Below are 72,089 nucleotides of genomic sequence, written 5' to 3'. Positions count from 1 at the left end.
CAATAAACAATTGCTAAACGAAAAGACAGGTGAGATCTTTTAACTTGGATGGACTGCAAAGTGGTTCAGCTGTAAGGTCAGAGCTGGTGCAACAGTCTCAGAAGACAGACGTGTTGTCTGCCTTGGTCAGTGTCGGTTGAGAACTTAATTAGCGATCTCTAGTTACGTAGACATGTAACAGAGAACAATTTAATAGTAACTACACAATTACACTGTTCATTAATTTCTTCATTTTATATGAAAGTGTGACGTTGCAGATCATTTGTGACACATAAAGTGGAAAATAATTGTGCAGTTTCTTATGTTCTGATAGAAAAACGAGTTCTCTAAAAAAAGCGAGTGGCATCCTGTATGAACAAACTAATTGAAGGTATAATTATTTATGCAACATCAGTTCCTCTCTAAGAGTTTATTATAGCCTCAACGGTTTCACGAACTACGTGCTGTTTTCTGAGCAAGGGACAACAACTATAGAACACTGCAGGTTGCTGAACATTAATTAGAACTTATGCATTCAACTCAGAGTGGTGGAAGAAAATAGGCACCTCGTGTGTATTGCAAACTTAGTACAAATGAGATCAGTGACATTTCACCTGTGTTAACACAGAGTAGGTATGAAGGACAGAAATTGTCAAGGGAAAGTGCTTATCTTACACACACACATGTGTGTGTGTGTGTGTGTGTGTATGTGTGTGTGTGTGTGTGTGTGTGTGTGTGTGTGTGTGTGTGTGTGTGTGTGCGTGTGTGTATGTGTGTGTACATAGTCTTTCTGGAAACAGGTCCATTTCCTCACTCAAGGTATGTGGTGTAGCTATACAATCCTGCAAAGCCAAACAAAAATATTTCTTTCCTAATGAACGTTAGTCGCTGAGGGACGTTTAGATCCTGTATGGCTTTGAGTATGACCCATTGATTCTATATTCAGTCATAGGATGACAGCCGATGTGAGTAGCAACATCACTCAATGATAAGCCATCGTCTCAGTGGGCTATCATTCTGCCACTGTCGAATTCCCACCTGTAGTGACAGACATTTCTCCACCTTACACAATCTTTCTTAAACAACCAACATTCAAGTGTGTTTTCTAAATGATGAACATTCCACGTAACATTCCCTTTCACACAGAATATAGATGGAATTTCTCCTAACTGTTCTGTGTGACTGTCCTCAAGTTCTAAAAATTTGCATATCCATGTCAATTTGATGTTTGTTGGGTGCTATCTTCTTGGTGTTGCAATTTTAGTGGACCACAGTCTAATCATCATACTAGTCGGAGGCGCTTTACTTGATGGAAAATAGCGAGACTGCGTAAATTTATGTACCATCTGCGAGAGAAATTCCGTTGTGTGGAAGTGTGCTGACAGTCAATCCGTTGAATGTGCATCTATTTCGAACAACTTCCAACTGAAGATAAGATTTACATATAACAGTTTGGGCCATTATCACCGTATTGTACAGGGTGAAGAAAAAATGATGCACTTCCAATTTAGCAAGTGATTTCTCATCTCAGACAAATGTGTACCTAGCAAAACCTTGTACTTCCAAAAAGTTTGTTGGAAATGCGATCAGAAAAAGCACTGGTAATGTTGTAACTGCCAGCAGTGTGCCCAAGAACAGGTAGCATGAATTTTGTGCTCTGCCAGAGCTGGCCCATTAGCAGTCACGTGGGGAAAGGATATGCACCGAACCCTTTTTTCAGTTAAACCATCCATTTTATCCAATTTACACCTCCTCAATAAAGTATCTTGTGTATTTCTTTCCATTACTACCTTTCTTTTGTGTTGCCTTTGTATTGTATTGTATTGTATGTGAACTGGGGGCCTAGAAACGACGGAGAGGCTGCGACCCCGCTGCAGCTGCGGTGGTCCACAACCCCACGACGACTACCACAGTCCACTTCACCCCTCCACTGCCCCACACCGAGCTACTCTTTCTGGGTATTACCTTTACTTAAACATTGAGACATAACATGAACTTCTTACAGATGTAAACGACCACTTTGTTTTGTCCACGAGACAAATAAAGCCAACAGAAAATAATAGTGAAGTACAAAAAACACAACAGGTAAGCCACACTAGACTGCACATTATGCTATGCACAGTAATTCCTTTCTGTAGATTTTACATCCAGGCATATCTTCATAGAGTCAGTACATACACATATGAGCAATGTTCACTTTAAAGAAGATATTCACACTTAGCCACTCGCTGGATCATACTTTGATTGAGGCAGTGCAACACACTTGAATCCACCATTGCCGAAGCTGCATGCACGCATACATGCAGCATTTTCTAATGCATCAGGAAAAGCATTGCATAGAAATGTATGCTACAGGGGAACATTCAACTTATCCAGAAATAGGTAAGGGCCCAAAAGCATTCTTCCCATGGTTCCAGAGCACAGGTTCAATCTAATCTAAAGCATGCCTCAAAACCACATTCATGAGTGTGTTCCAACAAACAATGGCTCTTGTAGAGGTTGCAAATACCTTCATGAGTGAAGCTAGGTCCATCAGTCCATATCATGTTATTTACAAACTGTTCATTATCTTCCACTTGCTGCAAAACAGTTCACAAAACTGTACTTGTCGACCCTCTGATGGTGGAGTACATCTAGTTCTTGGACGATCTCTGTCCATGACTTATGGATGAAGATTACCAGTTTCCTGAAGGCATTGCTCCATGCAATGACAAACATTCTTATCGGGCTGGTGCCTTTGGGAATAATGTGCAGCACATGCATGTGCAGCAGTAGAGCTTTGTTATCAGATGCACCTAGCGCCAAAAGCATATCGACATATTCATTGTTTATGAACTCCATCAGGAAGCCACCTTATTTGAAGTTCACAGGACCAGTTATTGTTGTGCTCTGGGTGATTAGTAGACACATGCATGTTGTCCAGTAAATCACACTCAAATGACAGGCAACTGTCATGCGACAAAATGGTGTCTTTCTTATAAATTACAAGAACTATCGAACAGATGTCAAGAGGAGCCTGTAAACGAATCGAACCGTCGCTGCATAGTGGATTTGGGTTTGATGTCCCACCAGCCTGCTCACTAAGCTACAACAGCTGCTATGGTGGTGTGTGGGCGATATACATTTTCCGCTGTTCATTCCAATGCACTGCACGCTGCGACAGTGTTGCTAATTCCTCTTTTTCATACATGTGTTTTCAAAATGCACCTGATCTGATTTTGCTAGTTAAACTTTTATCGTGAATCTGTATGAGGAATCGCGATCTGACTTTTATCTTGAAATAGTCAAATCGGAAACTGTAACACTAGTACACTAGTGCCTGTGATGTGGAGAGTAAATATATCCAATTAAAATTTTAGATTTCCTAATGGATGAACAGAGATTTAACGTATGCCACCAAAAAATAAAAACCGAAAAAATTCGTCTCTACAAATATTTCATTGTGTCATCAATCGCTAATTGCAACACATCATAACTTCGAATTCGATATTTTTTTGGGGGGAATCTTTCACTTAGGCAGACAAGAAAGTCGTTTCTCAATTCCATCACAGCACAAGTTATTAATACAGACTCTCAGAAATAAGGTCAAGTGTAGCACAAAATCTACCAAATTGCGTGATTATCCCTTCTTTCACTATAACAACAAAAATTGCGAATCTGAGCTGTGACACTTGAAACAAACAAGCAAAATTCCCCCACATTTATCTCCTCCAAGCTTCAATCCAAGTTCATACCAGTTATCGATTGCTATTATTATTAAGATGTTATGATGTTCCAAATCCACAGTTTTTTTAATGTGATACTTCTGTACTAGTGATGTAATAACATTCAGCACATACAGAACGCTTATGGGCAAACTTTATACACTTTTCCATAGTCATGTGACTTTGCAGTATGTTGGTGATAACAATTCTGTTGTGGGCATCTGAAGAATCACTCTATATTCTTACTCTATGGTCCAGCATCGAGTTTCAGGAAAACAACTGTTTAAAAAACTAGTTATATTCACAACTGTCTATCAATACCTTTTTATGAAGGCACTTGTAAAGAATCAGGCACAATTTCAAAAATTATTTAGTAGTCATAGCATTCATAAGTATAATACTAAGAATAGAAATAGTGTACCCTATCTACAGTGTAATCTGCCTGTTGCACAGGAAGATGTGAAGTGTGCAGCCAATAAAATATTTGATCAACTCCTTTGTGAATTAAAGGTGATCACAGGTAAGGAAAATTTTACAACAAATTGTAATAATTTCTAATTGTCACTTCTTCCTACTCCATAAATAAATTTTTGAATAGAGTGCATCTGTTTGTGGTTGGGTTACATATATCAGATTTCATTGCATATTTTAAAAAATCCAATTATCTACATGGTCAAATAGTAGCTATGTTTTCACAGAGAGTACTTTATTCATAAATCTACCGACACAAGCCACATGATAGCAAGTTGTCACGAATGTGATAAAAAATTAATTAATTCATTCATTATTCTGTGGAAAGAAAACTTGTGTTATAGTGACACATTCCACATCATTACGAAATGTCGTATTCAAGACCTATGAAACAGGGTTTAATGAATGTATGTATGTAGAACATGAAAAAAAACTACACCTTTTTCCTCTAGCCTAAGCCTATTCGCTGTGTATTACCTTGTTGGATATTGCGTTTCTCATCTGATAAAATTGCTGTGAGTCATAAGGATTTTGATGATTTTACTGTGTAAGCGACTGTCAGAGAACGTTAAGTCTCATGGTAATTCACAATGACGCTCTCTTATAACGTCTCTATTGCAACGCTTTTTCTGCATCACTCCATTTACAGTAAACAATGTACGATTTCCACAACATAATTTTCAAAAACTTAAAAAATATTTCTTTGGCACTTTCTTTCTTATTTCTGGGCAGAGGATCCTATGACAGGTGATGATCTATAAGGTCTCTTCACTTGTGGTATTCATGTAGACTAGAACACTGTGGAGTTTTCTTTTCTGTTCACTCCAGATATGAAAGAATAAACCACAAAAAGAGCAATAACCGTTGGTAGCTGCACACTGCCTTGTTATAAGTTGTCTGTGACGTTAGGACTTTGAAAATCTGTTTTTATATTGTACTTGGGCATCCAAATTCCGTAACATGCGGTATCCATTGTTCCTATATCTGCTTTGTAACGCTCAAGCACAACTAACCTCCATGTATACTTTCCCCTCTGTGTCCTAACGAAAAACGAAAAACCCAAGATTCTGAACACAGCATCTGAAAAAGCGTCGTCAGGACCTAATAAAAACGTCAAGATCGCTACTGGGTTCCCAAACAGGAATAAACAAAGCTCAGAATAATACTATTCTTTATTACAGCAGTCGCACCTCAGTTACAACATGTTATCGATTTACTTTTCAAGACCACTATTTATATTTTACGCTAACTGTATACACTAAATGAGCTAAGCCACGAATTGTTCGTAGGTGCAGAAAACAAACACCATTGTAGCAAGCTGAAGATCCACAACATTTAATGAGAGTTGTGCACCACTATACTCAAACCTATCCACCAGCTTATAAGTGTCAATAATAAAGTTTTGAGGGTCCACTGCTCATGAGTGTCTATGACAAAGTGTATTTTTTTGAAAGGTATTGACTCCAGACTGTTTAATCTAGCAAATTAGGGGCCAGTACCTGCCTCTACAATACTTTAGATTTTAATGTCATTCTACTTTAGCATTTAAAGTCATTCTATAGTTACTGTAAATAACCTTTCCAGATGATTTGGTGGGAGACAGACTCTCTTCACCAATATGTCTTGAATTTAAGAATTAGTTAGTAAAAGATATAAACAATTTAAATGCAGGCTGTGATTCAAGGGCGCCCATACCCAGGGGCAAGAACTGTCTTCACCCTCCCTCTCCCCCACTCCTAGATCTTAGGGAAAGGAGAAATTACTGTGTGGTCAGGTATTTTTTTTTTCAAGAAAATGATTTAAAAGTCAGTATTACACAGCTTTATAACAGGGTCGAAAGTGCAACTTTTTTACAGCTACTTAAAAGTTCCCATTGGTCTTCCAAAACACAAAAAATACTCTGTAAAAACAGGTCTATCCCCCCAACCCCACCCCACTACAAACTATCATACAGGTGCCCTTGCTGTGATTCGTTGACTCCGTTTTTGGGCAGACTCCAGTATTTTTTTAGGGGTGTGTGGCTGACTGCGCCATTGCCTGATCCACCAGGTGGTCAACAGTTTTTGCCTGGTGCCATCCCTTTGGCAGAACCCTGCTTGTTGCATTCTATGCATCCTCCACGGAAGGCTGTTAACTCTGTTAATATCCCCATCAAGCCTGTCTTGCCATTATCAGCTTCAGTAGGCCACACGTCATGTTTCGTTATAATCACAGCACCTGACACTAAACTGGCTGACTCCTTATCTACATGCTCCGTTCCATTACAGCATTGAACATATACCAATAACAAAAACCAGTCAGTGCAAAACCAAAGCAAGGTTGTTGTCTCCACAGCAGTACTATGATGGACTGAACACTTCTTATAACACAGAACAAGTGCCATTGCTGTCTGCAGGCTGATTTATATCCATATAAGCGATGCAGTTCATGTCAGTTGCTGTCCCATCTTTGTAGTTAGACACAGTGACTTTTCTGCTTGCAACTTTCAGCGTCCTTACGTCACCCCTGCTATCGATACTCACTGTAGGCAGGAATACTAAATCCCTTTCCTCTTTAATACTTTCATAGGACTCACGATCGCTGTGTTTTTGCTGGTGCCAGTGAGGAAGGGCATAAGGAGTGGTTGATTTCCGTGCAACAGGAGTGCCTTTTCTGGAATGACCAATTCTGATAGCTGAGCATGGTCCTGGAAGATGGCAGAGTTGGCAGCGTAAGAGGCAGAGAGCTGAGATGGTGCAACAGGATCTAGGAGGGGTGCTAAAGTGAGTGTGACTCCATATCAACAGGCTTCCACATTCTAGCCCATTTTACTGCATGTTTATGAGAGGGCTAGTGTAAGTGCAGGTTGTTCTGGTTAGTGGGCAGCGAATGAGGCCCATGCTTACAGCTGTCGGTGCAAGGGACGTTTGTATGTGTGCCAGGTCACTGTGTCAGAGGTGGCAGTGGTAGGGGTTTTGTTTGTTGTGGCTAGAGGAGGTTATGGTGACAGGTCATGAGATAGTGACAGAATTCAATGTCGCAATGCTGATTCCCTCTATGGGCTACAATGACTCATTTTGTCTCCTCTCCCCCCTCAAGCACACTCACTTAGTCACATTCACTCTGTGTGTAGTGAGTGGCTCTATAGATTCATAGGAAACTACATAGATCTTCTGTCAGAACCGTCAGCATGGCCTTACACAGTTAAGTTTTGAATGTCCTGAGAATCCACTAGCAATCCGAGTTGGAGGCTGGGTGGAAGGGGGCGGTGACCTGGTGTCCAATGCCATTATAACTAAAGGCCTTGAATTGTGGCAGTGTAAATTAGGGACTACCATTATGTGGACACACCCTTGATTACAAATATTGGCACACGAAGTCATATGGGTAACTGATGATGGCATCTGGACGACAAAAGGAAAGTAGGAGAGAGCTTACACCACAAACAACCACATAGGTCTCTGAAATGACCAGGCAAGATCGACATGTCTATCCTGTGGGTGATGCAGCCATGGCCATGGAAGAAAATGCCATGCAGCGACGATTTAGTTCAGGGAGCAAGCATGACAGGAGAAGTAGGCATGTTGAATTGCAGCATCAATACCACACCAATAGTCACGTGTCAAGCCAATGCCTTCATGCGCACCCAATGTGAGGCATCAAGTAGCTGAAGGTTGCAGGGCTAGATGGAGGTTGGAATGAGACCCTGGAATTTAGATTTGTCTGAAGCTATTATTAAAATTCTGTTTGTTGCATTGAGCATGTCCAACATTGTAGTAGTAGTAGTAGAAGTAGTAGTAGCTTTATTCATCTGTAGATCTCTTTTTACAAGGACATGTCAAAGCATTCACAAATTTAGATCAATTTAAAATAAGCTAATTCGTATGCACATTTATTCACATACTTCTAGTTAGAGACCCCCCCCCCCCCATAAACCATGGACCTTTCCATTGGTGGGGAGGCTTTCGTGCCTCAGCAATACAGACGGCTGTACCATAGGTGCAACCACAACGGAGGGGTATCTGTTGAGAGGCCAGACAAACGTGTGGTTCCTGAAGAGAGGCAACAGCCTTTTCAGTAGTTGCAGGGGCAACAGTCTGGATGATTGACTGATCTGACCTTGTAACACTAACCAAAACGGCCTTGCTGTGCTGGTACTGCGAACGGCTGAAAGCAAGGGGAAACTACAGCCGTCATGCAGCTTTACTGTATGGTTAAATGATGATGACGTCCTCTTGGGTAAAATATTCCGGAGGTAAAATAGTCCCTCATTCGGATCTCCGGGTGGGGACTACTCAAGAGGACATCATTATCAGGAAAAAGAAAACTGGCGTTCTACGGATCGGAGCTTGGAATGTCAGATCCCTTAATCGGGCAGGTAGGTTAGAAAATTTAAAAAGGGAAATGGATAGGTTAAATTTAGATAGCGTAGGAATTAGTGAAGTCCAGTGGCAGGAGGAACAAGACTTTTGGTCAGGTGAATACAGGGTTAAAATACAAAATCAAATAGGGGTAATGCAGAAGTAGGTTTAATAATGAATAAAAAAACAGGAATACGGGTAAGCTACTACAAACAGCATAGTGAATGCATTATTGTGGCCAAGATAGACATGAAGCCCACGCCCACTACAGTAGTACAAGTTTATATGCCAACTAGCTCTGCAGATGATGAAGAAATTGATGAAATGTATGATGAGATAAAAGAAATTATTCAGGTAGTGAATGGAGACGAAAATTTAATAGTCATGGGTGACTGGAATTCGAGAGTAGGAAAAGGGAGAGATGGAAGCAAATTAGGTCAATATGGATTGGGGCTAAGAATTGAAAGAGGAAGCCCCCTGGTAGAGTTTTGCACAGAGCATAACTTAATCATAGCTAACACTTGGTTCAAGAATCATGAAAGAAGGTTGTATACATGGAAGTACCCTGGAGATTCTAGAAGGTTTCAGATAGATTATATAATGGTAAGACAGAGATTTACGAACCAGGTTTTAAATTGTAAGACATTTCCAGGGGCAGATGTGGACTCTGACCACAATCTATTGGTTATGAACAGTAGATTAAAACTGAAGAAACTGCAAAAAGGTGGGAATTTAAGGAGAAGGGACCTGGATAAACTGAAAGAACCAGAGATTGTACAGAGTTTCAGGGAGAGCATAAGGGAACAATTGACAGGAATGGGGGAAAGAAGTACAGTAGGAGATGAATGGGTACCTCTGAGGGATGAAGTAGTGAAGGCAGCAGAGGATCAAGTAGGTAAAAAGACGAGGGCTGGTAGAAATCCTTGGGTAACAGGAGAAATGTTGATGAAAGGAGAAAATATAAAAATACAGTAAATGAAGCAGGCAAAAAGGAATACAAAAGTCTCAAAAATGGGATGGACAGGAAGTGCAAAATGACTAAGCAGGGATGGCTAGAGGACAAATGTAAGGATGTAGAGGCTTATCTCACTAGGGGTAAGATAGATACTGCCTACAGGAAAATTAAAGAGACCTTTGGAGAAAAGAGAACCACTTGTATGAAGATCAAGAGCTCAGATGGAAACCCAGTTCTAAGCAAAGAGGGGAAAGCAGAAAGGTGGAAGGAGCATATAGAGGGTCTATACAAGGGCGATGTACTTGAGGGCAATATTATGCAAATGGAAGAGGATGTAGATGAAGATGAAATGGGAGATATGATACTGCGTGAAGAGTTTGACAGAGCACTGAAAGACCTGAGTCGAAACAAGGCCCCGGAAGTAGACAACATTCCATTAGAATTGCTGACGGCCTTGGGAGAGCCAGTCCTGACAAAATTCTGCCATCTGGTGAGCAAGATCTATGAGACAGGCGAAATACCCTCAGACTTCAAGAAGAATATAATAATTCCAATTCCAAAGAAAGCAGGTGTTGACAGATTTGAAAATTACCGAACTATCAGTTTAATAAGTCACGGCTACAAAATACTAACACGAATTCTCTACAGATGAATGGAAAAACTGGTAGAAGCCGACCTTGAGGAAGATCAGTTTGGATTCTGTAGAAATATTGGAACACGTAAGGCAATATTAACCTTACGACTTATCTTAGAAGACAGATTAAGGAAGGGCAAACCTAAGTTTCTAACATTTGTAGGCTTGAGAAAGCTTTTGACAATGTTGACTGGAATACTCTCTTTCAAATTCTAAAGGTGGCAGGGGTAAAATACAGGGAGCGAAAGGCTATTTACAATTTGTACAGAAACCAGATGTCTGTTATAAGAGTCAAGGGACATGAAAGAGAAACAGTGGTTGGGAAGGGAGTGAGACAGGGTTGTAGCCTCTCCCCGGTGTTATTCAATCTGTATATTGAGCAAGCAGTAAAGGAAACAAAAGAAAAATTCGGAGTAGGTATTAAAATCCATGGAGAAGAAATAAAAGCTTTGAGGTTCGCCGATGACATTGTAATTCTATCAGAGACAGCAAAGGACTTGGAAGAGCAGTTGAGCGGAATGGACAGTGTCTTGAAAGGAGGATATAAGATGAACATTAACAAAAGCAAAAAGAGGATAATGGAATGTAGTCGAATTAAGTCGGGTGATGCTGAGGGAATTAGATTAGGAAATGAGACACTTAAAGTAGTAAAGGAGTTTTGCTATTTAGGGAGTAAAATAACTGATGATGATCGAAGTAGAGAAGATATAAAATGAAGACTGGCAATGGCAAGGAAAGCGTTTCTGAAGAAGATAAATTTGTTAACATCGAGTATAGATTTAAGTGTCAGGAAGTCGTTTCTGAAAGTACTTGTATGGAGTGTAGCCATGTATGGAAGTGAAACATGGATGTTTATAGTGAGTAGTTTGGACTAGAACAGAATAGAAGCTTTCGAAATGCGGTGCTACAGAAGAATGATGAAGATTAGGTGGGTAGATCACATAACTAATGATGAAGTATTGAATAGAATTGGAGAGAAGAGAAGTTTGTGACACAACTTGACAAAAAGAAGGAAGCGGTTAGTAGGACATGTTCTGAGGCATCAAGGGATCACAAATTTAGCATTGGAGGGCAGCGTGGAGGGTAAAAATCGTACAGGGAGACCAAGAGATGAATACACTAAGCAGATTCAGAAGGATGTAGGTGGCAGTAAGTACTGGGAGATGAAGAAGCTTGCACAGGATAAGGTAGCATGGAGGGCTGCATCAAACTAGTCTCTGGACTGAAGACCACAACAACAACAACAGTTAGAGACAATCATTAGATTTACTCATGGTATACAATAGTTCTTTTTACAAATAACTTATTAAATAATGTAATGCGACATTCTTCACTCATATCTCACTATCAGTCACTGCACATACTGTACACACTTTGTTTCATCACACTTGAAACACACACACACACACACACACACACACACACACACACACACACACACACACACACTGGTGATCTCTGGACCATTTTCTGTACCGCAACTTCCCATTTGTTATCCTGAAAAGCTGAGTCAGCATCACTCTATAATGAGTGAGATTTTGAGCTCAGAAAGAGGAAGAGGTGTTAGTATTATGCCATGCCTAGCTTGGGGGTAAGTAATTATACAAAGGAAAAAAATAGAGTGAAGGTGTTATGTGGAATGAGGGTTATTTTATAATCATTATTATTATTATTTGTGTGTATAACAAATTTTATCAAACCCCTACTCTGTTTTAGCTAAGTAATCCTTCAATCTATAAAATGTATCGCATAACAGGTACATTTTAGTTGCTTTTTTAAATATGGGTATTTCTGCAATTTCTTTAATCTCTTTTAATTTATTGTACAGTTTTATTCCTTGGTAGAAAATGGTGTTTTGAGTTTTATGTTCATTCTTTCTTGGCAGATGTAAGTTGACTCTGTCTCTTGTTGCTTGGTCATGGACAGAGCTGTTTGTGCAGTAGTTACCAAAGTTATTTTTGATGTGTACAACTGACTGGTTGTCTGTGTTCTGAACAGATCTTTACAATGAGCTCAACTGGTATTTTTGGTTATTATTCTTATGGCTCTTTTCTGGAGTTTGAGAACTGTGTTCATATTTTGTGCATTTGTTCCCCCAAAAAAGAATTCCATAGCTAAGAACTGAGTGTATATGTGAATAATATGTAACTAAAAGACACTGCATGTTACACACTGATGATAGGATTCTAAGGGCTTAACATGCTGATGACATTCTGTTCCAAGTACCTTTGTGTGTTCACACCACTTCAACTGGGAATCAATATTCATTCATAGAAATGTGGCATTTGTTAAACAGTCTATAAAGGTGACATCTACATTTAATGTAACATCTTCATTTTTCCTCTTCAAACTGAAATTCATGGCATTAGTTTTCTTTATGTTCAATGTCACTTTATTACTTATTGACCAATCATAAACTTTCTTGAGAGTATCTTTTGCTTTCTTGGCAAGGAGTTCTCTTGTTTCCTCAGTGATTATAGTATTCTGTCTTCAGCGAAGAGGATTTTTTTACCATCAGTAACACTACTGGGAAAGTCATTGATGTATATCAGGAACAGTATTGGTCCTAATATGCTACCTTGCGGAACCCCTATATTAATGTATTTTGGTTGTGATAAGTGTTTTACTAAATGTTTGGATCTATTTGAAGTATGTGTTATCTCTACTCTTTGTACCCTATCTGTTAGGTATGATCGAAACCAGTCATTTTAGCTACTCCTCTTATTCCTAATGCTTCTAGTTTTTTAATGGAATCTTGTGGTCGACTGTATCAAATGCCTTAGAGAGATCCAAAAATATGCCTGTGACACACTCATCTTTATCAAGAACATCAACTTATGTGAATTCTACTATGGCTGACTCTGTATTTGAGTAGATTGCAAGATTGGTACAATTGTCGGTTTTTTTTTTGTTTCGTAAGTGCTAGAGCCATGCTAACAGTACCACTGACAAAACCTTGGTACAGAATGGGGTCAGGGTCCGAACTATGGATACTTCTTATATCAGTTGGGATCAAGTTCAGCATTTGTTGCTGGTGCTGGTCAGGCATAAAACATACACTTTCCTGATGATCGAATTCGATGTTGGGGCCAGTTGTAAGGTGGGCCAAAGCGTTTGCTTTAGCATGTTGGTGAGTGTGGTGGTGCTGGCTGAAAGATGCCCCAGAAATGAATCGGTAGAAGTTGAAAGAAGTTGGTAGAAGTTTAAAGGATTCAGCTGATAGTCTCCTTCGACACTACCTAGCTGGCATTACTATGTGAGATAGCCACTATTGCCTGCTGTGTTACTATTTTTCACTTCACAGTTCTGAGTTTTAAGATACCTGCACTGCGGGAGGCAGGCAGGGATTATTTCCCCCTGCGTGGCTCCTCAATCTCCATCGGTCGGTGTGGGAGTGGCTTCCTCAATGCCCCACAACTCCTCCTGGCAATCAGTAGGAATTAGCTATAAACACCCAATAACAACCCCACTGCTGCAGATGCTTCGCTGTCTGTACCAGAAAATTGGACCTATGCCGAAAAAGGTGTATTAGTGGTTTGCAGTCGGTTGTTAAGCGGAATTTGCTGCTACACAACTGCCATTTAGATACATACACTCCTGGAAATGGAAAAAAGAACACATTGACACCGGTGTGTCAGACCCACCATACTTGCTCCGGACACTGTGAGAGGACTGTACAAGCAATGATCACACGCACGGCACAGCGGACACACCAGGAACCGCGGTGTTGGCCGTCGAATGGCGCTAGCTGCGCAGCATTTGTGCACCGCCGCCGTTAATGTCAGCCAGTTTGCCGTGGCATACGGAGCTTCATCGCAGTCTTTAACACTGGTAGCATGCCGCGACAGCGTGGACGTGAACCGTATGTGCAGTTGACGGACTTTGAGCGAGGGCGTATAGTGGGCATGCGGGAGGCCGGGTGGACGTACCGCCGAATTGCTCAACACGTGGGGCGTGAGGTCTCCACAGTACATCGATGTTGTCGCCAGTGGTCGGCGGAAGGTGCACGTGCCCATCGACCTGGGACCGGACCGCAGCGACGCACGGATGCACGCCAAGACCGTAGGATCCTACGCAGTGCCGTAGGGGACCGCACCGCCACTTCCCAGCAAATTAGGGACACTGTTGCTCCTGGGGTATCGGCGAGGACCATTCGCAACCGTCTCCATGAAGCTGGGCTACGGTCCCGCACACCGTTAGGCCGTCTTCCGCTCACGCCCCAACATCGTGCAGCCCGCCTCCAGTGGTGTCGCGACAGGCGTGAATGGAGGGACGAATGGAGACGTGTCGTCTTCAGCGATGAGAGTCGCTTCTGCCTTGGTGCCAATGATGGTCGTATGCGTGTTTGGCGCCGTGCAGGTGAGCGCCACAATCAGGACTGCATACGACCGAGGCACACAGGGCCAACACCCGGCATCATGGTGTGGGGAGCAATCTCCTACACTGGCCGTACACCACTGGTGATCGTCGAGGGGACACTGAATAGTGCACGGTGCATCCAAACCGTCATCGAACCCATCGTTCTACCATTCCTAGACCGGCAAGGAAACTTGCTGTTCCAACAGGACAATGCACGTCCGCATGTATCCCGTGCCACCCAACGTGCTCTAGAAGGTGTAAGTCAACTACCCTGGTCAGCAAGATCTCCGGATCTGTCCCCCATTGAGCATGTTTGGGACTGGATGAAGCGTCGTCTCACGCGGTCTGCACGTCCAGCACGAACGCTGGTCCAACTGAGGCGCCAGGTGGAAATGGCATGGCAAGCCGTTCCACAGGACTACATCCAGCATCTCTACGATCGTCTCCATGGGAGAATAGCAGCCTGCATTGCTGCGAAAGGTGGATATACACTGTACTAGTTCCGACATTGTGCATGCTCTGTTGCCTGTGTCTATGTGCCTGTGGTTCTGTCAGTGTGATCATGTGATGTATCTGACCCCAGGAATGTGTCAATAAAGTTTCCCCTTCCTGGGACAATGAATTCACGGTGTTCTTATTTCAATTTCCAGGAGTGTATTTCATAGAATATTCTTTTATCGAAGTAAAGTGGAACGAGCCAATTTACATGATATGTATACATGATTAGTGTTAACATTAACTCATGCAACTAAACTTAAAATATTTTTTTCTTTTTACAGGCTACTATTTTTGAAATAGAAGTTCGTCCAAGGAATAGAAAGAGCTGTCCACGAGAAATGAGTTTAGGTTGCATTTAAAATTTTCTATGTTACCCATTGGACATTTATATTATTGGGCAAATGATCAAATATTTTGGTGCTGCATTCAGAAATGTTTTCCTGAGCCAATGACAGCTTAAATAATGGGTAATAAAGGTGGCATTTTCCTCTAGTGTTCTTCTCATATTACATCATGCATTGTGCTGTTTTTAGAAACCCAATTAGACATCGGAAAGTCTGCTGGCATACTGCTGACCACGCAAAAATAACGTCATGCGGCGTTTATGACCTTTTTTCTGCCTCCATCTCATTACACACCATTGTTACATTAAAAAAAAAACAGTACAGAAATATTTTCGTTGATGGAAGCTAAAAAGGAGGTAGGATAATCTAGCATACCCGTCAGGTGCCAGGAGATCTTAGAGCACGAGAACAGCCTAGTGTGTGGAAGCTGTATTGTGCCAGAGTATAGAGAGACAGCAGTGATTCAGCTACGAGGCTGGGCGCAAAAAAGTGTATGTTTCATTATTTGTATTTAATGTTTAAATATTAATGTGCATCTCCAACTGAGCATGCTGATGTTACTTGCACTGAGAGCTTGTTATCAATAATTTCTATAATCACAACTTTCAGTTACTATTGATTGTCACTGGCAGACACCAAGAACCAGTCACAACCATGGCCTCATCAGGCAGATACCAAACTTTTAAAATAGCTCACTACTAATCCACTATGTTTCCAAGGAGGTAATACATGAATCGGTGTAAAATTTGATCTTGTTAAAGATGGAATAACTTATTAAACTTGCCTCAGATGATGAGTTTGTGTGGTCCTGTGTTAATCCTACTAGTCAATGTTCAGTTTCTGGGGAGGCAACAAACAGTTTATTGTATGCAATGCGATTTTGCGTAAAGAGGGATCAAATATAAGTGCGATCTTGTATGAATTCTAAGATTGTTTGGATCATTTTGCTGTGATTTTTTATGGTACCTTGAAAATAATTAGTATCCAAAGAACTTTGCTATGAGTGTTAACAGTAGACTGGCTCTCGTAATTGATTCTATCAATAAACCAAAAGTCAGGTGTAATCCAAATATTTCGTAATTTCATTTTCTAGATGCAATGAATTTTTTCGACTTGCCACTTGTTATATACTCTTTATTGCATCCATGTTACCTCGTATAGCCACAGAGAAGAATCAAATAAAAATGATGGCTATGAATCATCTTTATGAGGCAAGACGTAAGCAAGTTACTCACCAGTTGTACAAGGAAAAGTGAGCTTGGATATGACACTCAGAAATCCACTGTGTTTGTTGCACCTGGCATATGTGTTTGGTGAGAAGCTCCACATTCAGGAACCAACTGTGTACCATATCAGTGATGCAATTTGCAGTTTCTATGAAACTGCTAATAGTTTGAACACTGAATGCTTTATTAATTAAAAATGAAATTTCCTACAACCTTCATACTCGTTACAGTCTCTTGTACTTAACTCATTTAATGGTTAATTGCTTTATGCTGCTTGGGGTATAAACTTAACATAGTAGTTCACTTTACTAAGAAAAGATTGCAGTTGTTACAGGTCAGTGGATGCTAACAAGTGTGTTATTGTGTAGACTTTGTCATGCATAGATGTGATACCTGATGAGATAAGATTGTGCCTCAGGTATTTAGTACTGGTGTGATGGGGGGGGGGGGGGGACCTATATGTATCATCGATCTGACAACGTAGACTACTTTTGAGGTCTGTTTGAAAAGTGGTTCGTGGTTCATAAAATATCCCTCTTGTGATGACCCTGTTGTATCCCTGTTGTAATAATACTGTCTAACTAGTTATCACAATATAGAATAATATGAATAAATTGCTTCGAAAGTTTCTGAAATAGAATTGGTGGCTACAACATTAAATGGTAAGTGATTATACTATATACTAGAATATCTTGAATCGCATATTTGAGACCAGCAGCTATTTTGATTTGTCATCTAATCAGAGCTGTAAATGTCAGTCTTTAAATCAATTTTTGAATAATAATGTCCTCTGACTACTTTTGCTAACAAATCCTCTGGCTGTGCCATAGGATAGAGGGTATTATATGAATGAGCATTGACAGTTGCTTTTAACATTGGCAAAAATGGATACAGGCTGATCAGTTTTTTTATGACAACCATTGGCGTCGACCATTGACCATGTGATAGTGAGAAAATTACGCGTAATTGCTGGAAGTATATTATCTCAGTCTGAATAGCATTTCTATCAGAAATCGACCTAAGGAGAAATCTACAAAATGATTTCATATACATGTGATCAATAAAATGTTTTTACAACCCAGTAATGCTTAGAAAGCTCCTTCGATGTAGCACAGTGAGAATCAAGATCATTACCTATAGCTTATGTCGTCCACAACTTTGAAACCGTATGCTGTAAAGACATCTAAGTCAAAAATGTTAACAACGTTAGTCGAATTTACAACAACAGTAGTATGTATTCAACGTCTTTATACTCAGGTGCAAGTCACAGTTCATCGAGGAGAGGGAGTGTCTTTTTGGAGTAAGACACAGCTCACAGCTGAGCATCTTTTAGGAGAGGCAAGCTAAGCCACCGATACATGTCGTCATTGATAAATGACATGACAACACCAATGTCCAGCAGAAATCCACTGATTGGATGGAAAGTATGAGAGCCTATGCCAGTTTCTGAGGTGTTTGCTTGACTGACTGCCAGCTGATGTGACCAAGTGGAGAGATGCATCTTCATTCGGCCATTGATGCCTGCATCTAATTCTGTCTACAGTTTTCACGAATACCAGGTGACCAGATGTTGGAGTATCGCGGAAATACTTTGGGACACCTGAATGGAGATGAGTTGGGATGTTGAACAACCATTTTCACCCTATTGGATCATAGTTTCTCTTATAAAATGTCCCTTTTGTTTATTGGAATTCTTCTTCTGTCGGTTCATCCTTCATCAAGGCCTTGATAGTTTTCAGCATTGCTGTATCTTCCCTTTGTTTAGAAGCAATGTCAATTACTTAGTGGTGACTGAGATTTCATCCACAGCGCGGCGTTGCTCCAAAGGGTTCCTTGAAAGACAGTCGGCATCGTTATGTTTGCATCCAGTTTTGTTCTCCACTGTGAAACTGTACTCCTGTCGCCTCAGCGCCCATAGCGCCAGTCGACCTGACCGATCCGTCAGACTAGTCAGTCAGCATAGAGAGTGATGATTCATCACAGCTGTGAATGGTTTGCCAAACAAATACGGCCAGAATTTGTCAGTGACCCATACAACTGCAAGGCACGTTTTCTTGTCGTAGAGTCGTTCATCTTGGACTTGGAGAATGCTCTGGAAACATAAACTGCAACCTTTATGACACCTTCCTGAATTTGTATTAGAACTGCATCCATCCCATAGCCGCTAGAATTCTCGTCATACATTGAAAGGACTGGACAAGATTTTAGGACCTCCTTAAGGACAAGAAAAAATCTTTCTCGGATTTTTTCTAAGGAAATTTTGCATCTCTCTGCAGTAGTTCTTGCAAGGCTCATACCTTGGTATAGAAGTCATTTATGAATCGCCAGTAGTGCGAGCACATTCTGAGAGGACTTCTCACCGCACTAATGTATCGTGGAGTCGGAAAAATCTGTGACTGCTTTTATTTTCTTTGGATTGGTATCACTTCCATTGCCATTCAGTAGGTACCTCAAGATTATTTTTTCTTGGGCGACAAGGGGGCACTTTTTCAGATCCAAACAGAGGCCTGCGGGTTGAACACACTTCGGCACAGTTGTCACGTGGCTTAGATGTTCTTCAATGTCTTCAAAAAATGAGAACCTCATTCAGATAGTAAAGACACATAGTATATTCAAGGTGTCAAAGACGGTTGTCCATCATATGTTCGAAGCTGACTGGAGTGCTACGCAGTCTAAACGGCATAAATTTGATCTCATAGAGACTGTTAGGTGTTATGAAGACTGCAGCAGCCTGCCTGCACGTTCATAGTTGAAAAATACTTTACTCCTTTAAGAAGTCTAGGGTGTCTTCAGTGGGTGGCAATGGGTAGAAATCTCTTTTCGTGGTTTTATTCAGTCGTCGGTAATCGACGCAGAAACGTCATCTGTCATCCTTCTTCTTCATACAGACCACAGGGGGGAGACCAAGTACTTTTTGTATGTTGTTATGTAGGTGATGCACACTACAAGAAGAGAGTAAGAAGAGAGATGTGCTCAGGTAACGAAGAACAGACGTAGAGAATAGACCCCAACTTTAGGTTCTGAATAGCAACTGAACAGCCTTTTGAACGAATGTTACCAAAAGAGCATCCTGATCTGATGCTCAATACGGTTCTTGAAGTACAATTGAGTACACCGTCCGTTACCGTCAGAAACAGGTCCATATCTGGTGCATTATCGAAGTCTTGATTCCGACTGGCATGCACTGCACTCTAATGAATGGCGCTTAGTGCATGTCGATGTCGAATACATGAACTAGAACTGGAACTCGCACGTTCCCTGTGTGACTAACGAGCTGCTGAGTGGCATCTTATAGCGTCATCTGGCGTATGGAGGTGAGCTGTTGCTAGCAACAGTGGCGCAGTGGCGCCCCCAGATACCACTGCGGCTGTGGCAGGTAGGATGGACTGAATCGTGGGTGCCTTGGCAGAGCGGCAACCTATAGCTCTCTGCTGTATAGTTGGTATCTGAATCGTAAGGTGCCAGCCATGGATGCTAAAGTACCCCTTCAAGTTTCGATAACGTCATTTCGCAGCATTTCCCCACTTCCTTCTAAATTAACCACTGTTCACCTGTCGGAACTCCGCTGCTGCTATGGTCGCAGGTTCGAATCCTGCCTCGGGCATGGATGTGTGTGATGTCCTTAGGATAGTTAGGTGTAAGTAGTTCTAAGTCTAGGGGACTAATGACCTCAGATGTTAAGTCCTGTAGTGCTCAGAGACATTTGAACCAACTAAAAGGCTTGTGATCATCAGTGGCATGTAGATGTCTTTTGTGATCCTCAGTAGCTTTTTTGCAACTGACAAAAAAGCTTCATAGTACAAACATCAAGATAGATGACTGGAACTCATCTTGTTGATGATGGTACGATAACATCTTCTTCAACATCAAACAACTGCCAAAATAAATCTTCATTACTTTTGTACTGGTTGGGAAAGCTTCATCAATTTGCAGATATTATCTTCCAGAGTTTATGACTGCTTGAGATGCCTGCAAGAAGGCCCATCCAAGAATAACATTATGAGTACGTTCTGCTGAAACGACAAATTCTAAGGACTGTTTTCTTTCATTGATAGCTATTCTTGCAATATATGTTCCCGTTGGCTGGACATATTTTCCATTTATGACTTTCAGCTTTTGTGTCATGAAACAGTTTTTTTAGCTGATGAAAATAAGCATTCAACATTACATAGAAGGAATCCCCTGAGTCATCTAGTACCCGATCAGTTTGAGATTTCCCAAAATTTTGGTGACTGTCATCCATGGAGGATTTTCATGCGTGGCAGCATTACCTCCACAGATGAATGCCTCCCTTAGTTTACCTGAATTCAGCAGCTAGCTGCATGCCTAGTACCTCTGTATGGGAATGGGAAGCAAGTACAGTGTGTTGGGGCATGATCTCATCTAGGGTATGACTATAAGCTTCAGTTCACAGGTCGACTATAATCGTCTGAAGATAGCTGGCATGAATAGAACTACTGTGATGGTTGACCTTTGTTTGCATAATAATCACTGAAAACTAGCCGTCTTTCTCTGAAGAAGCATACAACATGTCAAGGGCGTTTACAGTGGAAACACGCATTTTTTGGTTGTTATAAAGTGCTGTATCTTTTCTCACACTATATACAAGCATCTGCAAGGAGGATGGAGGGGAAGGGTAAATGGGGGCCCTTGATACCATTGGAATCTGGAGAATAGAACTTTCATCAGTACAGAATCCTCATACATTCTTAGAAGTGATTTCCTGTTAATTTGCTGCACATCTCGTTTAGGCACTTGTAACATTATGTAGCTAATAGCAGTGAGACAATACAGGGTTTTAGCAATCGCTGTACAAATCATATTTGTTTGAAAATTTTAGGGTCTTGTCCCTTCCTGGAAAAATTCCTGCAGGCCCCCATGTTTATTGACCTAGCATATCAGGGGGCTAAGATCATGGAGGACCACATTCGTGATTTGGTCATACTTCTTTCATCCGGCTCTTTTATGTAGCATTTCCTCAACATGGTGCCAACACTTGATGAATTCCTCGATTTTATGGCACCCTTTACTAGAAGAGCATGGTACATTTCTTCTCTGACACCCTTCATCATGGGCGATGTTTTGTCGGCTCCTGTTATATTCGGATTCACAATATGGCATATGACCAAAACATTCTATATGCAGGGCTGTCTCTTTTCCCCATCACTTTGGGCCCTGTTCTTCAGTTGTTCTTCCGCTAAGACGATGTATTGCTGATTGTCAATAAATGTCTTGTTAGTTCTGTCTGGGATTTATCCTAGCTATCACACTTTTCTTCGTTGCTCTCGAGCCTTGTAGTTATAGTAAAGGTACCCACTTACCAAACACATCATGTCATACCATCTATTATATTTGGCGACAATCTTTACAGCTATTAGGGGTTGCGAGTCATATGTTGCCTTTTGGAGGGTCACCCCTCTTTTGAGCCTTGATCCCTTTTGGGACCTCTTCTCCAGTAATGCTCAGTAACCGAGCATGCAGCTTCTAAGCTGACCAACAAATTCATATTTAACCGTGCTAGATTACTGATATCGACGCTCCCTGTTGGTTTAAGAGCGACGATATCTGAAAATGATACAAACTTCGGAAATGGTAGTGGCTGGAAAAGTTGTTTGTGATTGTGATTAAAAATAACATTATTTTGTAAAAACACTGACAATCACTGATGTTCCATAGGCGTATGGTTTATCTAAGGGAAATCATATGAGTGACTGGCTTCATAAAGAAAGCTTCCCGAAATTTTCAGGATGTGTTTCGAACCTGTAATCAATATCTCTGACAGCGGCTTTGGCTTGAAAAAGTTGGTGAGCCTGTTGCGACAGTGAATTGTTTAGCGTGAGTCGAGTGTATTTGCTTCGTAACGCGACTTCAAAGTTGCTGAGAAATATTGTGATTGTTTTCAGTTTTTTTATACTGAAACCTCGAAACAATGGTAAGTGGCATAGGAGCTTATAAATGTCTGTCGATGAGTGCCTGACGGAACCTGATGCTTTAAGAAACACACATTCCCTCGGTGTCGAATTTGCGGTTTATTGTATGTGTGTAGCATTTCTGTAAATAATCCACAGAAAACTCAGTTTCAGCCTCAGAACGTTGTAACCATAATTGTCTAGCTCTCCATTCTCGTTACGTATATTTCAAAATAATGTAATACCAGTATTTGAGAACTGTCATTTATTTCTTGTCAAGATCGTGTATCGAACCACTTTGAGATGCGTGTTGCCAAACATAAAAATAAGAGGAGAAATAGGTTATTTAATATTGCATTTGCAGTTATCATATTTGAATAATCCCGTGAAAAGTGAAACCAAAATGGAAAATTCCGAAGCCCAGTAGAATTTGTTTTTAATACGCAGGCACTACACGAGTTACTCGGTTTCATGGCATCCTTTACCAGAAGAGAGTGGTAGAGATCTTATACGACGCGTTTCATAAAGTGTTAGCTTTTGTCTGCTCCTGTCATATTACATCTGTACAAATGAAACGAAAAAGTTAGCCTCGTACACGTAATTTTATATTAAATGAAACAAAAAATTAGGCTCTTTTATTTAGCATGGAAATGTAAATAAGTATGAAGAGTTAAACTCGTTGACTTTTTGTTTATTGATCTCTTTAGCTAGTATCGACGGAATAATGAAGGGACGGGAAGAGTACTTAAAGTAATGCAGAAAGATTAGATATTTTCAAAATGCTGAAAAACGAATTGCTGAATTTTCTTGGTTACTTTCTTTTATCAGAAGCAAGCAAAGCTTTTTCTTTTAAATGACAAAACCTGAATGATTCATCTAGCATAATTTGTGTTCTTGAGATTGATTTCAGTGAGAACTTCACTATTGCTTATCAGCATGAGGTGCAGAGCACGCACTGGAGTAATTAACAAATCTTTATTTACGCAGCAGTGGATTACGCAGCTACCATTCCAGTTTCATATGCGATCATATTTGGTTATCTGCATCATGATAAGCAAGCTGTTGTGCTTTTATTCATAAAATACTAGAGAGTAAAAAAATTCTATTATTAAAGTGATGGAAAATATTCTCTGATGGAGCTGGCCAACATTTGAAACAGCAGCACACTTCGGGCAATATAACTTTCAGCAAATAAAATTGTAGTCTTGTGTTAAATTCGTATTTGCTTTGTACATCCCATGGAGAGGAAGCTGTTGATAGTGTTGGAGGAATGCTGAAGCATAATGTGTGGTAGTGTATGACAAACAAGCACTCATTACTGATTGATCATTCTTTGTATAACATGTGGAATTTGTAACTGACGAAGTTAATATAATAGCAGTTCCAGAAAATGAGTTAAAGAACCATGCTGACCAGTCACAGCAGCAGTGGAGCGATATAAATCTCTTCCAGAAACTGAAGTCCACAATGTCTGCACCATTTTAAAATATAGACTTAAAACTGGTTTGTTGTCGGAGAAAGATAGCACACTTCCATTTTACACCTCCTGCAGGAATAAGCACTTGGAATTCTTTCAGAACCATTTGCAATGATGAAATCTTTCCCTGCCTTTGGTCAGTGGTTTATTGTTAAACTAGAAATCTGGAATATGATATTTGCACAGCTTTGTTGTCAGTGAAGAATGTGAACAAATAAAGTCCCTAGGAGAGTAGGGAATAAATTTGCACGGACAAAAAGGGATGATACCAATGAAGTTCATATTTTCCCAAGTGTTGTGAACTTTACAAAAGCATACCGTAGGTTGTCTGGAAGTGTTATCTTTCGTTGAAATGAAATTAAAGCTGTAAAACTAAGTCTTGTTCCCTCTTATCCAAATGTTATTCATATATATGTCAGCACTTAATGATTTTAATGTGTGTAATTTCAGTCCTTCAGTTAAAGTTAAGTCTTTAACACTAAAACATTACATCTGTAACACTTACATTAATTAAGGTTAATTTATTTAATGTCTGATATATTTTCATAAATGTGGTCTCTTGTTTATATAAAACTACAAGATTCTCTTTTTATTTGAGAATCTCTGATATTACAAAACTTTCAAATATTTGTTCATTAACATCCAATTTTCTGAGTTATTCCTGTAATGCTACATTATTATTTCTTTAGTGTCGGGTGAACACAGCTTGCTTCATCAAATCTTGGCTGTATGTAGTTCATGTTAAGGCCTATGTACATAAAAAATACTAAATTTTAGGTTTTGTCCCTAACAATGGTATCATATAATTATAAAATCAGTTTGTCTTAGGTTGTCCAGTTTAGTTTTGTTTACTGTATCTGATGATCATTGTGAACCTAATAAAGTTACTTCCTCGTTTATATTCTTTTGGAAATGTGTGCTTGAAATATTAAACAAGACTAAACATTAAATTTTTTGTATTGTGTATAAAAGATTTTAAAAATTTGTTAAAATTATTATTGTTTTATTTGTTTGACAGGCACGCCGGTATGACACGCGAACAACAATTTTTTCTCCTGAAGGTATGTTTGACAGTCTTCGAAATTTGAGTGTCACTGTGTATAAAACTCTAAGCTTCCCATTGTTATGAAGTAATCTTGTAGAAATCATGTAGTTTAGACTTAATGTCACTGAATATAGTACAACAATATTGTGAAAAGGAAACTGGATACTCACCATATAGTGGAGATGCTGAGTCTCAGATAGGCACAACAAAAAGACTGACACAAATATAGTTTTTGGCCAGTAAGGCCTTAGTCAGAATTAGATGGCAAAAAAACACACACACACACACACACACACACACACACACACACAGAGAGAGAGAGAGAGAGAGAGAGAGAGAGAGAGAGAGAGAGAGAGAGAGAGAGAGAGAGTGTGTGAGAGTGTGAGAGACACGATTGCAGTCTCGGGCAACTAAGGCCACAATGCCATACACATAGCTTCTTAGTCTAATAGAACTCAAATGTTGACACTCATTTCATTCCTGCAGGAATGAGCCATTAACAGCAATAACAACTTATTACTGTGGAGGGAGGTGCATACTTGAGTAGTGCATCTTGTACCTTGCGGATACAATTCTTCATTTCAACTCCTTCCTTCTCTTTCGAAACTTTTCAGAGGTTCTTGTATGGAACAGTGGAAGTAGTGCCTTGTTTGATGCATAATTGTTAGTGTACCTGAATCCTGATCTGGCATACAGTTTTAACTTGTCCATACAGTCATTATGGGGGATGCTCTACTAAGACGAAAACAATTAACTGTGGGTAATTTGCCATGCATTGATTCCTTTTTCCTTCCATTTCTTCATTTCATCCAAGAGTAAACAAATTGTGGAATATGCTGATAAGTTTATTTAAGCAGATATTTATGGTCTGAAATTAGCTGTTTTTCTAAAAATTCAGAAGCACTTCTGCATTTGAAATTTTTACCTCAGTTCTGATGATGATGAGCATTAGACATATTCAGCTATTACTTGCTGTATTGTTTCCCCAAGTTTTGACACTTGAAAAGGGAATAGAAACCAATATTTTGTGGGAAAGTTAAGGTAGAATGTAAATACCTTTGGATTAATAGTGACCACTGATTGAAAAGCAGGAGCAGTGAGTAGTCGACAGTGACATGCAAAAAGAAAGAAAATTTGCTAGATTGTAGAGTAACTTTTTGGGTTAGAGCAGAAACGCACACGTACACATGCACACGCCTGTGGCACTACATGGTGCCGACTGGATGTACAGTGCTATATTTCGGCAGGTGAACTAGGTTGTGGTGGGAGAGTGTGGCTAGTGTCTTGGCAGGGGGCGGCGGATTTGCCAGGCAGGAGTGTGGGAGGGAGGTTGGCAGGTGCATAAGCTGGGCATGTGATGCATGGTTGTCGGAGCCATTTGGAAGTGGAACACACTGAAGATGATGTCGGGATGTGAATTTGGCAGGGGGTGACAAGACAGAGGAAGGGGAAACTTGATTTTAGGGTGTGGAGGCAGTGGTTTACCAGAGATTGAGGAAAGGATAATTATGGGCCTCAGTCTTTGGTACCCCACTGTCCCCTTTCAGCGTGTGTCACTCCCCACTGGTTCAGACAACCATCCATCAAATGCCTAGCCTGCACACCTGTAACCCTGCTCCCCGCATTCCTAGCTGGCAAACTGGATGCCTCTTGCTGAGCTCATAGCCATCCACCCTGAACCCCTTTCCCTGCATCCTGCCTGTGTCATCCTGTTCGCACCCTACCCCACTTGACACACTCTCTACCCCTACCTAGTCCTCCTGTCAAAATGCAGCATTGTGCGTCCAAACAGCACGAAGCATTACTCGGAAAGCTAGCAAGTTTTCTCTTTTGTGTGTTCCTGTTTGATCCAGCAGAAATTATTACTAATACACAGGAATGGTTCATTGAACAAACAGTACCAGTAAGATAATTTGATGCAAATTGAGGACAAGTCATGGAGGAATTAATGTGCAATAAGATTTCATAGAAGACAGGAAATAAGAGAAGTAAAAACAGAAATTAGTTAAGTTGTTCTGGAGATCTTCGTAATATGAAGAAATAGAGATTGTTTTTAGTGCAAAGTAATGAGTCTTGATTGGACACCTTACTTACTATTTTTCTGCATCATTCAGGAGAGATAAATTGAAAATAGTATTAAAGATACCAGTCAAAGCATCCGTATCCTCCACATTTCATCTCATACTTAATTTTGTACACTACTGGTCTTGGTCTTGCGTGGTATATTCCATGCAGAATCGCTTAAGAAATTGCTAAAATGTAAGTACTGTTAGATTAGTGCATATTTCTGACATTGCATTAACACTGAACAGCTGTTTTTGGGATGTGTCTTTCATTTAATAGCTTAATGAATTCCTTCAAAAGAACGGAAGATCGCCTCAGATATACTCAGGCATGGACATTTTGCAGTATGAAAATTATTGATCATGCATGAAACTATCTTTCAACCAGATTAAGTCCCTCTTACGGGTACTCTCTCTCCTGTTAAATTCATGAAATAGCATATAATGATGTCTTTGAGTTAAATTAACTTCGATAGTTATTGAGAAAGCTACAAAAGTGCATCAAAATGTGATATAGGGAGACCAGCTATCAAAGCATTAAAAATTTTGCATCTCCTGAACTTCAGCTATTCAGAATGAGTGAGATAATTCCCATCATTTTCAATTCTCTTCCCTCTTTCGCCACACTTTCTCTTCCAGTGAATTTGCCTTGAGACCTTGATGTTTCCTTGCCTTTGTTGTAAATGGCTTAAGCCACTGTGAATTTAGCTTATGTATTTAGCCTTGTTGAGCATCTCACACTGTGAAACATCAGCAGATTACACAGTGATCAAAAGTATCCGGACATCTGGCTGAAAGTGACTTAAAAGTTTGTAATGCTGGAATTCGGTATATTGTTGCTCACCCTTAGCCTTGATGACAGCTTCCACTCTCACAGGCATACGTTCAGTCAGTTGGTGGGAGGTTTCTTGGAGAATGGCAGCCCATTCTTCACGGAGTGCTGCACTGAGGAGAGGTATCGATGTCTGTCGGTGAGGTCTGGCATGAAGTGTGCGTTCCAAAACATCCCAAAGGTGTTCAGTAGGATTCAGACCCGACTCTGTGCAGGCCAGTCCATTACAGGGATGTTATTGTCATGTTACTACTCCGCTGCAAGCCGTGCATTATGAACAGGTGCTCGATCGTGTTGAAAGAGGCTATTGACATCCCCGAATTGCTCTTCAACAGTGGGAGGCAAGAAGGCACTTAAAATATCATTGTAGGTCTGTGATGTCATAGTGTCACACAAAACAACAAGGGGTGCAAGCCCCCGCCATGAAAAACATGACCGCACCATAACACCACCGCTTCCGAATTTTACCTTTGGCACTACATATGCTGGCAGATGACGTTCACTGGGCATTCGCCATACCCACACCGTGCCATTGGATTGCCACATTGTGTACCGTGATTCGTCACTCCACACAATGTTTTTCCACTGTTCAATTGTCCAATGTTTACACTCCTTACAACCAAGCGAGGTGTCGTTTGGCATTTTACCGGCATGATGGGTGGCTTGTGAGGAGCTGCTTGACCATGAAATCAAAGTTTTCTCACCTTCCACCTAATTGTCGTACTTGCAGTGGATCCAGATGCAGTTTGGAATTCCTGCGTGATGGTCTGGATAGATGTCTGCCTATTACACATTACAACCCCCTTCAACTCTTGGCGGTCTGTCAGTGTGCAGATGAGGTTGGCCTGTACGCTTCTGTGCTGTACGTGTCCCTTCATGTTTCCAGTTTACTATCTCATTGGAAACGGTGGACTTAGGTATGTTTAGGAGTGTGGAAATTTTGTGTATAGACATATGACACAAGTGACACCCAATCACCTGACCATGTTCAAAGTCCGTGAGCTCCGCGGAGCACCCAATTCTGCTCTCTCACAATGTCTAATGACTACTGAGGTCGCTGATATGGAGTACCTGGCAGTAGGTGGCAGCACAGTGCACCAAATATTAAAAACGTATGTTTTGGGGGTGTCCAGATACTTTTGATCACATAGTATAAATGTTGAAAATTACATTCTGCATGAATACTAATTTATAGCAGTTAATATTTGAGATAGTTTATTTAGGTAGATTAAACTGATACATGCACAATAGAGACAGAACAAACACTGAAATAGTTTTTTATGTTGGTTATTTTGACTGATACGTAGTGTAGCTTGGGCTGGGTAGGGAGGTATGATTTGCTTTTAGTTGATAAAGTCAACAAATTTGATGTTGATAACTATAATTCTTGTTCTAGGACTTCAGTTACACATAATGTATTTCAATGAGTGCTTTAGATCAACCATTTTGAGAGAGCACCCATGTGGTACAATAAAGATTTCGTTCTTGTGAACTGTAGAGGAAAGGTACCCTGTCAGACACACACCCTGTGCAACCCCTGCGGGTCTGGGATAAGAACAGGCCCGAGGTATTCCTGCCTGTCGTAAGAGGCGACTAAAAGGAGTTTCAACCGTTTCGGCCTCCCATGTGATGGTCCCCCTTGGGGTTTGACCTCCATTTTTCAAAATTCTACAGAAGTACGAGCCTTTTGGGGAAGGACACCTTACGTGGTGTACCACTGGTCCTCAGTGCACTAAGACCTTGGCACTCAGCATTGTAACGGCGTTGTAACCACACCCACTATTCCTCAAATTGGGCCTAAATGCCTGACGGGTTGCACAAGTTACGCCCACAGTGCATCCCCATCTGCACCTACGATCATGATGGACTTTCCATGGCACCAGAAATCGAGCACGGTAGCCAGCCCGTTGTGGTGGGGTCGTCATGTACCCTCTAGGTTGTAGCCCCCTGACAACACAGGGATCGTACTGCCGGTACCTGAGCTGCACCCTCCCCACGTCGGCCAAGGAGTAGATGCCCGTCTCCTTGGGGCATCAGGACTCCCGGCAACGGTCATCCTGCCAGGTGGCCCTTGTTGAGGCTGGGTGGCGCCAGTGGGGAGAGCCCCTGGTCGGAGTGGGTGGTATCGGGGCGGACGTTTCGCAGATGAAACGTCAACATGTATCAGGTCGCTCTGCGGCCGAGTCTTTCAAAAGGAAAGGTACTGTCTCTGGTTCTGGTTCTCCTGCTCTTTCCCCCTTGGCCACTCCCTGGGAGGAAGGACAGGCCTGCCGGCTTGGGGCGAAGTACTTCCCCCGCTATTTGGTCTGTTCTCGAACCGATGGGGGGACGTTCGCCTCCTCCAAGCCCATGTTCTTTGTTCAGCACATCGAGGACATCTTCGGGGAAATCGAGGCTCTCAGTAAAATGCGTTCGGGGTCCGTTCTTATAAAGACCACCTCCGCCACACAGTCGGCGGCGCTCCAGGCGTGCGACCGACTAGGGGCCATCCCAGTGTCCATTGTCCCGCATCTGGCACTGAATAAGACGCAGGGGGTTATTTTTCATCGGGACCTCCTGCTGCAATCTGATGAGGAGCTCAGGGCCAACCTGGAGTGCCGAGGCGTGCATTTCGTCCGGCGAGTCCAGTGCGGCCCCAAAGACCGTCGCATTGACCCCGGGGCCTTTATCCTCGCCTTCGAGGGGGACGTTCTCCCGGAGAAGGTAAAGGTGATGTGCTACCTGTGCGACATGCGACCTTACGTCCCACCTCCTATGCGCTGTTTTCGGTGTTTGCGCTTTGGGCACATGTCGTCACGGTGGGAGGCTGAGCCCCTTTGTGGCGATTGTGGATGTCCTCTTCATGAGGAACATACATGCACCCCACCACCTCGGTGCGTTAATTGTCCTGGCATCCACTCGCCTAGATCCTTAGACTGCCCCGCGTATCAGAAGGAGAAGAAGATTCAAGAACTCAAACTTTGGATCGTCTCTCTTATTCTGAGGCCAGGAAGAAGTATGACCGCCTCCATCCCGTGACGTTGACCACTTCGTTTGCCTCAGTCGTGTCCACTCCTTCCACGGTATCCTCACCCCTATCCTGTCCCCCCTCCACCTCCTCCCCCCATCCGGGGTCTATGCCTCCGCCTCCCAAATCCCTCCCTTCCAAATCCTCCTCCCCCGTGGCCCCCGCCCCCTCTGCCCCAGGGGCCACCCTTCCCCCCCCCCCGCCGCCTGAGAAGCGATCCTCTTCTCAGGCGTCCATCGGGGAAATGTTCCGGACCCCAGCTTCCGAGGTCCGGCGTTGCAAAATGGACCCCGCGCCTGAGGACCTTCTTCGGGTCCAGCCCCTGTGCCTCCTCGGACTTCCAAGAAGACCTCCAAGAAGAAGTCTCTATCCCCCTCTCCACCCCGGCGCGTTTCATCTGACGCTCCATCCGTGAGTCACTGCTCCCGGCCGTCCTCAGTTTCGCCGGGACGCTCTGCTGCCAGGCGCTCAGCTGGCCTCTCATTGGCAAATGATGCTGCCCCTCCTACACAACCTGGGACAGCGGCCGCAGCTGGCAACGAATCGATGGAACAGGATCCGCCTCCCGCCGGTTGTAGCGTTGTTCCCTCGAAACCTGGCCCTCTGCGGCCGTCGAGGTGACCAGCTCTTCCCCCGTCTCTTTCCCCCTCTTTTTTGACTAGCGATGGCCTTGTTACATTGGAACATAAGAGGTATTCGATCTAATCGGGAGGAATTACAACTGCTCCTCCGCCTGCACTGTCCACTCGTCCTTGGTCTCCAGGAAACCAAGTTGCGCCCGACTGACTGTATCGCCTTTACCCACTATACCTCTGAGCGGTATGACCTCACCCCTGTGGACGGTATCCCAGCTCGTGGTGGGGTCATGTTGCTCGTTCGGGACGATGTCTATTACCATCCCATCCCATTGACCACCCCACTCCAAGCAATAGCTGTCCGTATTACTCATTCTGCTTTTACTTTTTCAGTATGTATCATCTACACTCCATCGTCATCTGCAGTTAGTCGGGCTGACATGATGCACCTGATTGTTCAGCTTCCTCCGCCGTTTTTATTGTTTGGCGACTTCAATGCCCATCATCCCCTTTGGGGCTCTCCTGCATCCTGTCAAAGAGGCTCACTCTTGGCGGATGTCTTCAACCATCTCAATCTTGTCTGCCTCAATACTGGCGCCCCGACTTTCCTCTCGGACTCTACTCATACCTACTCCCACTTGGGCCTCTCGATCTGTTCTACCACTCTTACCTGTCGGTTCGAGTGGTATGTCCTTTCTGACACCTATTCGAGCGACCACTTCCCCTGTGTCGTTCGTCTCCTGCACCACACCCCATCCCCACGTCCTTCGAGCTGGAACATACCGAAAGCTGACTGGGGACTTTACTCCTCCCTGGCGACCTTTCCGGACCACGATTTTCTCAGTTGTGACAGTCAGGTCGAATACCTCACGGCTGTTATCATCAATGCTGCCGAATGTTCCATTCCTCGTACTACCTCTTCTTAAAGTTGCGTTTCCGTCCTCTGGTGGAACGAGGCTTGTAGAGACGCTGTCCGTGCTCGACGACGTGCTTTACGCACCTTTCGCCGCCATCCTACGTTGGCGAATTGTATTGGATACAAACGACTCCGAGCGCAATGCCGTAGAGTCATCAAAGACAGCAAAAAAACTTGTTGGGCCTCTTTCACCAGCTCCTTTAACAGTATTACTCCCTCTTCTGTCGTCTGGGGTGGCCTGCGCCTGCTGTCGGGCATTAAGGCCCACTCCTCGGTACCTGGCCTGACCTCAGGTAATGAGGTCTTTGTTGATCCTTTGGCTGTCTCCAACGCCTTCGGCCAGTTTTTCGCGGAGGTTTCAAGCTCCACCCATTACCACCCTGCCTTCCTTCTCAGGAAAGAGGCAGAAGAGGCTCGGCCACCTTCCTTCCACTCGCTGAATCTGGAAACTTATAATGCCCCCTTTACTATGCGGGACCTCGAACGTGCGCTTGCACTGTCCCGGTCCTCTGCTCCGGGGCCAGATGCCATTCACGTTCAGATGTTGGCACACCTTTCTCCGGCGGGCAAAAGCTTCCTTCTTCGTACCTACAATCGCGTCTGGACCGAAGGTCAGGTCCCCATGCGTTGGCGTGACGCTGTCGTTGTTCCTATACCCAAACCCGGGAAGGATAGACACCTTCATTCTAGTTACCGCCCCATTTCTCTTACAAGCTGTGTCTGTAAGGTGATGGAGCGCATGGTTAGTGCTCGGTTAGTCTGGATTCTTGAATCTCGACGGCTCCTTACCAATGTCCAATGCGGCTTTCGTCGCCGCCGCTCCGCTGTTGACCACCTTGTGGCCTTGTCGACATTCATCATGAACAACTTTTTGCAAAGGCGCCAAACGGTAGCCGTGTTCTTCGATTTGGAGAAGGCTTATGATACCTGTTGGAGAGGAGGTATCCTCCGCACTATGCACAGGTGGGTCCTACGCGGTCGTCTGCCCCTTTTTATTGATTCCTTTTTAACAGATCGAAAGTTTAGGGTACGTGTGGGTTCCGTATTGTCCGACGTCTTCCTCCAGGAGAACGAAGTGCCTCAGGGCTCCGTCTTGAGCGTAGCCCTTTTTGCCATCACGATCAATCCAATTATGGATTGCATTCCACCTAATGTCTCAGGCTCTCACTTTGTCGATGACTTCGCGATCTACTGCAGTGCCCAGAGAACATGCCTCCTGGAGCGCTGCCTTCAGCGTTGTCTAGACAGCCTATACTCGTGGAGCGTGGCAAATGGCTTCCGGTTTTCTGAAGAGAAGACGGTTTGTATCAACTTTTGGCGATATAAAGCGTTCCTTCCGCCATCCTTACATCTCCGTCCCGTTGTTCTCCCATTCGTGGAAACAACTAAGTTTCTAGGGCTCACATTGGACGGGAAACTTTGTTGTTCTCCGCATGTCTCTTATTTGGCGGCCCGTTGTACACGTTCCCTTAATGTCCTCAGAGTTCTTGGTGGTTCATCTTGGGGAGCGGATCGCACTGTCCTGCTTCGCTTGTATCGGTCCATAGTCCGATCGAAGCTGGATTATGGGAGCTTAGTCTACTCGTCTGCTCGGCCATCCCTCTTACGCCGTCTCAACTCCATCCACCATCGGGGGTTACGTCTTGCGACCGGAGCCTTCTACACTACTCCTGTCGAGAGTCTTTATGCTGAAGCTGCCGAATTACCATTGACCTACCGGCGCGACGTACTACTGTGTCGGTATGCCTGCCGGCTGTTGTCAATGCCCGGCCACCCCTCTTATCAGTCCTTCTTCGCCAATTCTCTCGACCATCAGTATGGGTTGTACGTGTCTGCCCTGCTGCCCCCTGGAGTCCACTTCCCTCGCCTGCTTCGACAATTGGATTTTGCCCTCCCTACCACCTTCAGAGAGGGTGAGAGCCCGACACCACCTTGGCTCCAGGCTCTGGTTCGTATTTATCTCGACCTCAGCTCGCTCCTGAAGGAGGGTACTCCGGCTGCAGTGCATTGCTCACGGTTTGTCGAACTTCGTGCGCGACTTGCCAATCACACCTTTATTTACACTGATGGCTCCAAAACTGACGATGGTGTCGGCTATGCCTTTGTCGTCGGGGCCGTCACCTTTAAATACCGGCTCCTCGACCAGTGTTCCAGCTTTACGGCCGAGCTTTTTGCTCTCCATCAGGCCGTTCAGTATGCCCGCCGCCACCGCCATTCATCGTATGTACTCTGCTCTGATTCACTCAGTGCTCTTCAGAGCCTTGGAGCTCCTTATCCGGTCCATCCCTTGGTGCAACAGGTCCAGCAGTCCCTCCATTCTTTTGCTGATGGTGGCTCTCCTGTCAGCTTTCTGTGGGTTCCCGGCCATGTAGGAGTGCCTGGGAATGAGGCTGCTGATGCTGCAGCCAAGGCTGCAGTCCTCCTGCCTCGGCCCGCCTCCCATTGTGTCCCGTCATCTGATGTTAGTGGGGTTGTTTGTAAGAGGCTTGTGTCGTTGTGGTGGGATGCTTGGTCCTCACTTCAAGGAAACAAGCTCTGGGAAGTAAAACCGTTCCCAACTGCTTGGACAACCTCCACCCGACCATCTCGGCGAGAAGAGGTCCATCTGACCGGGTTGCGGATTGGGCATTGCCGGTTTAGCCACCGCTACCTGCTCTCCGGTGATCCAGCCCCGCAGCGCCCTTGTGGTCATGTATTAACAGTGCGCCATGTTTTATTGTCGTGTCCCCGTTTTAGTCAATCTCGTGTTGTCCTGTCTCTGCCATCTACTTTACAGGATATTTTAGCTGATGACGCTCGAGCGGCTACTCGTGTTCTTCGTTTTATTACTTTGACTGGCTTACCCAAAGACATCTAACTCTTTCACTTATTTTATCTACATCTTTGTAAGAACTTTCCGGTGTCCCCCCCCCCCCCCCCCCCCCCCCCCCCCCCCCCCCCCCCCCCCCCGCCGCCTGAGAAGTGATCCTCTTCTCAGGCGTCCATCGGGGAAATGTTCCGGACCCCAGCTTCCGAGGTCCGGCGTTGCAAAATGGACCCCGCGCCTGAGGACCTTCTTCGGGTCCAGCCCCTGTGCCTCCTCGGACTTCCAAGAAGACCTCCAAGAAGAAGTCTCTATCCCCCTCTCCACCCCGGCGCGTTTCATCTGACGCTCCATCCGTGAGTCACTGCTCCCGGCCGTCCTCAGTTTCGCCGGGACGCTCTGCTGCCAGGCGCTCAGCTGGCCTCTCATTGGCAAATGATGCTGCCCCTCCTACACAACCTGGGACAGCGGCCGCAGCTGGCAACGAATCGATGGAACAGGATCCGCCTCCCGCCGGTTGTAGCGTTGTTCCCTCGAAACCTGGCCCTCTGCGGCCGTCGAGGTGACCAGCTCTTCCCCCGTCTCTTTCCCCCTCTTTTTTGACTAGCGATGGCCTTGTTACATTGGAACATAAGAGGTATTCGATCTAATCGGGAGGAATTACAACTGCTCCTCCGCCTGCACTGTCCACTCGTCCTTGGTCTCCAGGAAACCAAGTTGCGCCCGACTGACTGTATCGCCTTTACCCACTATACCTCTGAGCGGTATGACCTCACCCCTGTGGACGGTATCCCAGCTCATGGTGGGGTCATGTTGCTCGTTCGGGACGATGTCTATTACCATCCCATCCCATTGACCACCCCACTCCAAGCAATAGCTGTCCGTATTACTCATTCTGCTTTTACTTTTTCAGTATGTATCATCTACACTCCATCGTCATCTGCAGTTAGTCGGGCTGACATGATGCACCTGATTGTTCAGCTTCCTCCGCCGTTTTTATTGTTTGGCGACTTCAATGCCCATCATCCCCTTTGGGGCTCTCCTGCATCCTGTCAAAGAGGCTCACTCTTGGCGGATGTCTTCAACCATCTCAATCTTGTCTGCCTCAATACTGGCGCCCCGACTTTCCTCTCGGACTCTACTCATACCTACTCCCACTTGGGCCTCTCGATCTGTTCTACCACTCTTACCTGTCGGTTCGAGTGGTATGTCCTTTCTGACACCTATTCGAGCGACCACTTCCCCTGTGTCGTTCGTCTCCTGCACCACACCCCATCCCCACGTCCTTCGAGCTGGAACATACCGAAAGCTGACTGGGGACTTTACTCCTCCCTGGCGACCTTTCCGGACCACGATTTTCTCAGTTGTGACAGTCAGGTCGAATACCTCACGGCTGTTATCATCAATGCTGCCGAATGTTCCATTCCTCGTACTACCTCTTCTTAAAGTTGCGTTTCCGTCCTCTGGTGGAACGAGGCTTGTAGAGACGCTGTCCGTGCTCGACGACGTGCTTTACGCACCTTTCGCCGCCATCCTACGTTGGCGAATTGTATTGGATACAAACGACTCCGAGCGCAATGCCGTAGAGTCATCAAAGACAGCAAAAAAACTTGTTGGGCCTCTTTCACCAGCTCCTTTAACAGTATTACTCCCTCTTCTGTCGTCTGGGGTGGCCTGCGCCTGCTGTCGGGCATTAAGGCCCACTCCTCGGTACCTGGCCTGACCTCAGGTAATGAGGTCTTTGTTGATCCTTTGGCTGTCTCCAACGCCTTCGGCCAGTTTTTCGCGGAGGTTTCAAGCTCCACCCATTACCACCCTGCCTTCCTTCTCAGGAAAGAGGCAGAAGAGGCTCGGCCACCTTCCTTCCACTCGCTGAATCTGGAAACTTATAATGCCCCCTTTACTATGCGGGACCTCGAACGTGCGCTTGCACTGTCCCGGTCCTCTGCTCCGGGGCCAGATGCCATTCACGTTCAGATGTTGGCACACCTTTCTCCGGCGGGCAAAAGCTTCCTTCTTCGTACCTACAATCGCGTCTGGACCGAAGGTCAGGTCCCCATGCGTTGGCGTGACGCTGTCGTTGTTCCTATACCCAAACCCGGGAAGGATAGACACCTTCATTCTAGTTACCGCCCCATTTCTCTTACAAGCTGTGTCTGTAAGGTGATGGAGCGCATGGTTAGTGCTCGGTTAGTCTGGATTCTTGAATCTCGACGGCTCCTTACCAATGTCCAATGCGGCTTTCGTCGCCGCCGCTCCGCTGTTGACCACCTTGTGGCCTTGTCGACATTCATCATGAACAACTTTTTGCAAAGGCGCCAAACGGTAGCCGTGTTCTTCGATTTGGAGAAGGCTTATGATACCTGTTGGAGAGGAGGTATCCTCCGCACTATGCACAGGTGGGTCCTACGCGGTCGTCTGCCCCTTTTTATTGATTCCTTTTTAACAGATCGAAAGTTTAGGGTACGTGTGGGTTCCGTATTGTCCGACGTCTTCCTCCAGGAGAACGAAGTGCCTCAGGGCTCCGTCTTGAGCGTAGCCCTTTTTGCCATCACGATCAATCCAATTATGGATTGCATTCCACCTAATGTCTCAGGCTCTCACTTTGTCGATGACTTCGCGATCTACTGCAGTGCCCAGAGAACATGCCTCCTGGAGCGCTGCCTTCAGCGTTGTCTAGACAGCCTATACTCGTGGAGCGTGGCAAATGGCTTCCGGTTTTCTGAAGAGAAGACGGTTTGTATCAACTTTTGGCGATATAAAGCGTTCCTTCCGCCATCCTTACATCTCCGTCCCGTTGTTCTCCCATTCGTGGAAACAACTAAGTTTCTAGGGCTCACATTGGACGGGAAACTTTGTTGTTCTCCGCATGTCTCTTATTTGGCGGCCCGTTGTACACGTTCCCTTAATGTCCTCAGAGTTCTTGGTGGTTCATCTTGGGGAGCGGATCGCACTGTCCTGCTTCGCTTGTATCGGTCCATAGTCCGATCGAAGCTGGATTATGGGAGCTTAGTCTACTCGTCTGCTCGGCCATCCCTCTTACGCCGTCTCAACTCCATCCACCATCGGGGGTTACGTCTTGCGACCGGAGCCTTCTACACTACTCCTGTCGAGAGTCTTTATGCTGAAGCTGCCGAATTACCATTGACCTACCGGCGCGACGTACTACTGTGTCGGTATGCCTGCCGGCTGTTGTCAATGCCCGGCCACCCCTCTTATCAGTCCTTCTTCGCCAATTCTCTCGACCATCAGTATGGGTTGTACGTGTCTGCCCTGCTGCCCCCTGGAGTCCACTTCCCTCGCCTGCTTCGACAATTGGATTTTGCCCTCCCTACCACCTTCAGAGAGGGTGAGAGCCCGACACCACCTTGGCTCCAGGCTCTGGTTCGTATTTATCTCGACCTCAGCTCGCTCCTGAAGGAGGGTACTCCGGCTGCAGTGCATTGCTCACGGTTTGTCGAACTTCGTGCGCGACTTGCCAATCACACCTTTATTTACACTGATGGCTCCAAAACTGACGATGGTGTCGGCTATGCCTTTGTCGTCGGGGCCGTCACCTTTAAATACCGGCTCCTCGACCAGTGTTCCAGCTTTACGGCCGAGCTTTTTGCTCTCCATCAGGCCGTTCAGTATGCCCGCCGCCACCGCCATTCATCGTATGTACTCTGCTCTGATTCACTCAGTGCTCTTCAGAGCCTTGGAGCTCCTTATCCGGTCCATCCCTTGGTGCAACAGGTCCAGCAGTCCCTCCATTCTTTTGCTGATGGTGGCTCTCCTGTCAGCTTTCTGTGGGTTCCCGGCCATGTAGGAGTGCCTGGGAATGAGGCTGCTGATGCTGCAGCCAAGGCTGCAGTCCTCCTGCCTCGGCCCGCCTCCCATTGTGTCCCGTCATCTGATGTTAGTGGGGTTGTTTGTAAGAGGCTTGTGTCGTTGTGGTGGGATGCTTGGTCCTCACTTCAAGGAAACAAGCTCTGGGAAGTAAAACCGTTCCCAACTGCTTGGACAACCTCCACCCGACCATCTCGGCGAGAAGAGGTCCTTCTGACCGGGTTGCGGATTGGGCATTGCCGGTTTAGCCACCGCTACCTGCTCTCCGGTGATCCAGCCCCGCAGCGCCCTTGTGGTCATGTATTAACAGTGCGCCATGTTTTATTGTCGTGTCCCCGTTTTAGTCAATCTCGTGTTGTCCTGTCTCTGCCATCTACTTTACAGGATATTTTAGCTGATGACGCTCGAGCGGCTACTCGTGTTCTTCGTTTTATTACTTTGACTGGCTTACCCAAAGACATCTAACTCTTTCACTTATTTTATCTACATCTTTGTAAGAACTTTCTGGTGTCCCCCCCCCCCCCCCCCCCCCCCTTGAGTTTTACTAGATTCTATGTGCTCTACCAATTGTGACTGGGCGCTAATGACCTCAGTAGTTAAGTGCCCTTAAACGCCTCCCCCCCCCCCCCCCCCCAAAAAAAAGAAAAAAAAAAACCCTGTGCTCAACTTTGTCAACACAGTCCATCACTCTTTCCTGTTTTCTCCAACTTGAAGAAATATACATGTCAGCACTAAAGTTACAAATGAAAGTACATCACTGTTACACTGATTTTAGTCTGTATGATTGGGATGTCCTACAGAACCATTCATTTCAAACATCTCAGTATCTCAGTTACATTATCTGTTTGAGAATCACAGTATCATGACTTGCTGCTGTTACTTGTGTATCTCCCCCCCCCCCCCCCCCCTCCCCCCTGCTCTACCCCCAGTCACCTACCCCAAATCTGCTAGAACTTGATGGAAGCAAACTAGTGACAATGAAATTTGAGGTTATCAAGTCTCCCATTTCTTGTCTACACAAATATTGCTTCTTCTCATCACACATACAAATATCCTATGAGTAACCCAGGCAAAATTTGCTCCCAGCTGATGTAAATATAATTCGTCACTTCTATTAACAAGCTGATATAATGACACAAGGAGGAAAGTTTGAAAAGGGTTTGTCACAATCAGAAGATTGAGGTAATTCAGACATTTGTGGAGCTGCACTCCTTATGTACATAATCTTACTTTTGGTGAAGCAAGATCAAGCGATTATCAGATATTATTGAAAGTTCAGCACTCTCACTCTGGACTTTCGTTTTCACCATTGCAGCTGAAAGATAAACAAATAATAGAAGTAAGAATACATTTAATCCTGCATAGTCTACCGTAGCTGTTGTGTCACTCATCTTTTCCGAGGGAATCCTAATAGAGATGAGTTAATTTGCATAATCTATGATTTGTAGCCTTTGTTACTGATTTCTTGGTGCAAGACATTTTCTTTTACTTATTCTCTCAAAGCCACGATCTGTCCGATGGTAAAGAAGAAAACTGAGGAGACAAATGTTTATAAGCAACCTCAAGTGTTTAACTTTGGCATACAGGCAAGCACAATGTAAAAACTTGACAAAGTAAGATATATCGCTGAGGGTTCTGGCCTCTAAACATATGGGACAGTATTTTTTATTTTTATTAGGTTGGTGCATGAGTTCGTGATGTTTTTCCATGAGTTTACTAAAGACGACAGATACCTATAACACAGACTTTAGTCAACAATAATATATTCTCCTTCACTATTTTCAACGGTCTGCCAATGCTGGAGTAATTTTTCAATTCTCCAACTGTAGAAATCACGTCTTTTGAGGCAAAGAACTTGTCAACCCATGTTCGAAGCACATTTTCATTGGGAAGGACGTTCCTTGAGGGTTGTTCGATAGAGAGCGGAAAAGGAGAAAATCTAATGGTGCAGTGTCAGGTGAATAAGGTAGATGTGAAATGACTTTCCAAGTCGACTCCCGTCTAGTGTTTGTTGTCAGTCTACCAGAATGCAAGCCAGTGGCATCATCGAGTAGCATCACTTCATGCAGTCTGACTTGTTGTTCTTGGACTGCATCTGCAAGACATCTGTCATGGGCAATAAAGGTCAGCAGTGCTGGTTACACTGTGGGGAAGCAATTTGTGATACACTACACTATCTCTGTTCCACCAGATGTATAACATTGTCTTTTGTGGATGCACACAGGTCTTTTTAGGGGAAGTTGCTGCTTTGTTTGGGCTCAACCACACACTTCTTTCCATATGTTAGCATAAAGACCATTTCTAGTAATCAGTAATGATAAACGATAGGAAACGTCGGAGTTGTTCATAAGCCATTTGATGAGCAAGCAGAGGTGCTTATGTGGCCACCCGCTAATATTTGTGATTTTGGCTCAGAACATGTGGTATCCATGCACCTGATTTTTGAACCTTTCCCAATGCATGCAAATATCGCACTATGGTGTAATAATCACATTTCATCACATATGTGTTCTTGAGTACACTGGCAAGAATCATTGTGGATCAAGGTGTTTAAATGATCTTCAACAAACACCAAAGTTTTCTTGAATGTGGAGAATCACTAATGTTAAAACAATCCTCCTTGAAACGAGAAAACTATTTTCTTCACATGCTCTGTCCAGTGAGATAATTCCCATTGGTGGCGCAAATGTTTCTGGCTGCCTCCACTGCTGTCACTTTCCCATTTGAAATCAAACATAATAATATGTTGGAAATACTAAGGTTTCTCTACTTTGCACCCCATTTTTCTAGTGTGTGTGACAAGGTGACAATATGTAAACTCAAATAGAAACAGTGTACTACAAATGAAAATGACAGTTGGTAAATAAACCATAGTAACAGGCACACCAAGATGCAGAACAAAAACACTGCTGTCTTATGCACCAGTGAGACAGGATATTTCTCACAGCCCATGAAGGGCAACTTGCGGAATATAGGTTGCAGGAACCTTAAATAGGCAGATTGTGATGCTGAAACATGTGGCTGCTTAGAATTTGAGGGCTGAAAATGATGAGAACTTGCAATGGATTCCATAATTCATGAATTTATTGACAAGTCCATGGTTTTGCTGAAACAAATATCCCTCATTGTTTACAGTTTGAAAGAAAACTTTTCCAACTGTGTAAGTGAGGAGAGAGTAATGTCAGTTAACAGTAGTCATGATGCTCATAGATGTTGGGAGTAAAGTCCAATGCCAGAACATTGTAGTGAATAGAGAAAATGGTTAGACATGACAGAGCATCACATATGTAATGCTGGACGAGGCACGCCTATTCTGTTATGAATAGCTAATGAGCTGTGATGTTCTGTTGAAGTTCCGTGGTGTCAACGCCATAGTGGAAAAGCTCTTGAGGCTTTCTTTTCAGGTCTCAGCTGGTGAACAATCATTTACAAGGGCTTTCGAAAAGATTAATCCATATTCAAAGTACTATATGTTCTACTTAAAGACAGAAACTTATGTTAAATTTGAGCTTGCACATAAGACTAGAAAGTTATTTTCAAAACAACACTCAGATTTTACAATGGTGTATCTTTTATATACTTGCACATAGTATGTTAGGGTACTGTTTACAGTTATGTTTAGGATCACAATTTCCATAAGTCTCACAATGGGTGCGTGAAAGCTAGACAATAGTCAAAATCACTCCATACTGTAGCCAGCCTGTCTGGAGTTACTGCCTTAATTGCTGTTGTTATGTGGCATTGGACAGGGAGGCACATAAATGAAGTCTTCCACAAATCCACTAAAAAGTCACATACCTTGAGGTAAGGTGACGTTTTTTTATCTTCATTCATACAGAATACATAGTCTTGTACAATCAGATAAATCATTTGGAAATGCTGTGTATTTCAGTATGATTCAACACTCTTACTAAAATAAACTGTTGCCCACCAGAACTTCTAAGCACTTTCTGTGGAAAACGTGTTAAAACAAACACTACACCAGTGGTAGTAAAGGAATTGAAACAATGCATTATCTGACTAATCTTTATGAATAGATATCCTCAACTGTTTCGTGGTTAATTACTAATCATCATTTTACATTGTGTATCTGAAGCCTTGGAATACATAGTTTTAATCAACTACTTCATTGGATACATTTAGCTGCTGGGACACTTACCTCTGATTCTGTAAATACATGCCACATAAATGCTCATATTAGTCTAATACAGGGCTTAACAGTTCGCTGATTTCGAGTGTGAGCACTCGAACCTGCCCACACTCTTACTTGCAAGCAGACTCGTTGCAATGTGGTGGAGAGTAGGGAAAGGCACACACAGCATATGGTCACAACAAAACAGGAGCATCGCCAACTGCAAAATAAGGGAGGGTCAGTTTTGACAGCGGTATCATTGAAGAACAGCAATGACGAGTTAGCATTGTGTCACTCCAACAGTGTGTGTGCATTTCAATCCACAGTGGGAGGAATTTTATCTATTTACGAGGGCTGTTCAGAAAGTAACCTCCTGTTGATTTAAAAAAATACACCAAGTTAAATAAAAATATTTTAATATATACATCTTAACAACTACATCTTTGCACTATTTTTCTACATAGTCTCCATAGCGATTGAGGCACTTATCGTATCTCTTCACAAGCTTTGAAATTCCTTCTGCATAAAAATCACCCGCTTGTGCCTGGAGCCAGCCTGTGACCGCATCTTTGAGCTCTTCGTCATCATCAAACCGCTGTGACCCGAGCCATTTCTTCAAATGCATGAAGAGGTGATAATCACTTGGCGCCAGGTCTGGGCTGTAAGGTGGATGGTTGATAACGTCCCACTTGAAGGACTCAAGAAGGGCCGTTGTTCTGCGAGCAGAGTGAGGACAGGCGTTATCGTGCAAAAAAACGATACCGGAAGTCAGCATACCACGGCGTTTGTTCTGTATAGCCTGTCGTAACTTTTTTATTGTTTCACAGTACACGTCTTGATTAATGGTCGTACCACGTTCCATGAATTCAACCAACAACACCCCTTTGGCATCTCAAAACACCGTTGCCATCAGTTTTCTGGCAGAAAAATCTTGCGAGGCTTCTCTTCGTTTGGTAGGCGAATTTGAATGTGCCCACATCTTTGATTGTTCTTTTGTCTCAGGGTTCACGTACTTAATCCAGGTTTCGTCACCGGTCACGATTCTGTTTAACAATGGTTCTCCTTCGTCCTCATAACGTGACAGAAAGTCTAATGCAGAGGCCATTCTTTGAGTTTTGTGGTGGTCGGTAAGAATTTTGGGCACCCATCGTGCACAGAACTTACGGTAACCCAATCTTGCTGTCACTATCTCGTACAAGAGAGTCTTAGAAATCTGTGGAAAACCAGTAGACAACTCCGACATTGAGAAACGTCGATTTTCACGAACTTTTGCATCAACTGTCTGAACGAGTTCGTCAGTCACCAATGATGGTCTACCACTCCTCTCTTCATCATGAATGTTTTCTCGTCCACTTTTAAATAAACGTACCCATTCACGGACAACTCCTTCACTCATAACTCTTGGTCCGTACACGGCACAAAGCTCACGATGAATAGCTGCTGCAGAATATCCTTTGGCTGTAAAAAACCTTATGACAGCACGCACTTCACATTTGGCGGGGTTTTCTATTGCAGCACACATTTCAAACTGCCACAAACTCTAAACTAGCGCAGGTACGACGTTCACTCGACCACGGCTTGATGCCGACTGACCTGTTGAGTGCGTCAACGCACAGATGGCGTCGCTACTCCCCCCACAACCCGCACTGTGACCAATCGGAGGTTACTTTCTGAACCGCCCTCGTATTTTAAAAAAAATGAGAAAGCAAAATGTGTAGTGTATCATGACACACTGAACGATTTCAGTAAGTTCAGTTTGCAAAGGCACTACTTGTCTTAAATTGTCATAGAATACAGAAATGGAAAATGTCAAGGCATCTAAAAAAAGTTATAAAACTTAAAAGGAAGTTCTCTGAAGAGGAGAAAGAAAAATCAGTTAAATCTGCCATTTGGATGAGCTACAGAGCTGAACTACTTCTACCAACGTCCTTGCACCCTTTCACAGTTGGTGATTAATAAAAGAATGCTTGGTAGTTGCAGCTCGACATTTGTGTCCACTTCATGTAGAACAGTTTTGTGCAGTGTTGTTATTGGACATGACAATCTTGCCCCCACACAGATAATGACAGATGATGTTAAGAGCCAGTTTGCAAAAGAGTTGGTTGCTTATTATTTAGCACTTTACAGAGGTGTAGATATCACAAGCATATAGCTGAATGTAACTTTGTTGGCAGTGTTGAAGAAAGTGTAGAAAATAACGGTTTGTCATTGTATTTATTAATTTGTCTACAGAGGGAGCACTAGGCATGTTGGAAAATAAACAGGATTGTCAGTGCAACTGAATGGGAAAATGAAAAGTTTCCAGCACCCAATTTGTGTTAATCTGCAGGTTGAAGTAATTGATCTTCTATGTGACAGGGAGCACAAAGACTGTCTAGTTTCCTCCAAACATTTCCCTCGGGATTGATTTCCTTGTTTACACACGTCTCCTCACCCTGGATGGAGGAGTACAGTAGTCACGTCCCACAGGCCTGAATCCACCATCTGCTCTCAGCATGCTGGCTATGAAGTCCTGGTCTGGTCAGTAACTGTAAATATGTTACGAATATTTGTGAGGTCATGATACATTACCAGAGTTCAGTAAATAATTTGATGCTTTCATCTTTGACATCCTGCTTAAATTGAAAACAATATTTCGTGAATTAACTGTAATTGCCTGAACTAACTATGAATGCTGTTTGAGTTATTTCTGCTACTAAGTCATGTGACAGGTATAACAGGCCAGAGTCTGTCATAACATGCTACAGTTTTTCTTATTTACAGTGTAATCAGTGATTTTAACAATTAGCTAAGCGAGCATAACAAATGAAGTTTGAAGCATTATTTTTGCCTATCCCTTACAGGAATGCTACATCTATGCATTACCTGGTTACTGTCATGCAAATGTGGGAAAAAATATATCATAAAGATAGGTAGAAAGTATTTCAGTTTCAGGTGACTCCTCTTACCACCCTGTTTTCAGAAATGATGTCGCATTTAATAATAACCTTTTTTGCTCAGAATAGTCATTTATGTTTTATTACTGTTACTAAATCCAATACAGATGCTGAAACAGTATTAAGACAGGAAGCAAAATGTATCAGAAAAGTTGATTATTAAGATAATGGTTGCAATGAGACTTGGAACAGTTAGTAGTGTAAAAAGTTCAGTCATTCATGCAGTTTTGAATGTGAGGATTTACATAAATTCTAGTGTTCTGTATTGATTCTCAATACAGTGTACAAAAATTTTGCTGCCAATATATATACTACATTCCCCTATTGAAGCTTTTGTCTGTTTTATGACTTAATGGATTGCTGGTAATCAGTCAGATTGGGCCCATCCAGTCCATTCTGTTCAAGTATGAAGTCTATCCGTGCAGCTACTTCTTTGTGAATTGGTAGTATGAGGTTTTTAACTAGGAAAGGGGAGAGTACTAACTCACTACAAACCCTCTCCCCACCCCACCCTGTCTCCCCTCTGATCTTGGGGACCAGACACATTCATAATTGTGTGGTTTCATACCTGGTGAGTAGCTGCCTTACCATGGCTGAAGAATCACATTTATCCCTGTTCCTTGTGAAGTTAATTTTCCTCGATAAATGATTACATAAAGATGGAGCTACATTATCTCCCCCTCCCCCCCCCCCCCCCCTTTTGCCGACCCCCCACCCGCACCCCCCCCCCCTCTCTCTCTCTCTCTCTCTCTCTCTCTCTCTCTCTCTCTCTCTCTCTCACTCCATTTCTGTATTCCATTGATTTTTCACATTGTTCTAAACAGTGACTGCTTCTGTTGTAATCTCATTTTAAATGTTATGTATCAAATAAAATAGGTTAGGCCACTTGTGTTACTATATGTATAGAATATGAAGAAAGCCAGGTTTTATTTAAGAGGTGGTCTTGTGACCTGAATAATGCTAGGCTAAATAAATTTATATTTATAATCATAGTGGCACTGCAAATGCTGGTGTGTTTGGAGGAAAGATGACTGGTAAGGAGTGCCTGGTGGTGGTGGTGGTGGTGGTGGTGGTGGTGGTGGTGGTGAGGGGCATTTATTAATGGTAGACGTGATATAATTGGCAGATGACTCTGCTAAAAATAGTTTGACAAAGGAAAATAGTTACATATTTTAATGAAACTGCCAAAAGACCTGTAGATCTGAGTGATCTAAAACTACCAATGTTTTTTCATGTTTTCTTTTGTGGAAAAGTTAGTCAGAATGACACGGCTAATTGTCGCTCAGGTGGAACAGTGCCCTGTCCATGGAGTATTATTAAGGATAGTTCTATCAGTGGTAGTGGTGGATGCACGGTGCAAGACTGAGGAAAACTCATGGTAACAGAAGTGTAACAGGCGAGCAGTGAATCACTTCCTGTGCAGTTAAATAGGGCTCTGGAGATGGCATGATCGCAGAGTCTCATCAATCAATTGCTTGCAACACATTGCCAACCAGCTGCAGGTGACTTGATGCCTGCATTGCCAGGTGCTCTGAGTTGCGTCATGTCCTCGAAAATAACTCTGTATTGATTTAATTTGAAGATGAATGAGCAGGTTGAGAACATTAGCTCCATATGGGAAGTTGAAAAAAATCCCATCTTATTCAACTCCAAGCTCGAAGGCTACTGCAGAGAGATTTGACAGAGAAAGCTACTGCAGGAGAGAATTGACAGAAAAAGTGTGGTGTGCAGTGGGGAAAGAATTTCATGTAATGTTTAGTGTACTGTATGTCTGTTGTTTACAATAAAATTTTAAAATTACTGGTTTGTTAATGGAAGCAAAAGTACAAAAAAATTGTAAATCATACTGAGAGTATTCTTTTATGTGACTAGCAGCCTTTTTTGTTCTGTAAAAATAGGTTCTCAAGTGGAAACGAACAGTGAAAAGCCACAAGTCACTGATTATGTTGTCCACATGCAAATGATTTAGTTAGTGTAAACCATCACCTCATTGCCATGTATGTAACTCTCAATATGTTTGGGTTTTCAAAGTAAATGTGATGATGTGTTATGGCAGAAGAAAACAACTCTGCCATATCAGTGGAGCAGTATTTAATCATTCTGTAGAAAGCTATGAATTTTGAATCTGTGTGTTACAGCTCCTTGACTGCTACATATGCTGTATGAATGAATCCAGAATTTTCTGTGTTTTCTTATTCATATGTAATAATCATCATCATAGAGAACCACATATTCATTCCTCTGAGCTTGAATCTGTGCTCGACATGCCAAGTGTAACAAAAAAAGATGCTCTGGTGCAACAAACAACACTCCCTCTCCTCCACACTTGCACACGGCAACTGCCGTTTCTCGTTTCTGGCCGGACATGTTTGTAGAACTGTGTTTCAAGCTAATCAGCAACTAGTTGCTTGTTACATTCCTTTCCAGTCACTCTGTGGGTGGGTGGCCTTATACACATTGCTTTTGGGCACACTTTTAGCTTTGTTGTGCCTTTGGAAATTACAGTGCGCAAGAACTAGCCCAGTTGCAAAAGGAGAAGCAGCCTTCCAATCTTAACCTGTGAAGCCATCTAGGAGGTTTCAACAGACTGAGATATTAGCATACTCTGATGTCATAATATTGTGGTCAACGCATCCATACAGATACCTGGTGTTAACGCTATACTGAATTGAAAAATCACTAAGAGTTGAGAGCAATAGTAGTACAGACCAGTAGCTACACAGTCTTTGCTCTACAAAATAAAACATTATCCATTATGGGCTGCACAAATTTCAGTTTATTTGCTATAGGCCATTTTTGACTTTATAGTTATTATGAAGCAATATGTTGCTTGATAATGACCGTGAAGTTGCAATTGGCCAATAGCAAATAAACTGAAAATTGTGCAGCCCCCAAGGGACAACAGTTTTCTTTTGAAAACTGTATAGTGTCTGTGGACCCATGTACAAACATTTATGTAGTCTTTAAAGTGTCAAATTTGTCTATCGACCATTGCCCAAAGAAGTTTACTTATGAGAAAAACACTATTTTTTCTAAGTATTGCTTCAAATTTTGAAAGGGGTCTGGTATGCATGCCATTGAGTGCTCTGAAACAACCACCACCATCACCAGCATAATAGCTCTGGAAGTTATGAAGCTCAAACAGGCCATGATCCAGATTGTGATAAATTTGCATTATTGCTGCATTTGGATTGTGATCAGTTATCTGAATCCATTTGGGCGTTAAGATGTTGAAAAGGTATTGGACTTGTTCTTGTAGTCTGTTGTAGGTAAACTATACACTGACTACATTAATTACAGTAAATGCTAGTGCAATGAAGGAAAGGTGTGGGTAATTTCTTCTCTTGAATTGAATTGTTGCTGCTCTGGACAGTGGACCAATGATTTGTTGTGTAGTGTCCTCAAGTATTCACTAAAATAGTGGAATCTGCATAATAATGATTAAGCTACAGAACTGTGATTTTATAGTGATGCATGAAAAATTTAATCATTTTTAAAAACACTTTCAGGTCGACTTTATCAAGTTGAATATGCAATGGAAGCAATCAGCCATGCTGGCACTTGCCTGGGAATTTTAGCCAATGATGGAATTTTGTTAGCTGCTGAGAGAAGAAATACAAACAAACTTCTTGATGAAGTTTTTTTCTCAGAGAAAATATACAAACTTAATGAGTAAGTTCTTACAGCTGTTTGTACTGTATGTTTGTTTTTGGGGTATCACAGGCCATCTGGATTAAAATTTTTGTTTTGTGTTCCAGTGATATGGTGTGCAGTGTGGCAGGCATAACGTCAGATGCTAATGTACTTACAAATGAACTTAGAATGATAGCTCAGCGTTACCTGATCCAGTATGGAGAATCAATCCCGTGTGAACAGCTAGTTTCCTGGCTCTGTGATGTTAAGCAAGCTTACACACAATATGGAGGTATCATGTCTCACATAAACCATACTTTTGGACCAGATTGTGATTGTAGTTTATTTTATACTTACTGTGTGCCATTTCACCAGGTAAACGTCCATTTGGTGTTTCCATTCTGTATATGGGATGGGACAAGCATTATGGTTACCAGCTATATCAGTCTGATCCTAGTGGAAACTATGGTGGTTGGAAGGCAACATGCATTGGAAACAATAGTGCGGTTAGTATTTTGCTTTATTAATGAAACTTATTTACTGTTGTATATATTTTGCCCTGTGCTGCTGCAGTTCTGCATTAAGAAAGGAAGCAGCACTGGCAATGTAAATGTGGTGTAGGGGAGGGAGGGACAGTAGAAGGCTATTGAAAGTTGAATCCAAGGTGGATGGTAGATGACTAATAAGTTAAAAAAAAATCAGAACAATATTATGGATAAAATCGAAAATACGCAGGGAGTGGGTGTGATCAGCAGCCATATTGCATGCACATTGAAATTCGAAAAAGGGTTTTACTAATGTGATAATAAGAAATGATATTTGTTGTGTAATTTAACATTATTTGCAGTTGCTGGCTTTTATACACGAAGTGCCAACAGTTTATACCTGCTTAATTATGACAGAGAGAGAATTACAACATTGTTGTATGAATTCCTAATGTAACATTGTTCCTTCCACAGTAAGGAGGATTTCCTAAAGAATGGCTAGCAATGATCTAAGTGAGACATTGCCCTCTTCACATAACATCAATTTTTCAGTCAAGAGTATATTTTCATATTTACAGGGAAAGTGTGCTCCTTTATATGTGTTGCTGATGTTATGTAGCTTTTGTTTAGACCTAAAGAGAACAATTAACACTTTTGCCAAAAGATAAGCGTGTTATCTGCGTTTGTGGTGGAAGATACTCAGCGCCTGGTATACCTAAAATTTGCTGAAGTTCTGTAAAATCTTAATAGTAATACTTGCATAATAACTCATCATGAGCAGTGACATAGTTTTTCTCTGAATAAGTGGGCCACTCTAGCCATATTAAGAAAAAAATTAGTGATCTAGTAAGTAGTGGCTGATAATAGTGAAAACCTCTGTCTGAAAGTACATGTGCAAATACTCAGACAGAGAGAGAGTGATATTTTAAAAATTAAATGTATGCAATTTCCAGCAGTACAGACCTTATATCAGTTGATCAAAACAAGAGCATACAGATATTACAATCTGTGCAGCAATAAGAAACAAAGCATTATGATCACAAAGAAGACCATAGCTTCTACATTACAAAAGAAACAATTTTCTTTGAGTGTTCTTTGGTTTGGTCGCATCTGAGATGCGACTTGTATATTAATTTACAAATGCTGATAAAATTCCTTTGTCCCATGTCTTTGTTTATTACATCATTTTTATACAGTTCTCTTATCTTTTGCACTAAATTTTTCCAGAAGACTTTACAGTATGCAGTGTTTAAATCATACCTGCTTTAGCTGCTATTGTTGTTTCATCAGTGGCCAGTCAGCCAATGTCTAGCCGGGCTCAATGCAGTGTGTATGGTTAGTCAGATCGTACTGTGTGTTTATTATTGTTTGTGCCATATTTTGCTAATATGCGCACTGACTCTTAAAAACATCAGAGGAAATTTGTTTCTTTGATAATGAAAGTTTTTGCCCTGAAAAGACTGGACAGAGGGAAGACTATAAAAAAGGTAGCAGTTTAGTTGTGTGTAGGCAAAGTAACAGTGACTCTTCATGTAATTGTAGTTTTCCCTTGCTCGGTTCCAATTACATTGAATACTGAGGATTTAATGTATGCATATCTGTCTGTGTGTGTTTCGTTCGTGGACAAGAAATGAGATGACTCTTGTCAGTCCAACGGATTGGAAACTTTCAGTAGATACAGGTTTTACTGAATGCCCTCAGCACAAAATCTTCCTCTGCTAGCCCTTTCTTACCCATTAAGGGCCATGCTGTTAGTTTAAATTTGAAACCAGTGGGCAAAGTTTTGTCAGAAGAGAGATACTTGGAACATATGATGTGTGGCATAGTTTAGGACAAGGTTAGTTTGTTGTTTATTTTTTACATTATTGTTGTCAGTTGCACTGCTCATCTTAATGAAACATAATCCATAAAGATTTTGTTTTGCATTAGTTACTGAATTGTCGTTTGAGGAAACTTGGGTTGCAGGTCCAAGTGAGCTGGCACAGTGGTAAGGCACTCTTTTTGTGTTCGGGAGAACTACAGTTACCCTCATTGAGACATCCAGATTTAGGTTTTCCATGATTTTTGCAAATCATTTAAGTTGAATGCTGGGGTATTTCCTTTGGAAGGGCCCCCTTGGGCCTTTGTGTGTGTGTGTGTGTGTGTGTGTGTGTGTGTGTGTGTGTGTGTGTGTGTGAGTGAGAAAAAGTTTCTTGGCTACACGTGGAACCCACTATTCACACCCAAGCTGTGACCTCTCTGTGCGTGCAGAAGAGTAGATGTCTCTCTGTTTGGGGGCATGTGGGCTCTGGGCAATGGCCTTCAGGCCAGGAAGTCATTGTTGGTGGGGCTGAGTGGTGCACATTTTGTGGGGGGAGGGGAGATAGATCTCATGTTCAGAGCAGGCAATATCACGACAGATACCTAGATAGATACCTGGAGCAATCGGAGACAACCGGTAGCTGTGGGGCTCCAGCTCTCTCTTCAGACATACCCAACTTTTTCAGTGCAGTTGTGACCCTAAGAACTATACCTCCATGGTCATACCATGAGAGGAAAACAAAAATAAAGTGAAATGCAGGAACTTTTCCCCTGAGTTCCTGGTTTGCAGCCAGTCTGATGGAGGGTTTATTCTATCTGCTATGCCGAGGTTCTCTTTGAAGAACTTCAAAACTGTATTTGGAGAAACCTCTACCCTTGGCAGGTTGTGGAGCGGTTCAGTGTTAATTAAAACACTGTATCCAAATCAGTCAGGAGTGTAACTAACTTAGTAATGTACCTGTTACTGTACCATGCCATAAGAGCCTGAGCGTGAAATAGGGGATTTTGATTTTTCAGCAGGATATAATGCTATAGACAGAAGAGGAATTATGTGAAAACTATGAGAAGTGAAGGGTTCACTTTGTATGTCATTTGCTACATTGAGGCCAGCCAGACAATGAAGTTGACACAGGAGTGTTCAATCCTCACTTTTGATGAGGATTAGCTTCCTGAGAATGTCGTGTTCTATCATTGTGAATTAAAACTGTATTTAACACACCAGATACCATGTTTTAAATGCTAACACTTGGTGCATATACATCCTGGAGTGTAATCTACTCAATTTATGGAGACTGTTTGGCTACATTATGAAAACCAGCCATGTGAGCAACCATCTTCGTGTGTGAATTGCAGAGGAGACCACCTCCCCAATCCTTCAACTGTGCTGCTGTAATTAAGGAATGTAAACATAGGAATTTAAGGTCTCCCATCACATCTCATATTTTGAAGCTTGTAAAAAGTGCAGTCATATAATCTGTCCCAATGGTATCAACTTTTAACACTACTGTGTCCATATTATTGGCGAGTACTTACTCGCTGCATTCCTTGGGTATCAACCACTGATAGTTGTAAAAGTATCTACATGTACATAAAGTTGCATTGATGAGTTTTTCTGACTTCTTTGAAATGATTACTGGTGCATTTACGTGGTTTTGTGTGTGTGTGTGTGTGTGTGTGTGTGTGTGTGTGTGTACTTTTGCTGGAAAGAGAGGTAGTGCTCGAGAGCTAGTGTGAATGCTGTTTTCTGTTGCTCTACTGTGCTCCAGGCATCGATCCACGGCAGGTGAGTGGTTGCATTGATCCACAGCAGGTGAGTGGTTCCCGTTTCCTTATTTTGCATGTTGCTCCATCCAGGAATTTCCTTTATTGTTATTCAAATAATTTTAATTTACTTGGTGGAAGATAAGTGTCTTCTCTGCTTGTCCTGGTTTTTTAAAATTCTATTTTAATAATTGCCTTTAATCTACAGGACTGATAATGACATAATATTTTAGAACAAAATATGGTTTTATTAAGTAAAATTTTTAATTTTTACTTCACTTGCATTTTAGGCTGCTGTATCCAGTTTAAAGCAGGAGTACAAGGAAGGTGAAACAACACTGAAGGATGCCCAGGCCTTAGCTATAAAAGTCCTTAGCAAAACTCTGGACATGACGAAACTTACTGCAGAGAAGGGTAATGATGAACTTGTTATCAAAGGCAATTTGTATATATTGAACAAGGAACAGATAATCTAAGCTATTGAAATTATTCATTTCAGTTGAAATGGCAACACTGACACGTGAAAATGGGAAAACAAAAATATGCATCTTACCAGCTAAAGAAGTAGAAGATTTAATAGCAGCATTTGAAAAGGAAGAGGCAGAAGCAGAAGCAGCAAGAAAGGAAAAACAAAAGTCATAAAATAATTTTATTTCTAATTGTTATATTTAAATTTTTCTGAAGTATGGTTTTCCAGAAATATAAAAAGTATTCTTTTGCACAATTTACTGAAGACCAATTTAACCCTTTTTCCCACCTCCTGTTTATATCTTCTGTTTTATTGATTTACTTTACCAAAGTTTACCTGACTTTTTATATCTGTGCATTTACTTTTGCTCTTAACCATCATTCTTAGTCTGTTTTCTTTCTTGCTCTTATTTGCTTGACGATATGTCTTATTCATTACTTCATACAAAACCTTCCTGGAAGAAAGCAACTTTGTGCGGGTTCAGATATTGAATCTGTTTCTTTATTTTTGTGGCAGTGCTTTGCCAATTTACCATCCAGAGACAACCCACAGACTGACTTGCAGCATCAATCTGTGAGTACTTACAGAAAGAAGTATATTGAGTTTCAAAAGGAAATCGTAACAGTGTGAAGCCATGAGATACGGTTGGAGGCCTCAGTAAGCAGGATGTTGGCTTTTATGAATGAAGGTGTGAGTTCAAGCTACAACATAATCTTCCAGAAAATTTCATGTCAGTGGTAACTTCAGAGTGACAGTTTCATTTCATTTACTGCTTACTGTAGCATTCTGTTTTATTCTATTTTCTGTACCTTCTCCATTGATTCATGATTGCATACAACAATCCTTATCTCCTATAAGCCTTTGAAGCTGTCTTCTTTTTTTGCTTTATATTTAGAAACGGAATTCCAAGTCCTGAAAGCTCAGGCTTTATGTTGCATTGTGTGTGTGTGTGTGTGTGTGTGTGTGTGTGTGTGTGTGAGAGAGAGAGAGAGAGAGAGAGAGAGTGAGAGTGGGATGGGGGGGGGGGGGCTGCAGGAAACATAAACATATTGGATAACTGGCTGAGGAAAACAATTTTTGGAAGCAAAAATTTCTAAGCCTAAGCCACCAGAGAGTTTTGGAATCTTGATTTTGTCTGACTTAATTGTTGATTTCCAACAGATAGTTGTACTGCCTTTCTCCCAGCATCATATTCAGGATGACTGTTATTGATAATAGCAAAATATTGTTTTTCTACAGTCTTCTTCCTCTCTAGAAGGACATCCGATTCCATAACCTGATGTTTGTCAGCTATTGCTTGTGTGTGTGTGTGTGTGTGTGTGTGTGTGTTAGTGTGTGTGTGTGTGTGTGTGTGTGTGTGTGTGTGTGTGTGTGTGTTAGTGCATGACTATCACTGAAAAAGTACTTTTTATAACTTTGAGTCCTTCTGTGTCTTCTGCGTGTTGTAGTTGTTGTGATTAACTTTCACTGTTTACAAGTTTACTGAATGCTCTTGTCTGTTGATTCTTTTTGCTTGAAGTGGTTAGCACAAGTGCCGGAATCTGTAAATTCAGTGCTGCTATGTAACAGACCAAAATGTGTCTTTCCATGTTTTGAGTATGAATGTGATCTTTGGTAATGTGTTGTTAATTTTGCTGTAAACCTGTACCCAATTGAATATGACCTTCCATATGTTACTTTTAGTTGTTTTCCACTGGAACATTACCGCCTGAAATGTATTAGTCAGTAACATGTCATACATATGAAAGTATGCTTGCATGTTATGAGACAGAGAATTGAGGGTATTGAAGGGTACAGCAGATCCAAAAAGAAAAGATTTTCCAATTTTCAAAAAGGTGGCTTCCTTTTAAGCTCTGGGTAACTAAAACTGTTGCCTAAAGCTGACATGTCATTTACTGTCCTCTACCTAATATGTGAAACACTGGGTAAGCATATAGTCATTTAAAGTCTTCAAGAACGCTATACCATAGTGATGTGCAAGTATCAGATAAAATAGTGCGAAATTTGAGAAAAATTTTCAATTGCTAGCCCATATCTTAAGTGCTCAGGAGTATCTGATTTGCCTGATGGAAAGAAAGAAAAGAAATGAGTTATCAAATAAACAATGTAAGCTGTATGCAGAATGTGTATTATGTTTGTCATTCAGTATGTTATATGAGGGTCACTCCAAAAGAAATGCACACTATTTTTTTTTTTTTTTTAAATCCATCTTTTATTCTACATGTTTGAAAGTTTTACAGTGTGTAGATACATCCTTTAGGAACAATATTTTCATTTCTCCACGTAATTTCCATCCCTCTCAACTGCCTTACGCAATCTTGGAACCAACACCTGTATACCCGCACGGTAAAATTCTGGACCGACCTGTTGGAGCCACTGTTTGGCAATGTGCACAAGGAGTCATCATCTTCAAACCTTGTTCCACGAAGAGAGTCTTTCAGTTTCCCAAAGAGATGATAGTCACATGGAGCCAGGTCAGGACTGTAAGGCGGGTGTTTCAGTGTTGTCCATTTGAGTTTTGTGATTGCTTCCATGGTTTTTTGACTGACATGTGGCAGTGCATTGCCGTGCAACAGCAAAACATCCTGCTTTTGCTGATGTGGTCGAACACGACTCAGTCAAGCTTGAAGTTTCTTCAGTGTCGTCACATATGCATCAGAATTTATGGTGGTTACACTTGGCATGATGTCCACAAGCAAGAGTCCTTCGGAATCGAAAAACACTGTAGCCATAACATTTCCAGCAGTAGGTGTGGATTTGAATTTTTTTTTCCTTGGTTGAATTTGCATGATGCCACTCCATTGATTGCCTCTTCGTCTCTGGTGAAAAATGATGGAGCCATGTTTCATCACCTGTCACAATTCTTCCAAGAAATTCATCTCCACCATTCTTGTACTGTTCCAAAAGTTCGCTGCATACCGTTTTTCGTGTTTCTTTGTGAGCCACTGTCAACATCCTGGGAACCCGCCTGGCACAAACCTTTTTTAATGCCAACACTTTCAGTATTCTGCAAACACTTCCTTCCCCTATCCCAACGTAGCTTGACAATTCATTCACTGTGACGCGTCTGTCAGCAGTCACCAATTCATTAACACTCTGCACATTGTCTGGAGAGTGGGAAGTACGAGACCTGCTGCTGCGAGGACAATCTTCAATATTGCCGTGCCCGCTTTCATCATGTAACCTGCTTGTCCACCGACTAACTGTACTGCAATCAACAGCAGCATCTCCATACACCTTTTTCAACCTCTTGTGGATGTTTCCCACTGTCTCGTTTTCACAGCACAGGAATCTGACAGCACGTTGCTTCTGATGAACATAAAGTGTAGCAGCCATACTGAAGACATGCTGTGATGACGCCACTCACGGGAACGGGTTGAACTAAGTTTGAAAACAAGCGGGAAAGATGTATCTACATTCTGTAAAACTTTCACACATGCAGAATGAAAACTGTATTTTTCAAAAATAGTGTGCATATCTTTTGGAGTGACCCTTGTACTTGGAGAACTGTAACATGCTACCACAGTACAGAAAAAGGATGCCGATATTGGCACTAGTGTATCAGCAACACAGTTCCAAGGGTCTTGCAAAAGGAATGTCTGAACTCTTCTGTATAAATTATGGGTTAAAATGATAGCACAGGCTGAGTGGTAGTCAGACAAGCGGACAAAGTAGTTTCTACTAAAGTGTTACTCCCATTCTTATCAGAGGGAAATCAGTCTGCACACTAATAAGAGGCCAGAAAAGTCAGTCTTTACATTTAGACTATGGATTTCTGATGTCACACAAGACATCACTTTGGTGATTGCACCATACTTTCAGAACAAATGTTCTTATTTTGTGTTGGAAGTGAGTGTTTGTGTATTGAAGAGGAGGAGACAGATGAGAGAGAGTCACTAATAATGAGATGTGCTGGTACCACAGTGTACTGTCACTATCTAGTTTTAAGTGACACTTTTGGGAACTTGTAAGAAAGCCACAGTGAAGGATTGCATTAGCTACTCTGTACAGGTAAATGCAGTGTGGTGACATAAGATTCATAATGACACATACTCAAAAGGGTAGGTCAACCATGCATGGGAAAACTTGCAACACAGCGGTAATGCCCGGTGTGGGCAGGATGGTGTCACCACACCAAGGCAAGAAACATTATTAGCTGAGTGATTGGGGCCAGGTTAACAGTGCAATGAAAGCACACTAGAGCCACATAAATAACTTTGAATTTTGAGACAAATTCATTTGGAGTCCAGCCTTACCACCAATGCCAGGGTCAAACTAGACAGGAAGTTGGCCAGGTGCTGCCAGCTGCAGCCATGGGTTTGAGACTTTGTTAGACCAGCCAACATCTGCACTCAGTCACCCCTGTGGGACTTCGTGCTACAGCACCAGTGACCTGCCCTCCACACCTGATGCCAACAGGCTCATGATGGGGCAGTGGTTCGCGTCCTGTGTATGGCAGTCTACCTCACCTCCGCAGTGGACGCAGACTGGGCCTGAGTGGGTGCAGGTGTCTGACAGTACAATCCAGTCACTGCAATAGGAGAAACATGCTGCTGAAACGAGCCCATGGCCTACTAACAAACCACAATCTGTTGCTCTGTCTGACATCATAACACAGGGTGCTGATGCATGTATCTCTCGGCTAGGACAGAAGCCAACCATCTGCTAGCCATCACTGGCCTGTTGCACTAGAGTGGGACATTTCTATGTCACAGTCTTGATGACAAGATGGTTATTTGAAATCTAGTAAAATATTTCTCTTGACCACTAGTGTCACTGGTTCCCACTAGCCTGTCCCTGGTCCGCTCACCCTACTGAGTGCTGTTGGCACTCTACAGAGTGATATCAGCAGGGCATCTTAAAGCCAATTACGACACCATTTGGCAACAGCGGAGAGTGCCTACGACTGCCACACATGTATGAAGAAGATGACTTGACATTGCAGGCATGCAGTTTTGTTGACACATTGAGAGGTGAGAGCAATATTTTTGTTTATTTTCGTTTGACTGTGACATCATGGAAATTAAGTAGATTTTGCCAGGGGTTTAGTTGTGCTTGTTAAGTTCAGTGTGCAACAGGTGAACACAGATCGTATTTCTGAAGAGGTGTGAAGATAACTTTTAGTTTGTGTCTGGTTGTAGGGGCAATATGGGTGTCATGAGCAAGTGGTGTACTTCATTGTCTAATAGTATACAAGCAGTTAACTGTGAGTAGTTATTTTTCAGGATGTGAAGCTAAATTTAGTCATTATTTCAATGTGTAGTAGTAATTCTATGTGGCTCCTTAGATGAGAGTAGTTAAATTAAAAAAAAGGAATACTATCATACTGTTACAGTTAAATGTTCTCGTAACGTGATTTTGTTTTATGCAGAGAAAGCAATATGGCTCAGTATATTTAAGCATGTGAGGTAGTGAGGAGCATGGGGATAGTGTTTTTTCTAGCTTATGTTTGCGTAATTGATAAGAGGTTATGTTGTGATTGGTATCAGCAGGAGCAGGGTTTTGGTACTGCAAGAGGCTACCACAGAGATGTCATCGAGAATTTTGGCAGCTGATGTGGATAAGATATGAACAGACACTGCAAAGGTGTCTAAGTGATAGGAAGCAATTCAAGTTGAGGTTGAAGAAAGAGCTTGTTACAGAACTTAAAGTGCGCTCAGTATTGCTCATCTTGAGCTTGGGCCAGTCACTGTTTCCGTTTTGCTTCTTTTTTTCACAGTTCTGTTCGCCTTCCTTCTGTTGTCATGCTTGATGTGTTTTCAGTTGCTAACAGGCTCTGAATTGGGCCATTTTACCACTAAATCTTGAGTCGGGTGCAGTGGGGAGTTTACCTTCCGAGGAAGGAAGAGAAACAGTTCAAGTTGTCTGAGGTTGTAGATACTGTATTAATGAATAGAACAGTAGGCATTTCAGCTGAAGAGGAATGGACATTTCTAAAAAGAACAGTTACAGAAACTAAAAAGAAAAACATAGCTGCAAGGAAGGTAACTGTGAAGAAGGTATACATGCCGACGTAGTAAGTGGAAGATGAAGGGATAGAGAAGATACATGAAGATGCTAAATGAGTAAGAAACGGTTATAGGAGAATATAGGCTAGATGGTAGGAATGAGAGAGGAGAATGACTTGAGGTATCCTTGGAAAAGGCCAGAAGATATGGGAAAAATTCAGTTACATTACATCACAGTCAGGCAGAGATTCCAAAATTCATTATAATATTGGATTTTAAGGTGTATCCAGCAGAAGATAAAGACTCCTATCACAATTTAATATCGATGAAGACTAGGCTGAAGTGTAAGAGACTAGTTAGGATGAAGAGATGGAAATACTAACAAGGGAAACTACTCATTGCATCCCCATCAGATTTAGCAGTAAGATTAAAGAAGAAAGTACAAAAATGTTCAGGGAAGTTCAGGGATAGAGAAATAAGTCATGTAGGAATGAAATAAATAGTAAGTGCAGGGGAGCTAAGGTGAAATGGCTGTATGAAAAACATTAAAAAATTGGAAAAGAAATGATTGTTGGAAAGAATAATTCAGTCGGGTCAAAACGATGTCTGGTGAAATTACAAGTGAGGGCAGTAACATTAAGAGAGCAAACAGCATTCCACTGTTAAATGGAGAGAAGAGAATGGATAACTGGAAAGAGTATGGTGAAGGCCTCTGTGAGGAGGACTACTTGGGTGATGACATGATAGAAGAAGAAACAGGAGGTGATGGGCAAGATATATGAGATAGAGTATAACAATCACAATTTAAGAGAGCTTTGGAGGACTTAAGATCAAATAAGGTATAAGGGATAGATAACATTCCATCAGAATTTGTAGTGTCATTAGGGAAGTGGCAACAAAATGACCATGTTGTTGTGTAGAGTGTATGACAGGCAATATATCATCAGAATTTCGGAAAAAAACATCATCTATACAGTTTCAAAGATTGCAAGAGCTCACAGGTGCGGCAATTATAGCACAATCAGCTTAACAGCTCATGCATATAAGTTGCTGACAAGAAGAATGGAAAAGAAAATTGAGGATCTGTTAGATGACAATCATTTTAGGTTTAGGAAAGCTAAAGGCACCAGGGAACCAGTTCTGACATGGCACTTAATAATACAATATGTAGAAAAACCAAGAGGGAACAAGGAATGTAAGACAAAGAACAAAGCGCTGGGATTAATAGGGGTGCAAGACATGGATGTGGTTGTTCACCCCTACTGTTCAGTCTATAAATCAAAGAAATAATGACGATGCAAGTCATCACTTCCTTTAGTTGTAAATATACACTACTGGCCATTAAAATTGCTACACCAAGAAGAAATGCAGCTGATAAACGGGTATTCATTGGACAAATACATTATACTAGAACTGACATGTGATTACATTTTCACGCAATTTGGGTGCATAGATCCTGAGAAATCAGTACCCAAAACAACCACCTCCGGCCGTAATAACAGCCTTGATACACCTGGGCTTTGAGTCAAACAGAGCTTGGATGGCATGTACAGGTACAGCTGCCCATGCAGCTTCAACACGATACCACAGTTCACCAAGAGTAGTGAATGGCATATTGTGATGAGCCAGTTGCTCGGCCACCATTGACCAGACGTTTTCGGTTGGTGAGAGATCTGGAGAATATGCTGGCTAGGGCAGCAGCCGAACATTTTCTGTATCCAGAAAGGCCCGTACAGGACCTGCAACATGCGGTCATTCAGTATCCTGTTGAAATGTAGGGTTTTGCAGGGATCAAATGAAGGGTAGAACCACGGGTCATAACACATCTGAAATGTAATGTCCACTGTTGAAAGTGCCGTCAATGCGATCAAGAGGTGACGGAGACGTGTAACCAACGGCACCCCATACCATCATGCCGGGTGATACGCCAGTATGGCGATGACGAATACACGCTTCCAATATGTGTTCACCGCAATGTCGTCAAACAGGGATGCGATCATCATGACGCTGTAAACAGAACCTGGATTCATCCGAAAAAATGTTTTGCCATTCGTGCACCGAGGTTCGTTGTTGAGTACACCATTGCAGGCACTCCTGTCTGTGATGCAGCATCAAGGGTAACCACAGCCATGGTCTCCGAGCTGATAATCCATGCTGCTGCAAACATTGTCGAACTGTTCGTGCAGATGGTTGTTGTGTTGCAAATGTCCCTATCTGTTGATTCAGGGATCGACATGTGGCTGCACGATCTGTTACAGCCATCCAGATAAGATGCCTGTCATCTCGACTGCTAGTGATACGAGGCCGTTGGGATCCAGCACGGCGTTCCGTATTACCCTCCTGAACCCACCGATTCCATGTTCTGCTAACAGTCATTGGATCTCGACCAACGCGAGCAGCAATGTCGCGATACGATAAACCGCAATAATGATAGGCTACAATCCGACCTTTATCAAAGTCGGAAACGTGATGGTACGCATTTCTCCTCCTTACACGAGGCATCACAATGTTTCACCAGGCAACGCCGGTCAACTGCTGTTTGTGTATAAGCAATCGGTTGGAAACTTTCCTCATGTCAGCACGTTGTAGGCGTCCCCACTGGCGCCAACTTTGTGTGAATGCTCTGAAAAGCTAATCATTTGCATATCACAGCATCTTCATCCTGTCGGTTAAATTTCGTGTCTGTAGCACGTTATATTCATGGTGTAGCAATTTTAATGGCCAGTAGTGTATGTCTGAGTGAACTAAATGTTGTTATCTTTACATAAAGAAAAATATCATGGCAATAACTTTCAAATTGTGTGCCACACTCTTAATTTTCATGTATGAGTTATTGAATTTAACATCACACTTTTGTTGCACTGTGCCTCTATCACTTTCAGAACTCTAACTAATAAACAAATTAATTAATTTAGTAAGACTGAACCTTAAATTGCTAATGTGCCTCTCTACTGCAACATTACCATAAAAACAGTGAATAGTATAGAACATAAGAATAACAGTGATGTATTGAAGTTTACAAAATAATGACAAATTTTATTAAATTTTTAGTAACTACAATTTATGACAAACACAAATTGTTTAAGGAATGGTTTTTGATAGGCAAAGCATACATTGGGGTAGAAGCTATACTAATTGTCCCCTGAAGTAATCGATTTTACTACCCAGTCTGACTTGGTTTACATGAGTCCACTGTGAGACTCTTCAAATGGAATCCACAAACTTTGTTACACCTGAGAAAAGAGAGCTATGAATATCATTTAACAACCTTACCCTGGTACAGCAATACTTTACCCTTTCACCGTGATTTAGGTGGCAGCCGAAAATGGCACGTTGTGGGCGAGGAGTGGTGCACTATGGCAGCTGTATGTTCTGATGCATCCATGAAAATATGCAAACTATGTTCCCTGGCATTTTGATTATCAGAATGCAGGAAACTTTCCTATCACTCCTGAAATCCCAGCAGATTTCAGTATGAGATGCACTTATTCATTGGTTTGGCCAAACCAATTTGACTCACAGGCACAAACAGCTCACACTGGAATTGTCAAATGTCAGATGGCTGATTCAGGATGAGTAAGTTCACCCTCGTGACACACGATATGCCCATGATGATTTGCAGTTCCACTGCTGGTACAGTCGAAAACTGTCACTGGCTCTTAGACCACCACAAGATACAGATCACATGTCTCACCCACTAGGGGAAGACCTGAAGTTCTGTCGCCACCACTTTCCACCAAGCCTCACAGAACTATTCTCTACTCATTGAATCTCCCCTCTTCACTGTTCTGTGGGCCTGTTAACCGATCCAGACACAGCACTGGGGTTCCCACGCTGGGGGAGCAATCATCTGCTTTGCATATTGTGAGAGGAGCTAGTCAGTGACTCCAGATTTCTCTAGTCTGAAAAAAGAAGGTATTAGACTAGGGAGGCATCATTCTCACGCCAATGAAGGCCATGTTGTGGCAAAACACATCTATTTAGATGGGACCACAGTACCTCATTTACTGGGCTAACCATTTCCAATTTCTGAAAGAAGGCCGTTGAGCTTCCCAGACGGTCATGATCATGAAGTATGTTTTTTTGTCACTCGCTAAAAGAACATGACTTCCTGGCATCAGGGGATGCAAAAAAGCTCAGTTTATAGCAGTCTTTCTTAAATGGCTTCCTCTACCCACTTCCGGCCTTTGTGATGGACTGTTGGCTGGCCCAGGTAAAATGTTTTGCAATCTGGCGCCCTTCTGTCTGACTTATTAGGAGGAGAGAACTTCGGCCAGCAGTTGCCTGTAGCTGACAGCTTTGGTGTGGCCATGTGGTATGTCATGTCAGCTGGTCACTCATTATGCGTGGTCACCATGTTGTGGTGTCACACTGCCAGCTGCCTGCGAGGTCACACTACATCACACCAGCCCTGCCTGCCCAGCATCTGGCCACGCTGCATCCCTCCAGCTGTGGCCTGTGCGGGTCTACTTATAGATTGCTGTTTAAAACACCTTATTCCTCTGCACAATCCTTGGTGCGTATTTTAGTGTGGTGTTTTTACAATGAGTGTTTACAAAAATACACATTGAAAATCTCAACAAAATACATTAACAATATGCAGTTAGATATTTACAATTGATGACTGCAACAAATTGTAACATGCCTTATCGTTTTATTTAATCTATGTTTGTATTAAGGTTCCATAACCAAAAAAAGTACCTTTACAGATCTTATATGATTTTAATAAACATTGATAATTAACACTTATCTAAAAGAAATAAACTAAGCCTTTTCTAGTGCTGAATTTATGTTGCTGTAGTGTATATCAGTGTTTTGTTAGTTTCCCCAACACCACTCATGCACTCCAATGGGATAAGTTGGCACAGCCTGCACAGTCATACTTCAAGCACTCTCACACCATGCAACATTTACTTCTAATTATATTCTATACATTGCAAGTCCAGCTATATCTAGTCGTCTCTATTTTACATTAATCTGGACTTTGATACTTTCCTGATGCCAACTTATTGTATGGTGACACTGATGTGGTTATCTGGGACGAATACTGCCCACCGTCATCTGTATACTCCTTATTGTTCTGTCAGGATGGATCAGACTTATGCACAAATTTACATTTGCCTGTGAAACTGACCAATAACTCTCAAAAATTGGTGTACAGATATCGTCAAATAACAGCTGCCACAAAGACATGCAATACCAACTTTTTAATAATTTGTAGTGCTTAAGGATTTGTGGTTAAGTTCCATTTTTGTCAGGTCCCATTTGCCATTTCCTTACCATTCAGCCAAAAACATACTACTATGACTTGCACTCCACGTGTGCTTGCCATGTAATACAAAACTTTATTGGTGACGCGCCGCTGGCACTGGCAATCCACAATCTACATACCACAAGGCAAACATCTTCACGCTATTGGTGATAATCCTTAAGTGGTAACCACAGACAAAAAAGCACCACCAGCGAAAAATATCGCACCGTTGACGATTATCCATAGGCATAACCATACTTGAAAACCAGCAATGAGGATACCTCACTCCACTGGCAATAACCATAATTTAACCACAACAAAGAGAGAGAGAGAGAGAGAGAGAGAGAGAGAGAGAGAGAGAGAGAGAGAGAGAGAGAAGAAAAAAGAAAACTATACTCAAACATCAACACATCTCTGGCTGTTCATTTTTGGGACACAGCCTACTACCAGCTTAGAGACAGAAGTGATGACACTTTCTGAAGGACCTGACCATCATTTTGCAGGACAATGCTCAAGCACATACAGCGCAAGCTGTTACTGATTTGTTTGACTGATGGGGCTGCTAAGTGCTATACCACCTACTGCACTCCCCTGACTTAAGCAGACGTGAGTTCAACTCAATTTCCAAACTGAAGGAAACAATTCACGGCATTCGCTTCAGAACTGCTAGAAATTCGTTGGGCAATAGACTGCACCGCTCAAACTGTCAACACAACTGGCACTGCTAAGAGTATCCTACAACTTCCACATCACTGGCAACAGGTTATGCACAGTGCTGGTGACTACTTTGAAGGTCAGTAAAACTTTGAAACACACATCTATTTTGTACGAGCTGTAAATAGTTGCCACTATTGAAGTTCCAACTCTTTTATATACCTCAGTAAAACAAAGCCTCTACTTTGTATATCCTGAGAGGAGCCAATCAGCGACTCTGGATCTCTCTTGTCTGAAAAAAGATGATTTTCGACCAGGGAGGCATCATTCTCATGGTAAGAAAGGTCATGTTTTGGCAAAAAAACATCTACCTAAAGAGGACTACAATCCATCACGTATAGAGTGATCTAATCTTCCCGGCCAAACATTTCCAATTTCTGAAAGAAGACTGTTAAGCTGCCCAAACAGTCGTGCCCGTGAAATATAAGTTTTTACCACTCACTGGAAGAACCTAGCGACACCCTGGCATCAGGGGGACTACAGTTCTGCCTCCACTAAACACGTACACCAGCCGCTCTGTCTTTATTGTACCAACTTCTAACATGAGAATGCACGGAGTTGTATGACCTTCCCACCGTTTGCACAAAAGCTCAGTTTACAGCAGTCTCTCGTAAATGGCTTCCTCCACCCACTTTTGACCATCTGGTTGCCTTTCTAATGGACTGCTGTCTGGCCCAGGTATAATGTTTTGTAATCTGGCACCCTTCTGTCCAGTCCTAAGTGGAAGGAGGGGAGAGCTTTGGCCAGAAGCCCCCCCCCAGCAGGAACGGTCCTATGAACATTGATTTCCAGAATCACTCACATGGCCAGGTCACTGCACTCAGCATTTATGGCCCCCAATTCATTTCTCTTCCAGTTTTATGTTGCCTTCACCATGACCTTTTGAGTACAAGTTGTCTACAGGGTACACATGCAGTTATAAGAACATTTTGCCCACAATTTCCCCATGCAAAAAAGTGATAAACCATGTGTAGCAAATGTAGAACTGGGCAACAATGAGATCGTGACCTAACATGTGTTAATCTGATTGACAATGTTGTTAAAGAGTGAGTGACGTGCCACCTTTCAGTTGAAATAAAAGAAAGGCTCAAGAGGGGAATTAAAATTCAAGATGAAGGGATATCACTGACAAGATTTGCTGATGAATTGCTGTCCTCAGTGAAAGTGAAGAATTACAGGGTGTGATGAATGGAATGAATAGTCTAATAATTTCAAAATATAGATTGACAGTAAATCAAAGAAGAGTGAAAGTAACGAGAAATAGTACAAATGAGAAAAGCAAGACACTTAGAATTGGTGATCACGAAGTAGACTATGTTATGGAACTCCGCTACCTAGGGAGCAAAGTAACTCATTATGGATTGAGCAAGGAGGACATAAAAAGCAGAGTAGCATTAGCAGAAAGGGCATTCATGGCCAAAAGTAGTCCACTAGAGCTAAACGTCGGCCTTCATTTGAGGAAGAAATTTCTGAGAATGTGTTTTTCGAAGCATAGCATTGTATGATAGTTGAAACATGGACTATGGGAAAACCAGAACAGAAGAGAAACAAATCATTTGAGATGTGGTGCTACAGAAGAATATTGAAAATTAGGTGGACTGATAAGGTAAGAGATGAGGTGGTTTTCCACAGAATCAGCAAGGAAAGTAGTGTATGGTAAACCCTGAGAAGAAGAAGGGACAGGATGATACGATATCTGCTAAGAGAACGGGGAATAGCTTCTACTGCACTACAGGGAACTGTAGAGGGTTAAAAAATATAAAGGAAGATGGAGATTGGAATACGTGCAGCATATTATTGAGGAAGCAGATTGCAAGTGCTATTTTGACATGAAAAGGTTGGCACTGAAGAGGAGTTTGTGGCTGGCCACACACAATCAGTCAGAAGACTGATGACTCAAAAAGGTGTACAGTTCCACGTGGCCTAGAAAACAACTTGTAAGTGCTCCCACAGCCCCTAATGCTTAACATGATGTGGATCACTCATTCAAACTACCTACTCTATTGGATAATATTGGGTGTTATGTTGAGGCCAGATGCACAAGGAAGTGCATATGCCTGTCATGTTTGTGTCTTGCAAAATGGAGGTACATACGATGTTGTTTTAGGTGCAATAGGAAATGAATGAGAAGTTGATGACAGTTGTGGCAGAAATGGTATAGGCACTTGTATGCCCTCAGAAGCAGGGTGAACAAAGGAAAAGGAAGAGCAGACAAGTTCGTAGAACGGATGATCTAGTTGTCAGGATTGAAGAGTGTATGCCAGAGATTCAAAATGTAGTGTGGGCACAAGCACTGATTCACAGAATTGCTGACATACGCAGTGAGCTATTTAATGCTGAGTCGGTATCACGACACACGGTGACACGACAAACAGAGAGTGGTTGAAGAACACAATGCAAGCCTGAAAGTAAACATTCTAACTGAACTTCATACCAGAGTTAACCTACGGTTACAGAAAGCTGTTTCCAGTGTAGAGCTGTGATGAGGTGTGACTAATGTGCAAGGAAAACACTTAAACTGTGTACAAATCCACTAAGGTGTGATTCGCATGGTATGATGCCACCAGGCACCAGGAATCTGTTTTGGTTCAGAAAGGGTACTGGAGAACCAACAATTTCAAGGGCAATTGAGTTTGGAGTGAATGATACAGTGGGAGGAATAAGTGGGAGTACTTGTCGAAGTATTGTGGTTGGTTGTGGTGTATGTGGTTTTCTCGTGAGGGTAGTTCTGGTATTATGTTTGCAGGGAAAGCGTAAGGTTAACTGTTGTTGCAATGAGAAAGTTCTGAAAGTTATTCCAAAACAAAGGGTTAAAAAAACCACTGGATAGACGGATGAGATGCCAAGTTTAAGAATTTAATGCAGGCAGACCATGTTTTGTTGAAAGTGGTGTGTCAAGGACGATTTAGTAAGAGTGTAACTTTTAGTTTGTAAGTGTGGAATACAGAGTTAGAAGCTGTTTGTGCCGAAGCATGGCAAGAGGCCTAACAGTGAAATATGGTTTGTTGGTATTTTTGAGGTAATGAGCAGGACAAGGGACCCTCCACAAATGTTGTGACATTAAGCGATACAAGTGGAGATTCCAAGTTGACGATAGCCATAAAGTTAAATATAACATAAGAAATATATAGTCAGCCTGGTATAATCTTGGGAGTATGTCCCTTATTTTAAAGGTCAACGATGGTAGTAGTCACGGTGAGGAACTGGCCCTGAGCAAGACCTGAGGGCAGCAATGTAGTTTAGCTACATAGTTTTAACAAGTGACACCTTTGATCTCAAACGCCCAGAACCACACGAAACCATGCTTAGACTAATATCTGTCATAGAAACAATGGTGGTCTGTGTCATTTCCATGCAAAACACTGCCCTTGTCTGCTGTCACTATCAGACAGTGGCTTGTTGTAGCTGCACTAGCAAGTGCTAAAGCTGCGTGAACGGTGTAACTACTGTACGCAAGTGTCTTTTGCAGTGTTCACGTAAGGGTTACTGTTAAGACTTGTACAGTGATATTATGAAGCGAAATAATCCTACGAATATGGTCCAGATATTTGGGACAAAGTTGCAACGAACTGTGAATATGTAAATGAAATCGGAATTGAGGGCAGTGTGTTCGTAGATATAATATGTAACATAATAATTCAGAAATATAATAGGATGACACAGAAATACATAACGTTATGCTGGAAAGCATACTGATTTTGGGCAGGAAGAACCTGAACCTAAAGGTGGCTGTTCAAGCAATACACGACTTTCACCTTTAGAGCAACAGGAACGGTCCACTCAAAGTGGGTACGAACTAACCACCCAAAGAGTCGAGACCCAATGTATTAGATGATGTTGCAGACTGTCATAATTACAAAGTATAAAAGAGCATATAACATCGCAATTTAATTGAGCAAGATAGCATGCATCTACAGTTTACTATTGGCATCTGCAAATGTCGGCACTAAAAGCGTCTAAAATGGTTTGCTTGGACACTTTCAAAGTTTCGATTTGTTTCATCAATAAGCTTTTATTAGTAGGCTTTCATCCAGGCGTATTATGGTACTACTTTTGCAGGCCCAGATCCAGAGGAAGGGGGGGTGGAGTTGGCGGGAGGAGGCAAAATGTGGTATCTACCCCAGGCGGCAATTTCATGGGGTGTCAAAACCAAATTCTTGATGGAAAAAAATCTTATTTTCCAAAGCGTCTAGCATCCAGCGCATGTTGGTCTATCGATTATTCATATAATTTTGAAACGCATCCCTGTTGGTTTTCAGATATTATTGAACACATTCTAAGTTGATTTCTGAACGAATCGTAAGCTGATTTTCGAATGTGTGCATAGAGTACCGGTACGTAATGTTTCTGCCAGGGGAATCCTCATTGCATCTGGAAACAAAAAACTTTCCCCACGGACAAAAGGGGACGGGGCTATACGAGCTGAGCCAAATAAACCCGAACAGGTGAACGTCAAACATTGTTTGTTTACGTGGTTGATTCGGTGTGTGAATGATAAGTGTTGTTACAATTGTTAGTGAAATCCATAGATTCAGAGTACCAGAATGGGAATAAACGACTAACAAGAATAACAGGTATTATCTTCTGGGTATATCCAAGAAACGAAATTTTAACAGAAAATTTTTGCGAGAATGCTACATTGCTAAGCGCCAGTTGTACAGTCCTCAGTTAGCAGCCGCTGAAGTTCTGTTCTGGAAACAGCGTGGAAAACGCGCTGTACGAACACGTAATAACGCCTAACCGAGAATAAACGCAGGATAAGTGAAACGGTGATTCTGGCAGGGTTAGCGAAGTTAACCGCAGAATAAGCTTTGACAATGACAGGGACAATTACAGAATTAGTGAACGCGATTCCAAATGTATGTGGAGCAAATGAAAATGTTTGACAGAGCAGGGCGTGGAGAAAGGAAACGTTTGGAGCAGTGACCAGAGTCATTTCCAGTACGAAACGTCTTCATAAACAACAGTTTCACAGCGAAGAGAAAACTACAGCTAGTGTATTCTGTGCATAACTTTACACACAGCTGCACAATTGATATGGCTTTATCAATAACAGGCGGATTAGCAAACAAGATATCCATCTGTTTTCAACGGGCACAAGGTACTTTCGGCCCAGATATTTCAAAGAAATGAAGCAACCTACCCACGAAACTTTTATGTGGAGGCAAGAAAAACTGGAAAAATGACTAAAGAATACATAAAACTTTTTCTAATTGCAGTCCTTGGCGAACATGTAACAACTGAAAAACGCCTGTTGCTGCGAGACTCTTCAGGTCATGGAGATTGTACTCTGGCAAGTGCAAGTTTTCCAAACGAAGATTTTATTCTTTAGTTATTGCTGCCGAAAACACACAATACTGCCAACCCCTTGATGTTTACTTCTTGTATTGCATTGTATTGTATTGTATTTTATTTTTATTGATCCAGGCAATCATAGTATTGTACAGCTGTACACATGATATTGGACAGGTCAAGAGAGCTATTTACAAGTAATTTTTACAAATTGATTTTTACATTATTTTGTAGCAAGGAAATTATCTATCTTAAACAAAACAGTTAATACAAATCATAGAATTGTAAGGTTGTACTTACGATATTGGACAGGTCAAGAGAACATATTTGCAAGTAATTTTTAATAAATTAATTTTACATTATTTTGTAATGAGGAAGTTAGCTATCTTTAACAAAACAGTAAATACAAATGTTGTATAGTAAAATACAAACAGCCAATACAAATGTAATAGTAAAGTAGTCCAGTTTATTTCATGGACATGCACAGTATATAATAATCCAGTATATTTCATAGACATGCACAGTATATAATTTTCAGACCTAATTGAACATTTACATAAATTGTTTACAATTTTAACCCCTTTCAAAAAAATGATCAACTGCATAATCAATGGTCCAAGAGATATTTTTTTAACTTGTGTGTGAAGGCTCTTGGGTTCTCTGTTGCTTGATTTCATTTGGTAAATTATTATACATTTGTATC

The 72,089-nt window shown here is 42.3% G+C and overlaps 1 protein-coding gene across 1 annotated transcript; it reads left to right on the top strand.

Moving 5' to 3' along the window:
* Positions 1-22,321: 22,321 nt before the first annotated feature.
* Positions 22,322-54,436, top strand: LOC124612711 (proteasome subunit alpha type-4). Its single transcript, XM_047141063.1, has 7 exons — positions 22,322-22,442; positions 24,915-24,957; positions 49,543-49,705; positions 49,792-49,958; positions 50,042-50,172; positions 54,003-54,126; positions 54,212-54,436. The coding sequence occupies exons 1-7, from the start codon at positions 22,440-22,442 to the stop codon at positions 54,352-54,354; spliced, it is 774 nt and encodes a 257-aa protein (XP_046997019.1). The 5' UTR covers positions 22,322-22,439; the 3' UTR covers positions 54,355-54,436.
* The last annotated feature ends 17,653 nt before the right edge of the window (positions 54,437-72,089 follow it).

The sequence above is a fragment of the Schistocerca americana genome, chromosome 4, assembly GCF_021461395.2.
Source record: "Schistocerca americana isolate TAMUIC-IGC-003095 chromosome 4, iqSchAmer2.1, whole genome shotgun sequence".
In the NCBI taxonomy this organism is placed as follows: Eukaryota; Metazoa; Arthropoda; class Insecta; order Orthoptera; family Acrididae; genus Schistocerca; species Schistocerca americana.
Note: the sequence above shows the minus strand (reverse complement) of the source record. Positions and strands in the feature narration are given on the sequence as shown.

Excerpts from the sequence above, each read along its gene's own strand:
- LOC124612711 (XM_047141063.1), top strand. Across the intron at positions 49,706-49,791 it reads AAAATATACAAACTTAATGA|TGATATGGTGTGCAGTGTGG; the intron begins GTAAGTTCTTAC and ends TTTGTGTTCCAG. Across the intron at positions 54,127-54,211 it reads GAAACTTACTGCAGAGAAGG|TTGAAATGGCAACACTGACA; the intron begins GTAATGATGAAC and ends TATTCATTTCAG.